At 42.0% G+C, this 72089-nt stretch overlaps 2 protein-coding genes across 4 annotated transcripts; one reads left to right on the forward strand and one right to left on the reverse strand.

The window, feature by feature from the left end:
* Positions 1–26102: 26102 nt before the first annotated feature.
* Positions 26103–30850, forward strand: LOC110767396 (uncharacterized). 3 transcript variants are annotated; one of them, XM_088247874.1, is made up of 5 exons: positions 26105–26375; positions 27212–29032; positions 29125–29420; positions 29508–30184; positions 30291–30850. In XM_088247874.1, exons 2-4 carry the CDS (start codon positions 28423–28425, stop codon positions 30177–30179), a joined length of 1578 nt encoding a protein of 525 aa, XP_088104000.1. In that variant the 5' UTR covers positions 26105–26375; positions 27212–28422; the 3' UTR covers positions 30180–30184; positions 30291–30850. The 3 variants fall into 3 exon arrangements, with proteins under 3 accessions (XP_088104002.1, XP_088104000.1, XP_088104001.1); XM_088247875.1 differs by having other exon boundaries at positions 29125–29411; XM_088247876.1 differs by lacking the exon at positions 29125–29420 and having other exon boundaries at positions 26103–26375; positions 27212–28111.
* A 4122-nt stretch (positions 30851–34972) lies between these two features.
* On the reverse strand, positions 34973–37498 carry LOC148296591 (uncharacterized). Its single transcript, XM_088248572.1, has one exon. It carries the CDS (start codon positions 37496–37498, stop codon positions 34973–34975), a length of 2526 nt encoding a protein of 841 aa, XP_088104698.1.
* Between the last annotated feature and the right edge of the window lie 34591 nt (positions 37499–72089).

The following is a 72089-nucleotide window of genomic DNA, read 5'->3' on the forward strand; positions in this document are numbered from 1 at the left end:
AGTTCAAAGGCAGTTCGTTCCTAATTGGAGTGGTTGGTGTTTTGGGTAGTTCTGGAGATCGGATTTCATTCAAACTTAACCAAATGACTCCTCCCACCATATTATGATGTTGCCCAAGTTTTGTGCTCTATACGAATTCAATAGGTGTAAGAAATTGGACAATTTATCTTCTAAGGCAGTTCGTTCCTAATCGTAGTGGTTGGTGTATTCCATAGTTCTAGAGATAGAATTTCCCTCAAAACTTAACCAAATGACTGTTCCCACCGTATTATGTTGTTGCCCAAGTTTTGGGCTCGATCCGAAATCAGTAGGTGTAAGAAATCGGACAATTCAAGTTCGCAGGCAGTTCGTTCCAAATTGGAGTGGTTGGTGTTTTGGGTAGTTCTAGAGATTGGATTTCACCCAAACTTAACCAAATGACTCCTCCCACCATATTATGATGTTGCCCAAGTTTTGGGATCGATCTGAAATCAATTCGTGTAACAAATTGGACAATTCAAGTTCAAAGGCAGTTCGTTCCTAATTGGTGTGGTTGGTGTATTGGGTAGTTCTAGAGATCGGATTTCACTCAAAATTAACCAAATGACTCCTCCCACCATATTATGTTGTTGCCCAAGTTTTGGGCTCGATCCGAAATCAATTCGTGTAAGAAATTGGACAATTCAAGTTGAAAGGCAGTTCGTTCCTAATTGGGGTGGTTGGTGTATTGGGTAGTTCTAGAGATCGAATTTCACTCAAAATTAACAAAATGACTCCTCCCACCATATTATGTTGTTGCCCAAGTTTTGGGCTCGATCCGAAATCAATAGGTGTAAGAAATTGGACAATTCAAGTTCAAAGGCAGTTCGTTCCTAATTGGAGTGGTTGGTGTTTTGGGTAGTTCTAGAGATTGGATTTCACTCAAACTTAACCAAATGACTCCTCCCACCATATTATGATGTTGCCCAGGTTTTGTGATCTATCCGACATCAATAGGTGTAAGAAATTGGACAATTCAAGTTCAAAGGCAGTTCGTTCCTAATTGGGGTGGTTGTGTATTGGGTAGTTCTAGAGATCGAATTTCACTCAAAATTAACCAAATGACTCCTCACACCATATTATGATGTTGCCCAAGTTTTGGGCCTGATCCGAAATCAATTCGTGTAAGAAATTGGACAATTCAAGTTCAAAGGCAGTTCGTTCCTAATTCGGGTGGTTGGTGTATTGGGTAGTTCTAGAGATCGGATTTCACTCAAAATTAACCAAATGACTCCTCACTCCATGTTATGTTGTTGACCAAGTTTTGGGCTCGATCCGAAATCAATAGGTGTAAGAAATTGGACAATTCAAGTTCAAAGGCAGTTCGTTCCTAATTGGAGTGGTTCGTGTTTTGGGTTGGTCTAGTGATTGGATTTCACTCGAACTTCACCAAATGACTCCTCCCAACATATTATGATGTTGCCCAAGTTTTGGGTTCGATCCGAAATCAATAGGTGTAAGAAATTGGATAATTTATGTTCAAAGGAAGTTCGTTCCTAATTGGAGTGGTTGGTGTTTTGGGTAGTTCTAGAGATCGGATTTCACTCAAACCTAACCAAATGACTCCTCCCACCATATTGTGATGTTGCGCAAGTTTTGGGCTCGATCCGAAATCAATAGGTGTAAGAAATTGGACAATTCAAGTTCAAAGGCAGTTTGTTCCTAATTGGGGTGGTTGTGTATTGGGTAGTTCTAGAGATCGGATTTCACTCAAAATTAACCAAATGATTCCTCTCACCATATTATGATGTTGCCGAAGTTTTGTGCTCGATCTGAAATCAATAGGTGTAACAAATTGGACAATTCAAGTTCAAAGGCAGTTCGTTCCTAACTGGAGTGGTTGGTGTTTTGGGTAGTTCTAGTTATTGGATTTCACTCAAAATTAACCAAATGACTCCTCCCACCATATTATGTTGTTGCCCAAGTTTTGGGCTCGATCCGAAATCAACAGGTGTAAGAAATTGGGCAATTCAAGTTCAAAGGAAGTTCGTTCCTAATTGGAGTGGTTGGTGTTTTGGCTAGTTCTAGTGATTGAATTTCACTCGAACTTCACCAAATGACTCCTCCCACCATATTATGATCTTGCCCAAGTTTTGGGCTCGATCCAAAATCAATAGGTTTAAGAAATTGGACAATTTATGTTCAAAGGCAGTTCGTTCCCAATTCAAGTGGTTGGTGTATTGGGAAGTTCTAGAGATCGGATTTCACTCAAAATTAACCAAATGACTCCTCCCACCATATTATGGTGTTGCCCAAGTTTTGGGCTCGACCCGAAATAAATAGGGGTAAGAAATTGGACAATTCAAGTTCAGAGGCAGTTCGTTTCTAATTGGAGTGGTTGGTCTTTTGGGTAGTTGTAGAGATCGGATTTCACTCAAAATTAACCAAATGACTCCTGCCACAATATTATGATGTTGCCCAAGTTTTGGGCTCGATCCGAAATCAATAGGTGTAAGAAATTGGACAATTCAAGTTCAAAGGCAGTTCGTTCCCAATTCGAGTGGTTGGTGTATTGGGAAGTTCTAGAGATCGGATTTCACTCAAAATTAACCAAATGACTCCTCTCACCATATTATGATGTTGCCCAAGTTTCGGGCTCGATCCGAAATCAATAGGTGTAAGAAATTGGACAATTCAAGTTCAAAGGCAGTTAGTAATTGGAGTGGTTGGTGGTTTGGGTAGTTCTGGAGATCGGATTTCACTAAAACTTAACCAAATGACTCCTCCCACCATAATATGATGTTGCCCAAGTTTGGGGCTCGATTCGAAATCAACAGTTGTAAGAAATTGGACAATTCAAGTTCAGAGGCAGTTCGTTCCTAATTGGAGTGGTTGGTGTTTTGGGTAGTTCTAGAGATCGGGTTTCTCTCAAACTTAACCAAATGACTCCTCCCACAATATTATGATGTTGCCCAAGTTTTGGGCTCGATCCGAAATCAATTCATGTAAGAAATTGGACAATTTATGTTCAAAGGCAGTTCGTACCTAACCGAAGTGGTTGGTGTATTCCATAGTTCTAGAGATCGGATTTCACTCAAAACTAACCAAATGACTCCTCCCACCATGTTATGATGTTGCCCAAGTTTTGTGCTCGATCCAAAATCAATAGGTGTAAGAAATTGGACAATTCAAGTTCAAAGGCAGTTCGTTCCTAATTGGAGTGGTTGGTGTTTTGGGAAGTTCTAGAGATTGGATTTCACTCAAACTTAACCAAATGACTCCTCCCACCGTATTATATTGTTGCCCATGTTTTGGGCGCGATCCGAAATCAATAGGTGTAAGAAATTATACAAATCAAGTTCGAAGGCAGTTCGTTCCTAATTGAAGTGGTTGGTGTATTCCATAGTTCTAGATATCGGATTTCACTCAAAATTAACCGAATGAATCCTCCCACCATATTATGATGTTGCCCAAGTTTTGGGGTTGATCCGAAATCAATAGGTGTAAGAAATTGGGCAATTCAAGTTCAATGGCAGTTCGTTCCTAATTGGGGTGGTTGGTGTATTCCATAGTTCTAGAGATCGGATTTCACTCAAAACCAACCAAATGACTCCTCCCACCATATTATGATGTTGCCCAAGTTTTGGGCTCGACCCGAAATAAATAGGGGTAAGAAATTGGACAATTCAAGTTCAGAGGCAGTTCGTTCCTAATTGGAGTGGTTGGTGTTTTGGGTAGTTCTAGAGATTGGATTTCACTCAAACTTAACCAAATGACTCCTCCCACCATATTATATTGTTGCCCAAGTTTTGGGCTCGATCCGAAATCAATAGGTGTAAGAAATTGAACAATTTATTTTCAAAGAAAGTTCGTTCCAAATTGGAATGGTTGGTGTATTTCATAGTTCTAGAGATCGGATTTCACTCAAACTTAACCAAATGACTCCTCCCACCATATTATATTGTTGCCCAAGTTTTGGGCTCGATCCATAATCAATAGGTGTAAGAAATTGGACAATTCAAGTTCAAAGGCAGTTCGTTCCCAATTGGAGTGGTTGGTGTTTTGGGAAGTTCTAGAGATCGGATTTCACTCAAACTTAACCAAATGACTACTCCCACCATATTATGATGTTGCCCAAGTTTTGGGCTTGATCCGAAATCAATAGGTGTCAGAAATTGGACAATTTATGTTCAAAGCCAGTTCGTTCCTAATCGGAGTGGTTGGTGTATTCCATAATTCTAGAGATCGGATTTCCCTCAAAACTAACCAAATGACTCCTCCCACCATATTATGATGTTTCTCAATTTTTGGGCTCGATCCGAAATCAATAGGTGTAAGAAACTGGACAATTCAAGTTCAAAGGCAGTTCGTTCGTAATTGGAGTGGTTGTTGTTTTGGATAGTTCTAGAGATCGGATTTCACTCAAACTTAACCAAATGACTCGTCCCACCATATTATGATGTTGCCCAAGTTTTGGGCTCAATCCGAAATCAATAGGTGTAAGAAATTGGACAATTTATGTTCAAAGCCAGTTCGTTCCTAATCGGAGTGGTTGGTATATTCCATAGTTCTAGAGATCGGATTTAAATCAAAACTAACCAAATGACTCCTCCCACCATATTATGATGTTTCTCAATTTTTGGGCTCGATCCGAAATCAATAGGTGTAAGAAATTGGACAATTCAAGTTCAAAGGCAGTTCGTTCCTAATTGGAGTGGTTGGTGTTTTGGGTAGTTCTCGAGATCGCTTTTGACTCAAACTTAACCAAATGATCCCTCCCACCATATTATGATGTTGTCCAAGTTTTGGGCTTGATCCGAAATCAAAAGGTGTAAGGAATTGGACAATTTATGTTCAAAGGCAGTTCGTTCCTAATCGGAGTGGTTGGTGTATTCCATAGTTCTAGAGATCGGATTTCCCTCAAAACTAACCAAATGACTCCTCCCACCATATTATGATGTTGCCCAAGTTTTGGGCTCGATCCGAAATCAATAGGTGTAAGAAATTGGACAATTTATGTTCAAAGGCAGTTCGTTCCTAATCGGAGTGGTTGGTATATTCCATAGTTCTAGAGATCGGATTTAAATTAAAACTAACCAAATGACTCCTCCCACCATATTATGATGTTTCTCAATTTTTGGGCTCGATCCGAAATCGATAGTTGTAAGAAATTGGACAATTCAAGTTCAAAGGCAGTTCGTTCCTAATTGGAGTGGTTGTTGTTTTGGGTAGTTCTAGGGATCGGACTTCACTCAAACTTAACCAAATGACTCCTGCCACCATATTCTGATGTTGCCCAAGTTTTGGACTCGACCCGAAATAAATAGGGGTAAGAAATTGGACATTTCATGTTCAAAGGCAGTTCGTTCCTAATTGGATTGGTTGGAGTTTTGGGTAGTTCTAGAGATCGGATTTCACTCAAACTTAACCAAATGACTACTCCCACCATACTATGATGTTGCCCAAGTTTTGGGCTCGATCCGAAATCAATAGCGGTAAGAAATTGGACAATTTATGTTCAAAGGCAGTCCGTTCCCAAACGTAATGGTTGGTATATTCCATAGTTCTAGAGTTCGGATTTAAATCAAAACTAACCAAATGACTCCTCCCCCCATATTATGATGTTGCTCAATTTTTTGGCTCGATCCGAAATCAATAGGTGTAAGAAATTGGACAATTCAAGTTCAAAGGCAGTTCGTTCCTAATTGGAGTAGTTGGTGTTTTGGCTTGTTCTAGGGATCGGATTTCACTCAAACTTAACCAAATGACTCCTTCCACCGTATCATGGTGTTGCGCAAGTTTTGGGCTCGATCCGAAATCAATAGTGTAAGAGATTGGACAATTCAAGTTCAAAGGCAGTTCGTTCCTAAATGGAGTGGTTGGTGTTTTGGGTAGTTCTAGAGATTCGATTTCACTCAAACTTAACCAAATGACTCCTCCCACCATATTATGATGTTGCCCAAGTTTTGGGCTTGATCCGAAATCAATAAATGTAAGAAATTGGACAATTCAAGTTCAAAGGCAGTTCGTTCCTAATAGGAGTGGTTGGTGTTTTGGGTAGTTCTAGAGATCGTATTGCACTCAAACTTAACCAAATGACTACTCCCACCATATTACGATGTTGCCCAAGTTTCGGGCTCGATCCGAAATCAATAGGTCTAAGAAATTAGACAATTTATGTTCAAAGGCAGTTCGTTCCTAATCGGAGTGGTTGGTATATTCCATAGTTCTAGTGATCGGATTTCACTAAAACTTAATAAAATGACTCCTCCCACCATATTATGATGTTGCCCAAGTTTTGGGCTTGATCCGAAATCAATAAATGTAAGAAATTGGACAATTCAAGTTCAAAGGCAGTTCGTTCCTAATCGGAGTGGTTGGTGTTTTGGGTAGTTCTAGAGATCGGATTTCACTCAAACTTAACCAAATGACTCCTCCCACCATATTATATTGTTGCCGAAGTTTTGGGCTCAATCCGAAATCAATAGGTGTAAGAAATTGGACAATTTATGTTGAAAGGCAGGTCGTTCCAAATCGGAGTGGTTGTTGTATTCCATAGTTCTAGAGATCAGATTTCTCTCAAAACTAACCAAATGACTCCTCCCACCATATTATGATATTGCCCAAGTTTTGGGCTCGATCCGAAATCAATAGGTTCAAGAAATTGGACAATTCAAGTTCAAAGGCAGTTCGTTCCTAATTGGAGTGGTTCGGGTTTTGGGTAGTTCTAGAGATTGGATTTCACTCATACCTAACGAAATGACTCCTCCCACCATATTATGATGTTGCCCATGTTTTGGGCTCGATCCGAAATCAATAGGTGCAAGAAAGTGGACAATTTATGTTCAAAGGCGGTTCGTTCCTAATCGGAGTGGTTGCTGTATTCCATAGTTCTAGATATCGGACTTCACTCAAAACTAACCAAATAACTCCTCCCACCATATTATGATGTTGCCCAAGTTTTGGGCTCGATCCGAAATCAGTAGGTGTAAGCAATTGGAGAATTCAAGTTCAAGGGCAGTTCGTTCCTAATTGGAGTGGTTGGTGTTTTTGGTAGTTCTAGAGATCGGATTTCACTCAAACTTAACCAAAAGACTCCTCCCACCATATTGTGATGTTGCCCAAGTTTTGGGCTCGATCCGAAATCAATAGGTGTAAGAAATTGGACAATTCAAGTTCAAAGGCAGTTCGTTCCAAATCGGAGTGGTTGGTGTTTTGGGTAGTTCTAGAGATCGGATTTCACTCAAACTTAACCAAATGACTCCTCCCACCATATTATATTGTTGCCCAAGTTTTGGGCTCAATCCGAAATCAATAGGTGTAAGAAATTGGACAATTTATGTTGAAAGGCAGGTCGTTCCTAATCGGAGTGGTTGTTGTATTCCATAGTTCTAGAGATCGGATTTCTCTCAAAACTAACCAAATGACTCCTCCCACCATATTATGATATTCCCCAAGTTTTGGGCTCGATCCGAAATCAATAGGTTCAAGAAATTGGACAATTCAAGTTCAAAGGCAGTTCGTTCCTAATTGGAGTGGTTGGGGTTTTGGGTTGTTCTAGAGATTGGATTTCACTCATAACTAACCAAATGACTCCTCCCACCATATTATGATGTTGTCCATGTTTTGGGCTCGATCCGAAATCAATAGGTGCAAGAAAGTGGACAATTTGTGTTCAAAGGCAGTTCGTTCCTAATAGGAGTGGTTGTTGTATTCCCTAGTTCTAGAGGTCGGATTTCACTCAAAAGTAACCAAATGACTCCTCGCACCATATTATGTTGTTGCCCAAGTTTTGGGCTCGATCCGAAATCAATAGGTGTAAGAAATTGGACAATTCAAGTTCAAAGGCAGTTCGTTCCTAATTGGAGTGGTTGGTGTTTTGGGTAGTTCTTGAGATTGGATTTCACTCAAACTTAACCAAATGACTCCTCCCACCATATTATGATGTTGCCCAAGTTTTGGGCTCGATCCGAAATCAATCGGTGTTAGAAATTGGACAATTCAAGTTGAAAGGCAGTTTGTTCTTAATTGGCGTGGTTGGTGTTTTGGGTAGTTCTAGAGATCGGATTTCACTCAAACTTAACCAAATGACTCCTCCCACCATATTATATTGTTGCCCAAGTTTTGGGCTCAATCCGAAATCAATAGGTGTAAGAAATTGGACAATTTATGTTGAAAGGCAGGTCGTTCCTAATCGGAGTGGTTATTGTTTTCCATAGTTCTAGAGATCGGATTTCTCTCAAAACTAACCAAATGACTCCTCCCACCATATTATGTTGTTGCCCAAGTTTTGGGCTCGATCCGAAATCAATAGGTGTAAGAAATTGGACAATTCAAGTTCAAAGGCAGTTCGTTCCTAATTGGAGTGGTTGGTGTTTTGGGTACTTCTAGAGATCGGATTTCACTCAAACTTAACCAAAAGACTCCTCCCATCATATTATGATGTTGCCCAAGTTTTGGGCTCGATCCGAAATCAATAGGTGTAAGAAATTGGACAATTCAAGTTCAAAGGCAGTTCGTTCCTAATTGGAGTGGTTGGTGTTTTGGGTAGTTGTAGAGATCGGATTTCACTCAAACTTAACCAAATGACTCCTCCCTCAATATTATGATGTTGCCCAAGTTTTGGGCTCGATCCGAAATCAATAGGTGTAAGAAATTGGAATATTTCAGTTCAAAGGCAGTTCGTTCCTAATTGGAGTGGTTGGTGTTTTGGGCAGTTCTAGAGATCGGATTTGACTCAAACTTAACGAAATGACTCCTCCCACCGTATTATATTGTTGCCCAAGTTTTGGCCTCGATCCGAAATCAATAAGTGTAAGAAATTGGACAATTTATGTTCAAAGGCAGTTCGTTCCTGATCGGAGTGGTTGGTATAGTCCATGGTTCTAGAGTTCGGATTTCAATCAAAACTAACCAAATGACTCCTCCCACCATATTATGTTGTTGCTCAATTTTTGGGCTCGATCCGAAGTCAATAGGTGTAAGAAATTGGACAATTCATGTTCAAAGGCAGTTTGTTCCTAATTGGGTGGGTTGGTGTATTGGGTAGTTCTGGAGATCGGATTTCACTAAAATTTAACCAAATGAATACTCCCACCATTTTATGATGTTGCCCAAGTTTTGGGCTCGCTCCGAAATCAATAGGTGTAAGAAATTGGACAATTCAAGTTCAAAGGCAATTCGTTCCTAATTGGAGTGGTTGGTGTTTTGGGTAGTTCTAGAGATCGGATTTTACTCAAACTTAACCAAATGACTCCTCCCACCATATTATGATGTTCCCCAAAGTTTGGGCTCGATCCGAAATCAATAGGTGTAAGAAATTGGACAATTCTAGTTCAAAGGCAATTCGTTCCTAATTGGAGTGGTTGGTGTTTTGGGTAGTTCTAGAGATCGGATTTCACTCAAACTAAACCAAATGACTCCTCCCACCATATTATGATGTTGCCCAAGTTTTGGGATCGATCCGAAATCAATAGTCGTAAGAAATTGGACAATTCAAGTTCAAAGGCAGTTCGTTCCTAATAGGAGTGGTTGGTGTTTTGGGAAGTTCTAGAGATCGGATTTCCCTCAAACTTAACCAAATGACTCCTCCCACCATATTATGATGTTGCCCCAGTTTTTGGCTCGATCCGAAATCAATAGGTGTTAGAAATTAGACAATTCATGTTCAAAGGCTGTTCGTTCCTAGTTGGAGTGGTTGGTGTTTTGGGTGGTTCTAGAGATCGGATTTCACTCAAACTTAACCAAACCACTCCTCCCACCATATTATGATGTTGCCCAAATTTTGGGCTAGATCCGAAATCAATAGGTGTAAGAAATTAGACAACTTATGTTCAAAGGCAGTTCGTTCCTAATCGGAGTGGTTGGTGTATTCCATAGTTCTAGAGATCGGATTTCACTCAAAACTAACCAAATGACTCCTCCCACCATATTACAATCTTGCCCAATTTTGGGCTCGATCCGAAATCAATAGGTGAAAGAGATTGGACAATTCAAGTTCAAAGGAAGTACGTTCCTACTTGGAGTGGTTGGTGTTTTGGGTAGTTCTAGAGATCGGATTTCACTCAAACTTAACCAAGTGACTCCTTCCACCATATTATGACGTTGACCCAGTTTTGGGCTCGATCCGAAACCAATAGGTGTAAGAAATTGGACAATTCAAGTTCAATGGCAGTTCGTTCCTAATTGGAGTGGTTGGTGTTTTGGGTAGTTCTAGAGATCGGATTTCACTCAAACTTAACCGAACGACTCCTCCCACCATATTATGATGTTGCCCAAGTTTTGGGCTCAATCCGAAATCAATAGGTGTAAGAAATTGAACAATTCAAGTTCAAAGGCAGTTCGTTCCTAATTGGAGTGGTTGGTGTTTTCGGTAGTTCTAGAGATCGGATTTCACTCAAACTTAACCAAATGACTTCTCCCACCATATTATGTTGTTGCCCAAGTTTTGGGCTCGATCTGAAATCAATAGGTGTAAGAAATTGGATAATTTATGTTCAAAGGCAGTTCGTTCCTAATTGAAGTGGTTGGTGTATTCGATAGTTCTAGAGATTGGATTTCACTCAAAACTAACCAAATGACTCCTCCCACCATATTATGATGTTGCCCCAGTTTTGGGCTCGATCCGAAATCAATAGGTGTAAGAAATTGGACAATTCAAGTTCAAAGGGAGTTCGTTCCTAATTTTAGGGGTTGGTGTTTTGGGTAGTTGTAGAGATCGGATTTCACTCAAACTTAACCAAACGACTCCTCCCACCATATGATGTTGTTCCCCAAGTTCTGGGCTCGATCCGAAGTCAACAGGTGTAAGAAATTGGACAATTTATGTTCAAAGGCAGTTCGTTCCTAATCGGAGTGGTTGGTGTATTCCATAGTTCTAGAGTTCGGCTTTCACTCAAAACAAACCAAATGACTCCTCCCACGATATTATGATGTTGCCCAGGTTTTGGGATCGATCCGAAATCAATAGGTGTGAGAAATTGGACAATTCAAGTTCAAACACAGTTCGTTCCTCATTGGAGTGGTTGGTGTTTTGGGTAGTTCTAGAGATTGGATTTCACTCAAACTTACCCAAATGACTCCTCCCACCATATTATGATGTTTCCCAAGTTTTGGGCCCGATCCGAAATCAATAGGTGTAAGAAATTGGACAACTCAAGTTCAAAGGTAGTTCGTTCCTAATTGGAGTGGTTGGTGTTTTGGTTAGTTCTAGAGATCGGATTTCACTCAAACTTAACCAAATGACTCCTCCCACTATATTATGATGTTATCCAAGTTTTGGGCTCAATCCGAAATCATTAGGTGTAAGAAATTGGACAATTCAAGTTCAAAGGCAGTTCGTTGCTAATTGGAGTGGTTGGTGTTTTGGGTAGTTCTAGAGATTGGATTTCACTCAAACTTAACCAAGTGACTCTTCCCACCATATTATGACGTTGCCCCAGTTTTGGGCTCGATCCAAAATCAATAGGTGTAAGAAATTGGATAATTTATGTTCAAAGGCAGTTCGTTCCTAATTGGAGTGGTTGGTGTATTACATAGTTCTAGAGATCGGATTTCACTCAAAACTAACCAAATGACTCCTCCCACCATATTATATTGTTGCCCAAGTTTTGGGCTCGATCCGAAATCAATAGGTGTAAGAAATTGGACAATTTCTGTTCAAAGGCAGTTCTTTCCTAATCGGAGTGGTTGGTGTATTCCACAGTTCTAGAGTTCGGATTTCACTCAAAACTAACCAAATGACTCCTCCCACGATATTATGATGTGGACCAAGTTTTGGGCTCGATCCGAAATCAATAGGTGTAAGAAGTTGGACAATTCAAGTTCAAAGGCAGTTCGTTCCTAATTGGAGTGGTTGGTGTTTTGGGTACTTCGAGAGATCGGATTTCACTCAAACTTAACCAAATGACTACTCCCACCATATTATGGTGTTGCCCAAGTTTTGGGCTCGATACGAAATCAATAGGTGTAAGAAATTGGACATTTCAAGTTCATAGGCAGTTCGTTCCTAATTGGAGTGGTTGGTGTTTTGTGCTGTTCAAGAGATCGGATTTCACCCAAACATAACCAAATGACTCCTCCCACCATATTATGATGTTGCCCAAGTTTTGGGCTCGATCCGAAATCAATAGGTGTAAGAAATTGGACAATTCAAGTTCAAAGGGAATTCGTTCCTAATTGGAGTGGTTGGTGTTTTGGGTAGTTGTAGAGATCGGATTTCACTCAAACTTAACCAAACGACTCCTCCCACCATATGATGCTGTTGCCCCAATTTTGGGCTCGATCCGAAATCAATAGGTGTAAGAAATTGGACAATTCAAGTCCAAAGGCAATTCGTTCCTAATTGGAGTGGTTTGTGTTTTGGGTAGTTCTAGAGATCGGATTTCACTCAAACCTAACCAACTGACTCCTCCCACCATTTTATGACCTTGCCCTAGTTTTGGGCCCGATCCGAAATCAATAGGTGTAAGAAATTGGACAATTGAAGTTCAAAGGCAGTTCGTTCCTAATTGGAATGGTTTGCGTTTTGGGTAGTTCTAGAGATCGAATTTCACTCAAACCTAACCAAGTGACTCCTCCCACCATATTATGACCTTGCCCAAGTTTTGGGCTCGATCCGAAATCAATAGGTGTAAGAAATTGGACAATTGAAGTTCAAAGGTAGTTCGTTCCTAATTCGAGTGGTTGGTGTTTTGGGTAGTTGTAGAGATCGGATTTCAGTCAAACATAACCAAATGACTCCTCCCACCATATGATGATGTTGCCCAAGTTTTGGGCTCGATCCCAAATCAATACGTGCAACAAATTGGACAATTCAAGTTCAAAGGCAGTTCGTTCCTAATTGGAGTGGTTGGTGTTTTGGGTAGTTCTAGAGATCGGATTTCACTCAAACCTAACCAAGTGACTCCTCCCACCATATTATGACCTTGCCCCAGTTTTGGGCCCGATCCGAAATCAATAGGTGTAAGAAATTGGACAATTCAAGTTCAAAGGAAGTTCGTTCCTAATTGGAGTGGTTGGTGTTTTAGGAAGTCAAGAGATCGGATTTCACTCAAAATCAACCAAATGACTCCTCCTACCATATTATGATGTTGCCCAAGTTTTGGGCTCGATCCAAAATCAAAAGGTGTAAGAAATTGGACATTTCAAGTTCAAAGGCAGTTCGTTCCTAATTGGATTGGTTGGTGTTTTGGGTAGTCCTAGAGATCGGATTTCACTCAAACTTAACCAAATGACTCCTCCCACCATATTATGATGTTGCCCAAGTTTTGGGCACGATCCGAAATCAATACGTGTAAGAAATCTGACAATTCCAGTTCAAAGGCAGTTCGTTCCTAATGGGAGTGGTTGGTCTTTTTGGTAGTTCTAGAGATCGAATTTCACTCAAACTTTACCAAATGACTCCTCCCACCATATTATGTTGTTGCCCAAGTTTTGGGCTCGATCCGAAATCAATAGGTGTAAGAAATTGGACAGTTTATGCTCTAAGGCAGGTCGTTCCTGATCGGAGTGGTTGGTGTATTCCATAGTTCTAGAGATCGGATTTCACTCAAAATCAACCAAATGACTCCTCCTACCATATTATGATGTTGCCCAAGTTTTGGGCTCGATCAAAAATCAAAAGGTGTAAGAAATTGGACAATTCAAGTTCAAAGGCAGTTCGTTCCTAATTGGATTGGTTAGTGTTTTGGGTAGTCCTAGAGATCGGATTTCACTCAAACTTAACCAAAAGACTCCTCCCACCATATTATGATGTTGCCCAAGTTTTGGGCTCGATCCGAAATCAATAGGTGTAAGAAATTGGACAATTCAAGTTCAATGGCAGTTCGTTCCTAATTTGAGTGGTTGGTGTTTTGGGTAGTTGCAGAGATCGGATTTCACTCAAACTTAACCAAAAGACTCCGGCCACCATATTATGATGTTGCCCAAGGTTTGCGCCCGATCCGAAATCAATAGGTGTAAGAAATTGGACAATACAAGTTCAAACGCAGTTCGATCCTAATTGGAGTGGTTGGTGTTTTGGTTAGTTCTAAAGATCGGATTTCACCCAAACTTAACCAAATGACTCCTCCCACCATATTATGATGTTGCCCAAGTTTTGGCCTCGATCCGAAATCAATAGGTGTATCAAATTGGACAATTCAAGTTCAAAGGCAGTTCGTTCCTAATTGGAGTGGTCGGTGTTTTAGGTAGTTCTAGAGATCGGATTTCACTCAAACATAACCAAATGAGTCCTCCCACCATATTATGTTGTTGCCCAAGTTTTGGGCTCAATCCGATATCAATAGGTGTAAGAAATTGGACAATTCAAGTTCAAAGGCAGTTCGTTCCTAGTTGGAGTGGTTGGAGTTTTGGGTAGTTCTAGTGATCGGATTTCACTCAAACTTAACCAAATGACTCCTCCCACCATATTATGATGTTGCCCAAGTTTTGGGCTCGATCCGAAATCAATAGGTGTATGAAATTGGACAATTCAAGTTCAAAGGCAGTTCGTGCCTAGTTGGAGTGGTTGGAGTTTTGGGTAGTTCTAGAGATCGGATTTCACTCAAACTTAACCAAATGACTCCTCCCACCATATTATGATGTTGCCCAAGTTTTGGGCTCGATCCGAAATCAATAGGTGTATCAAATTGGACAATTCAAGTTCAAAGGCAATTCTTTCCTAATTGGAGTGGTTGGTGTTTTGGGTAGTTCTAGAGATCGGATTTCACTCAAACTTAACCAAATGAGTCCTCCCACCATATTATGTTGTTGCCCAAGTTTTGGGCTCGATCCGAAATCAATAGAGAAATTGGACAATTCAAGTTCAAAGGCAGTTCGTTCCTAGTTGGAGTGGTTGGAGTTTTGGGTAGTTCTAGAGATCGGATTTCACTCAAACTTAACCAAATGACTCCTCCCACCATATTATGATGTTGCCCAAGTTTTGGGCTCGATCCGAAATCAATAGGTGTATCAAATTGGACAATTCAAGTTCAAAGGCAGTTCGTTCCTAATTGGAGTGGTCGGTGTTTTGGGTAGTTCTAGAGATCGGATTTCACTCAAACGTAACCAAATGAGTCCTCCCACCATATTATGTTGTTGCCCAAGTTTTGGGCTCGATCCGAAATCAATAGGTGTAAGAAATTGGACAATTCAAGTTCAAAGGTAGTTCGATCCTAATTGGAGTGGTTGGAGTTTTGGTTGGTTCTAGAGATCGGATTTCACTCAAACTTAACCAAATGACTCCTCCCACCATATTATGATGTTGCCCAAGTTTTGGGCTCGATCCGAAATCAATAGGTGTATGAAATTGGACAATTCAAGTTCAAAGGCAGTTTGTTCCTAATTGGAGTGGTTGGTGTTTTGGTTAGTTCTAGAGATCGGATTTCACCCAAACTTAACCAAATGACTGCTCCCACCATATTAAGGTGTTGCCCAAGTTTTGGGCTCGATCCGAAATCAATAGGTGTAAGAAATTGGACAATTGAAGTTCAAAGGTAGTTCGATCCTAATTGGAGTGGTTGGAGTTTTGGGTGGTTCTAGAGATCAGATTTCACTCAAACGTAACCAAATGACTCCTCCCACCATATGATGATGTTGCCAAAGTTTTGGGCTCGATCCGAAATCAATAGGTGTATGAAATTGGACAATTCATGTTCAAAGGTAGTTCATTCCTAATTGGAGTGGTTGGTGTTTTGGTTAGTTCTAAAGATCGGATTTCACCCAAACTTAACCAAATGACTCCTCCCACCATATTAAGGTGTTGCCCAAGTTTTGGGCTTGATCCGAAATCGATAGGTGTAAGAAATTGGACAATTCAAGTTCATAGACAGTTCGTTCCTGATTGGAGTGGTTGTTGTTTAGCGTAGTTCTAGAGATCGGATTTCACTCAAACTTAACCAAATGACTCCTGCCACCATATTATGACGTTGCCCCAGTTTTGGGCTCGATCCAAAATCAATAGGTGTAAGAAATTGGACAATTCAAGTTCGAAGGCAGTTCGTTCCTAATTGGAGTGGTTTTAGTTTTCGGTAGTTCTAGAGATCGGATTTCACTCAAACTTAACCAAATGACTCCTCCCACAATATTATGTTGTTGCCCAAGTTTTGGGCTCGATCCGAAATCAATAGGTGTAAGAAATTGGACTATTCAAGTTCAAAGGCAATTCGTTCCTGATTGGTGTTGTTGGTGTTTTGGGTAGTTCTAGAGATCAGATTTCACTCAAACTTAACCAAATGACACCTCCCAGCATATTATGACGTTGCCCCAGTTTTGGGCTCGATACGAAATCAATAGGTGTAAGAAATTGGACAATTCAAGTTGAAAGGCAGTTCGTTCCTAATTGGAGTGGTTGTTGTTTTGGGTAGTTCAGGAGATCGGATTTCACTCAAACTTGACGAAATGACTCCTCCCACCATATTATAATGTTGCCCTGGTTTTGGGCTCGATCCGAAATCAATAGGTGTAAGAAATTGGACAATTCAAGTTCAAAGGCAGTTCGTTCCTAATTGGAGTGGTTGGAGTTTTGGGTAGTTCTAGAGATCAGATTTCACTCAAACTTAACCAAATGACTCATCCCACTATATAATGATGTTGCCCATGTTTTGGGCTCGATCCGAAATCAATAGGTGTATGAAATTAGACAATTCAAGTTCAAAGGCAGTTCATAACTAATTGGAGTGGTTGGTGTTTTGGGTAGTTCTAAAGATCGGATTTCCCTCAAACTTAACCAAATGACTCCGCCCACCATATTAAGATGTTGCCCAAGTTTTGGGCTCGATCCGAAATCGATAGGTGTAAAAAATTGGACAATTCAAGTTCAAAGGCAGTTTGTTCCTAATTGGAGTGGTTGGAGTTTTGGGTAGTTCTAGAGATCGGATTTCACTCAAACATAACCAAATGACTCCTCCCACCATATTATGACGTTGCCCCAGTTTTGGTCTCGATCCGAAATCAATAGGTGTAAGAAATTGGACAATTCAAGTTCAAAGGCAGTTCGTTCCTAATTGGAGTGGTTGGAGTTTTGGGTAGTTCTAGAGATCGGATTTCACTCAAACATAACCAAATGACTCCTCCCACCATATTATGACGTTGCCCCAGTTTTGGTCTCGATCCGAAATCAATTGGTGTAAGAAATTGGACAATTCAAGTTCAAAGGCAGTTCGATCCTAATTGGAGTGGTTGGAGTTTTGGGTAGTTCTAGAGATCATATTTCACTCAAACTTAACCAAATGACTCCTTCCAGCATATTATGATGTTGCCCAAGTTTTGGGCTCGATCCGAAATCAATAGGTGTATGTAATTGGACAATTCAAGTTCAAAGGCAGTTCCTTCCTAATTGGAGTGGTTGGTGTTTTGGTTAGTTCTAAAGATTGGATTTCTCTCAAACTTAACCAAATGACTCCGCCCACCATATTAAGATGTTGCCCAAGTTTTGGGCTCGATCCGAAATCGATAGGTGTAAGAAATTGGACAACTGAAGTTCAAATGCAGTTCGTTCCTGATTGGAGTGGTTGGTGTTTTGGGTTGTTCTAGAGGTCGAATTTCACTCAAACTGAACCAAATGAGTCCTCCCACCATATTAAGATGTTGCCCAAGTTTTGGCCTCGATCCGAAATCGATAGGTGTAGGAAATTGGACAATTCAAGTTCGAAGGCAGTTCGTTCCTAATTGGAGTGGTTGGTGTTTTGGGTAGTTCTAGAGATCGGATTTCAGTCAAACTTAACCAAACGACTCCTCCCACCATATTATGATGTTGCCCAAGTTTTGGGCTCGATCCGAAGTGAATAGGTGTAAGAAATTGGACAATTTATGTTCAAAGGCAGTGCGTTCCCAATCAGAATGGTTGGTTTATTCCATAGTTCAGTGGATCGGATTTCACTCAAAACAAACCAAATGACTCCTCCCACCATATTATGATGTTGCCCAAGTTTTGGGCTCGATCCGAAATCAATAGGTGTATCAAATTGGACAATTCAAGTTCAAAGGCAGTTCGTTCCTAATTGGAGTGGTCGGCGTTTTGGGTAGTTCTAGAGATTGGATTTCACTCAAACGTAATCAAATGAGTCCTCCCACCATATTATGTTGTTGCCCAAGTTTTGGGCTCTATCCGAAATCAATAGGTGTAAGAAATTGGACAATTCAAATTCAAAGGCAGTTCGTTCCTAGTTGGAGTGGTTGGAGTTTTGGGTAGTTCTAGTGATCGGATTTCACTCAAACTTAACCAAATGACTCCTCCCTCCATATTATGATGTTGCCCAAGTTTTGGGCTCGATATGAAATCAATAGGTGTATCAAATTGGACAATTCAAGTTCAAAGGCATTTCGTTCCTAATTGGAGTGGTTGGTGCCTTGTCTACTACAGAGGCGGAGTATATGGCGCTCACGGAAGCTTCGAAGGAAGCAGTATGGCTGAAAAGATTGGCTAAGGAATTCGGGATAGCCCAAGACTTGGTGGTGATACAAAGTGATAGTCAAAGTGCAATCTACCTAGTGAAGAATCAAGTATTTCATGGAAGATCTAAGCACATTGATGTTCGATACCACCGGATAAGGGATTGGGTGAAAGATGGAGACGTCATGATAGAGAAGGTTCATACAACGGAGAACGCTTCAGATTGTGTAACAAAGCCAGTCACAGCAGCAAAGTTCAAGCATTGTTTGGACTTGCTCAATCTTGTTCCATGCTAAAGATTGAGGTGGAGTTCTTGAGAGTTATCCGGACGATTCTCAAGAAATTAAAGATGTCCTGGAAAAGCAATGATGTCCACAAGGAGTTTTTTAAGCTCGCCATGGTGGAGATTGTTGAGAAAAAATGGCTCAATTAAAAAGATACAAAAATAAAGACTAGCGACCGGTCGCAGGTTATGAGCGACCGGTCGGTTTCCGGCAGATTGCAAAGTTTGACTCTGTGCCAAAGCGACCGGTCGCATGTTATAAGCGACCGGTCGGTTCAGAGAAGAAAATCAAAGTCTGGAGACTCTGAGGTAAAGCGACCGGTCGCATATTCCTGGCGACCGGTCGCCCCGACTTTGCTGTTTCAGTTTCTACGCGTTTTCAAGTCTTCCTTTGTGTGCTATCACTTTCTATCGACTTGCAAGGATATTTCTGATCAATTCTGAGATATTAGAAGGTGGCAAGCAGCTGGAAAGATGGGGAGAACACTTTGGCAAATTGATGACTTGCTTCAATGAGTGAATACTCTCTTGGTTCAAGAGATATATGGCAGCTATCATCCATTGTTCCCTTGCTTTGTGAGCTGCCAAGAACAGGTGTCTAAAGTTGTATAACTAAAGCAAGAACGTGCAGAACTTAATGATACCTTATCTTGGAGTCCAAAGGCCTATATAAGAGGGAAGAGGAAGCAAGAGAACATTAAGTTGTTAAGTGCATAAGTCTGTGCAAACTATAGAGAGTTGTATAGAAGCTGGAAACTTGTAAGTTCAGAAAATACCAAGGGGAGAGCAAGAGAGTTCTCTAAGTGTATCAAGTTGTTGAGCAAGGGTGAGAGAGAAACAGATTGTGAGGGTAGAGTTCTAAGGGGGTTTCCTTCTTTGTAAACCAAAGTTGTAACCTATCTTCATTAGTGAAAGTTCTCAAGGAGATCACCAAAGAGGAAGTAGGCACTTTGCTGAACCTCTATAAACACTTGTGTCATTTCTATTTGGTTAAATTTCTGTGTGTGTGTGTAAGACTCATCCATCATTGAGTTTGTCACAAAGTTCATCAACAACAAGGTCCTAAAGGAAAGTGAGTTAGTATTAATTCACAACAAGTGGTATCAGAGCTGTGTTTTGGCAGCTGGGCTAGTTCTTCTTTTGGAGTGCTAGTGTGTTGAAGATGACAAGTGAACAAGAAGCTGAGAGTGGTAGTAGTTCACAGCATGTGAAGCAACCACAGGCAGCAAGCATGAAGGTGGAGCTAAAGCCTTTCACAGGCAAGGAGAACTTCACTCTTTGGCAACGAAGGATGAGGTCAGCTCTTACACAACTACATCTCCATGTTGTGTTAGTTGGCAAGGAAAAGAAGCCAGCAGACAATTCAAGTTCAAAGTTCAAAGGCAGTTCATAACTAATTGGAGTGGTTGGTGTTTTGGGTAGTTCTAAACATCGGATTTCCCTCAAACTTAACCAAATGACTCCTCACACCATATTAAGATGCTGCCCAAGTTTTGGGCTCGATCCGAAATCGATAGGTGTAAGAAATTGGACAATTCAAGTTCCTAGGCAGTTCGTTCCTGACTGGAGTGGTTGGTGTTTTGGGTAGTTCTGGAGATCGGATTTCGCTCGAACTTAACCAAATGACTCCTCCCCCCATTTTATGACGTTGCCCCAGTTTTGGTCTCGATCCGAAATCAATAGGTGTAAGAAATTGGAGAATTCAAGTTCAAAGATAGTTCGATCCTAATTAGAGTGGTTGGAGTTTTGGGTGGTTCTAGAGATCAGATTTCACTCAAACGTAACAAAACGACTCCTCCCACCATATGATGGTGTTTTCAAAGTTTTGGGATCGATCCGAAATCAATAGGTGTATGAAATTGGACAATTCATGTTCAAAGGTAGTTCATTCCTAATTGGAGTGGTTGGTGTTTTCGTTAGTTCTAAAGATCGGATTTCACCCAAACTTAACCAAATGACTCCTCCCACCATATTAAGGTGTTGCCCCAGTTTTGGGCTCGATCCGAAATCAATAGGTGTAAGAAATTGGACAATTCAAGTTCGAAGGCAGTTCGTTCCTAATTGGAGTGGTTGGAGTTTTCGGTAGTTCTAGAGATCGGATTTCACTTAAACTTAACCAAATGACTCCTCCCACAATATTATGTTGTTGCCCAAGTTTTGGGCTCGATCCGAAATCAATAGGTGTAAGAAATTGGACTATTCAAGTTCAAAGGCAATTCGTTCCTGATTGGAGTTGTTGGTGTTTTGGGTAGTTCTAGAGATCAGATTTCACTCAAACTTAACCAAATGACACCTCCCAGCATATTATGACGTTGCCCCAGTTTTGGGTTCGATCCGAAATCATTAGGTGTAAGAAATTGGACAATTCAAGTTGAAAGGCAGTTCGTTCCTAATTGGAGTGGTTGTTGTTTTGGGTAGTTCAGGATATCGGATTTCACTCAAACTTGACCAAATGACTCCTCCCACCATATTATAACGTTGGCCTGGTTTTGGGCTTGATCCGAAATCAATAGGTGTAACAAATTGGACAATTCAAATTCAAAGGCAGTTCGTTCCTAATTGGAGTGGTTGGAGTTTTGGGTAGTTCTAGAGATCAGATTTCACTCAAACTTAAACAAATGACTCCTCCCACTATATTATGATGTTGCCCAAGTTTTGGGCTCGATCCGAAATCAATAGGTGTATGAAATTGGACAATTCAAGTTCAAAGGCAGTTCATAACTAATTGGAGTGGTTGGTGTTTTGGGTAGTTCTGAAGATCGGATTTCCCTCAAACTTAACCAAATGACTCCTCCCACCATATTAAGATGTTGCCCAAGTTTTGGGCTCGATCCGAAATCGATAGGTGTAAGAAATTGGACAATTCAAGTTCAAAGGCAGTTCGATCCAAATTGGAGTGGTTGGAGTTTTTGGTAGTTCTAGAGATCAGATTTCACTAAAAGTTAACCAAATGACTCCTTCCACCATATTATGATGTTGCCCAAGTTTTGGGCTCGATCCGAAATCAATAGGTGTATGTAATTGGACAATTCATGTTCAAAGGCAGTTCGTTCCTAATTGGAGTGGTTGGTGTTTTGGGTAGTTCTACAGATCGGATTTCACTCAAACTTAACCAACTGACGACTCCCACCGTATTATGATGTTGCCCAAGTTTTGGGCTCGATCCGAAATCAATAGGTGTATGAAATTGGACAATTCAAGTTCAAAGGCATTTCGTTCCTAATTGGAGTGGTTGGTGTTTTGGGTAGTTCTAGGGATAGGATTTCACTCAAACTTAACCAAATGACTCCTCCCACCATATTATGATGTTGCCCAAGTTTTGGGCTCTATACGAAATCAATAGGTGTAAGAAATTGGACAATTTATTTTCTAAGCCAGTTCGTTCCTAATCGTAGTTGTTGGTATATTCTATAGTTCTAGAGATTGGATTTCATTCAAAACTAACCAAATGACTCCTCCCACCATATTATGATGTTGCCCAAGTTTTGGGCTCGATCCGAAATCAATAGGTGTATGTAATTGGACAATTCATGTTCAAAGGCAGTTCGTTCCTAATTGGAGTGGTTGGTGTTTTGGGTAGTTCTAGAGATCGGAATTCACTCAAACTTAACCAAATGACTCCTCCCACCATATTATGATGTTGCCCAAGTTTTGGGCTCGATCCCAAATCAATAGGTGTAAGAAATTGGACAATTCAAGTTCAAAGGCAATTCGTTCCTAATTGGAGTGGTTGGTGTTTTGGGTAGTTCTAGAGATCGGATTTCACTCAAACTTAACCAAATGACTCCTCCCACCATATTATGATGTTGCCCAAGTTTTGGGCTCGATCCCAAATCAATAGGTGTAAGAAATTGGACAATTCAAGTTCAAAGGCAATTCGTTCCTAATTGGAGTGGTTGGTGTTTTGGGTAGTTCTAGAGATTGTATTTTGCTCAAACTTAACCAAATGACTCCTCCCACCATATTATGATATTGCCCAAGTTTTGGGCTCTATCCAAGATCAATAGGATTAAGAAATTGGACAATTTATGTTCGAAGGAAGTTCGTTCCTAATCGGAGTGGTTGGTGTACTCCATAGTTCTAGAGATCGGATTTCACTCAAAACTAACCAAATGACTCCTCCCACCATATTATGGTGTTGCCCAAGCTTTGGGCTTGATCCGAAATCAATATGTGTAAGAAATTGGACAATTCATGTTCAAAGGCAGTTTGTTCTTAATTGGAGTGGTTGGTGTTTTGGGTAGTTCTAGTGACTGGATTTCACTTAAACTTAACCAAATGACTCCCCCCCACCATATTTTGATGTTGCCCAAGTGTTGAGCTCGATCCGAAATCAATTGGTGTAAGAAATTGGACAATTTATATTCTAAGGCAGTTCGTTCCTAATTGGAGTGGTTGGTGTTTTGGGTAGTTATAGAGATCGGATTTCAGTCAAACTTAACCAAATGACTCCTCCCACCATATTATGATGTTGCCCAAGTTTTGGGCTCGATCCGAAATCAATAGGTGTAAGAAATTGGACAATTCAAGTTCAAAGGCAGTTCGTTCCTAATTGGGGTGGTTGGTGTATTGGGTAGTTCTAGAGATCGGATTTCACTCAAAATTAACCAAACGACTCCTCCCACCACATTATGTTGGTGCCCAAGTTTTGGGCTCAATCCGAAATCAATAGGAATAAGAAATTGGACAATTCAAGATCGAAGGCAGTTCGTTCCTAATTGGAGTGGTTGGTGTTTTGGGTAGTTATAGAGATTGGATTTCAGTCAAACTTAACCAAATGACTCCTCCCACCATATTATGAGGTTGCCCAAGTTTTGGGCTCGATCCGAAATCAATGGGTGTAAGAAATTGGACAATTCAAGTTCAAAGGCAGTTCGTTCCTAATTGGGGTGGTTGGTGTATTGGGTAGTTCTAGAGATCGGATTTCACTCAAAATTAACCAAACAACTCCTCCCACCATATTATGTTGTTGCCCAAGTTTTGGGCTCGATCCGAAATCAATAGGAGTAAGACATTGAATAATTGAAGTTCAAAGGCTGTTCGTTCCTAATTGGAGTGGTTGGTGTTTTGGGTAGTTCTAGAGATCGGATTTCACTCATACTTAACCAAATGACTCCTCCCACCATATTATGATGTTGCCCAAGTTTTGGGATCGATCCGAAATCAATAGGTGTAAGAAATTGGACAATTTATGTTCAAAGGCAGTTCGTTCCAAATCGGAGTGGTTTATGTATTCCATAGTCCTAGAGATCGGATTTCACTAAAAACTAACCAAATGACTCCTCCCACCATATTATGATGTTGCTCAAGTTTTGGGCTCGATCCGAAATCAATAGGTGTAAGTGTAGGGGTCTTTTTTGGTCACGACAACTGAAGGCGGGCTTGGGCCGTCGTAAAGAGCTAATTGTGATGCCCCTTTGCCTGAGTTCAGAACCAGGCCCAAAACACTCCGAGAAAATGTAAATTTCCAGGGAATGCTCTGTTTCTTCCCACCAAGAGAGTGATGACTGTGATAAAAGAATTAGAAAGTTATGCTTGGCTTGAAAGGCTTGTGATGCGAGAGCTAAGTTTCCACAAGTTTAGCAGAGAGAGAGAGATTGACAGATTGCTGCTTGGGTTGGTATCAAAGATCTTGCTGGAGAAAATGGGTGATCGGGTCATATCTGAGGCTTTCCAAGGATATGATCACAGGAGGAGGTTAAGTTTGGTATAGATTTCTGGGTTTCTGGGTGTTCTTTTCGTCGTGTTCGGGTTGTGTTTTCCTTTGCTTCCTTGCCATTTTATACACCTTGCGAGTTTGCTTCCCCACACGCATGCACTCCGGTATCAAGGTGGTCCGGCTTGCTCTCCGGCTTCGAGGTGGTCCGGCTTGCTCTCCGGCTTCGAGGTGGTCCGACCTGCTCTCCGGCTTCGAGGTGGTCGTTTCCTTTTGGTCGTTTTGCCTCCCAGCTGAGATGACATGACCTCTTCATTCTATGTAGGTGCCAATGAGTTATTCTAGGTGCCGGGTAGTTGGTTTTGCTGCCGTATGTTTGTTTTGCTGCTGGACCTCTATTTTGCTGCTGGGTCTTTGCTTTGCCGCTGGGCCTTTGTTTTGCTGCTGGGTCCGCTGGACCTCTGTTTTGCTGTTGGATCTCTGTTTTGCTGCTGGGTCTTTGTTTTGCTGCTGGGTCTTTGTTTTGCCGCAGGAAAGCGACCGGCGACCGGTCGCCAGGTGCAAGCGACCGGTCGCTCTAGTGCTGTTTTGGAATTTCGATTCTGCGCAAAAGCGACCGGTCGCCATTACTGGAGACCGGTCGCCCAGAACGTGATGGTGTTGGGCTTTTTCTCTCTCTCTGCTTACCTATTTAATGACTCAAGAAAATGGGCTTGGCTTTGGTGCCCAGCCCAAAGCCTCCATTTTTGAGCCATCAATGGCCTTGTGTAACTTGTAACCATCCACACCACAAACCAATCAGCAAGCCCCATGCGTATAATTAAGTGGCTTGGGCCCACTTAGGCTTGTTGCGAGATTTGACACAATAGGGAGTTGCTTGGCACTGCACGTTATCGTGTGCTTGTGCTTGGGCTATGTCGTATTGCAGTGGCTCAGGCTTTGCGTTAGATAATGCTTTGCAGTGGGCTAAGTGGGCTTGGGCCTATGAAATCTTGTAATTCTTACAAGTTTGCATGTGAAAGTGGTAAACTCACACCACTGCCTCCCCACGTGCCAAATTGTAGCCTTGCTTGGCATGGCATGTGTGCATCAGCTAGGCCATTTTTTTATAGCATGATAGCGATTGGGCTTTAAAATATGCATGGGCCTGTCCTATGATTTTTTGGGCCTCAACATTAGCCCCCTTGATTATTGGGGCCATGAAATACCGGCGAGATGGGCCAAATAATCAATTCCAGCCCCAAAAATAAAAGCCTTTAAGACTGAGGATGGTTCAGATAACCCAAGTGTCTTATCTTTTGATGGTATGCATGAGACAGTAATGCACGTCGAGTAGCGATACAAAATTTGAAGTGTTTGTTGTGGAAATTGGCTAACCCAAGAGATAAAGGAAAGATTTCATTTGGTAAACAGATAGTTGGGATTTGCATAATCGAATGCAATTGGCAGACAGAAATTTGGAAATTGCAAAACGAAATGCAATTGACAAGTAGATAGTGATAAATTGCAAAACCGAATGCAATTGATGAGCAGAAAGTGGGAAATTGCAAAATGGAGTGCATTTGACAAACAGACTTGGAAATTGGCAAGGTGTGAAGACAAGTATAATCAGAGTAGTGCAAAAATGATTATAATAATAATATAACCATATAATTGTAGTGTGGAAACGGTTTGTAAGGAAATCAAAACTCAATGGTTCTGAAAGGAAGTGTTGAGGAAAAGCCACACTTAACTTCTCATAAGTGGAGTGCCTTTTATTTGTTTACTTAACAGTTAATAAGTCTTTCTATAGAAAACTTATAATATTAAAAGGTTGGGTCAGGGGCTTACTCCTTTCAGCGAATTTTGAGAGCTTTTACTTGCTTTTCATTATTTCAGCATGTGCTGCCGTGCTTCTTCAGCTCTCTCTTCTCTCCTTCAAGACCCAAACCCGTGGCTACTGTTCACCAAAACAGAAGTCACGTTTTCGTTGCTCAGATCGAAAAACTTCCTTGATGAAAGTTGTTCATCTGCTCGACTACTATAGCCTGTAAAAATTTGGGAATTTTCGGAATTTTTCTGATGCCACAAAGTTGGTCTGCAATCTCTGTGTCTATTTATTGCTGGTGAGTGCTTGCAGATTCTATTTCTTCACTCGTTTTTAATATCTGCCGCTCTGATGATTATGCTTGCTTCATGAAATTCTCTTCAAATTGTGCTGTTTACAATATATCCAAAATTGGGGATCATCCAACCGTTGTAGTGTTCCCTGCCCTTATTTTTCTGAAGTGTGTTCATAGATTGATGTTGGTGCCATTGCTGCATGCTTGTTTTCTTGAAGCTTGAGTTCCTTTGTATTTCTCAAAACTTTGTGAATTAGGCACTGAATTCTGAGGTTGAGCTTGTGATTTAGGGTTTTAGCTTGGTGATGAACAAAACCTACACAAGCTTTCCTAATTAATGCATGCTAAGTGTTTGTGAAAAAGTCCCAAAGTACCCTGTGGATGTTCTCTGGCCTTTCGAAACTTTGTCACTTGAATATGATCTGGAGATTTTGACACATGAAAGTGGGCTTCTCAATGGTTGTGTTGGGATTGGTTTCGTGGCTTTTGAAGCAAAAATGAATTTGTGGTGCAATTTCAAAGTAAGGGCTAAAGCTGCTGGAATTGTGCAGTTTCTGCTGCATGACCTGTTTTAGAATTTTGTTTGGCCTGCTTCCCTAACTCGGATTTCAACGAAATTTTGGGAAAATGAGGTTTGACATGTCTAGTTCTAATCTGGAAGGTTTGGGATTTGTTGGTTGTAAACTTAATTTCTAGTGATTTTCTGAATGTGGGATGTTCTAGCTGGAGCAGTTGGAAAGCTTGTGCATAAGTTTTGCTTGGCATGTTGATTTTGTTTGAGAATTCAGCATGCCCTTCCTCTCGATGAATCTTACCATTATTCCTTGTCTTGCTTGTAGGAATTCACAAGGTGCATTTTAATGGGTTCCCGCGTTTCACCTAGGTTACCACCAGTGATGAAGGATAACTTGTTTTCTCTGGCTGATGGCTTAAGGAGGGGACGGCCCCCTCCGTCGTCCAAGAATCTTTGCGAAGGTCCACTTATAGATGAAGAGCCAGCGGCAGAGGCAGCTCCTATTATAGATCCCACATCCATCTCCAGATGTTGCATAGAAGGAGGCTTATTTCCGGCGGTCCCTGTATTCTTTCAATATCCATGTGGCATTACTGGGGGTTGGTCAGAATGGGTTGAGCATGAGTTAGAGGATCCGATTAACAGAGATACCTTGCGGAAAGCTGCGGTGTTAGATGCCATTTTTGTATCCGAACGATGTGAGATTCACTTGGAAGTGCAGCTACTTCGCCATGTAATCAGGAGATGGAGCTCGGAAACACATACTTTCATATGTTCGTGGGGGGAATTCACTCCTACACTTGAAGATGTGGTAAATATTCTTCATCTTCCCATTGTGGGTAATCAAGACCCTTTCAACATTATACTGGATGCCAAGGACAAAGAAAGGCTTGAGATTCTTAAAAAGGGTGCCATGAGTAGGCAATCTCTTCGATTCAGTAGCTGGGTGAAACATTTTGGTGATAAAGACGGAGGGCATTCGTGTAGTCTTCATGCACTTGTATCCTTATGGCTTGGAAAGTTTGTGTTTTGTGATTTCTCTTCGGATTATATGCACGAGAGAGTGTTTCCTTTAGCACTGGCAATCGGACGAGGTGATGTGATTCCGTTAGCCCCCATGTTCTTGGGGTACTTGTATCGCTTGCTAGATCAGGTACATCTTCTTGAGAAAGGTGCGGCCGGAACAATGGCAGTGGAGAGTTTCCTGAATTCAAGCTTTTTGCAGGTGTTTCTATGGGAGCACATTAATGGTTTGGATGTGTGCCCACTGCCCTGCTCACAAGCTGGACTGCTTGTTCGTGCTAGTGATGTTTCATACACGCCAAATATGCCTCCTTTGATTTCTCGGTGGTTCAGATGAAAGCAAAGGAAAGGCCAAAACTTCCTTGAGCTATTGGATGATATTCAACATTTTGTGTTTCGCCCTTATACGAAGGTACCCAGAGGGTTTGGACAGGTGTCATTTATGCGGAAGTAGGAGGAACTTCCATTATAATACCAAGGGGTGAGCAATCAAGAAAAGATGCATATCTGAATATGGCAGGCCTCCCACTGTTTACGTTTGGTGATGATCATTCTGAGACATCCATTCATTACTCGACTCATCGGGTTAGACGACAATTTGGGCTTGATCAAGGTGTCCCAGTAAGACCCGACTTTTGCCATCCACTTGAAATGCACAAGGTATTTTGGAGTAGAGTGAGGGTACCAGATGATGGTAGACAATTTGCCCTTGCTCTGACTAGCAGGGAAAGGGTTGGTGGCTGTTCAAAAGGTCACCGTGTTTATTGGAATCGTTGCTTTGCTTATTTTACTCGGTTTCATGCAAGTTCTCCGCGAAGACTGCTCCCTTCCATTGATCATCACCGAAGACTGATATCGGAAAAGAAAGCTATTGCGCTCAGTGAGAAGCGAAACTTGGCCTTTACTTCCAAGGATGGCAAAATAGTTGGAAGATTCCTGGAGTCTGTAAAAAGAAGTACTGTGCTACAAAAATCAATAGCCAAGCAAGGCGTAAGCGAAAAACGTTCCTCTCAGAGAAAAAAGAAATTCAAACCCAAAGTGGCAGTGATTGGTCCTCCCATGAAGAAACTTTCTCCTTCCATCGGCCCTAAGCAGGCTATGGCGCCAACCGCTTCAGTTCCAAGTTAGCGCCGGAAACCTCCAGCACCTACAACTTGCTTACAGTAGTACAAATTCATATATATGTATATACTTAATTCGTTTGTTACCATGTAGGCGTTTCTTTGAGGAAGAGGAAACGTCGGGGTTCCCACCTGGGAGATATAAGTACTTCAAGTACTTCCGAGCTCGATGGTGAAGATGATGAGGCTGATTTTGCATATATGGAAAGGAGTGGGGAATCCATCAGCGACATACCGGCTGATCATGCATGCGATCGAGGTGATGAGGGTGAAGTTGGTGATGGCGGTTTAGCTGACTTAGATCATCCTTTGGAGGAACCGCTCTGCTTAGACGCCCCCCTTGAATTCGTCCATGACGCCACAACCTCCACGCCACATAATGTTGATTTGGTATACTTTATTTGTTGTATTTGTCTTGATCCTGTGCATGCTATACTTTTTCCCGATTGATCCATATTTTTCTTTTTTATCTTGCAGGTGGACAATTTGATAGACATGTCGGGGTATGACCCTTCTTGTTATGAGTTGGAAGATGCATTTAGTGCCTTTATGGTTTTCTTCGACAGTGACACAAGAATACTTAGATCCTCCGACGAGCTTCTTCCACTGTGCTACGAATTCCAGGGTTATGAGACATTCCGAGGAGCGCAAGTATTCCCGGAGACAGTGAAATCTTTAAGTAAGTTCTTTGATAGCTATGAGGCTCGTATCGAGAGTGCTCGCAATCTATCCTTTTCTTCGAAGAATCTGGCCTTTCGTGGTCTTGGTCTGTCTTTATACGGCATGGATGTCACGTCATATTCGGAGATCTCTGACCATAAACTTCTTTGTTGGAGAGATACAATCCGTGACGCTATCTCATATGGGCTTCAAGTAGGTTTCCTGCTTGACATATTGAAGATGAGGCTAGCTCGTGCTGTTTTCGAGACACGGGCTGCTTGCGGTGCAGCGATATCTACTCAATTCCTCAAAGTAGGGGCAACAACTCAAGCTTTGAAACTCAAACATCAGGAATTGGACAGTGAATGTCACAAGTTGCGTGAGCTCTTACTTGAAAAGGGGATTTCTTCCAATAATGCTGGCTACGTATTGGAGGCTGCGAAAGGGTCACCTTGCAATGCCTCATCCATATTGTATGATACACACTAGTTGAGGTTTGCATTTTGCTTCATTTTCTATATACATTTTTCTTTTTTTTGAAGTGCAGGGGCTTTATTCCCCTTCCTTTCCTTTTGGTAACACTTGATCATACTTTTGCAGGCTTGTTATAGCTTGATATACTGAAGTGTATATGTCGAGACGCATTCAGGTGCTGAGGTGCTGCATATGGCACCAAGAAGCGATTTAGGCGATTTGTACTAGCCTGCAGCTGTTTGGGAGGTTTGCACTGGCCCGGCAGCTATTTTGGTGATTTGTACTGCCCGGCAGCTATTTCGGTGATTTGCACTGGCCCGGCAGCTATTTCGGTGATTTGCACTGGCCCTGCAGTGATTTTGGTGATTTGTACTGGCCCGGCAGCTATTTTGGTGATTTGCACTGGCCCTGCAGTGATTTTGGTGATTTGTACTGGCCCGGCAGCTATCTTGGTGATTTGCACTGGCCCGGCAGTGATTTAGATGTCCAGCATGTGCACCCGGCGGTGGATGTGCACCCGGCGGTGAATGTGCACCCGGCATCAATTTAGCAAATACAAACAGTCATTTGTATCACCCTTCTGTCACCTTTTTATCACCTTAGCAGCCATTTCTATCACCTTCTATCACCTATGTATCACTTATTTATCACCGATAAATAGAACGCAGTAACAACCGGTTTTTTTTTTTTTTTTTTTTTTTTTCTTTATAAAGCAGATTGTATAGTACTACTTGTGCATGATGCTTAGTAATAGCTTGGGATCCCATCAAAGCGACTCTGCTTGATACTTACTGCTAATTCATCTTGCTTGTTTGTTGTGACAAAAGTTTGCTAAATGGCAAGAAAAACCCCCTTTTCCGAAAAACATTCCTTCATTTTTCATTAAAAGAGTAGTTTTCACCTTCAAACGCTACCATGATGGAGCATTTCACAAAATTTTCTGGAAATCGGTGAGAGTTTACAGAAGGAACTCCTTGACTAAAAGAGGAAATGAAACCAGGACTAAAGATAAATGCATAAATGACTTAACAGTAGTATGGCTTGAGCCACTTTCCGTTGATGGGATCCGTTAATGTGCCTTCCTTGACTGAGGTGAGGCAATAATAGCCACTACTATAAGCCTCCTTGACTGTGAATGGACCTTCCCACGATGGTGCAAACTTGGAGGGTCCCGATACTTGCCTCCTTACATGATCAGCAACTCGAAGCACTAAATCGCCATGTTTGAAGCTCCGTGGCTTGACTGTTCTGTTGTAAGCTTGGGCAACTGTCTTGTGGTACAGCATCATTTTCTTCTCAGCTTCTGCTCTTTTTTCTTCCAAAGATTCCAAGTCTATCCAGCGCCAGTTTGAGCATGACTTTGCATCCCATTCAATGTCGTTGACAGACAGAACCCTAGCTGTGGGGACAGTGATCTCAACCGGGGAGATCGCATCGGATCCATATACAAGTGAAAAAGGGGAGAAGCCTGTGGCGCTTCTTGGAGAGGTACGGTAAGCCCACAGAGCATCTGGCAGGTGAACGCTCCACCCGCCTTCGTATTCATATACCATTTTGCTCAGAATTCTCAAGAGAGTTTTGTTGGTAGCCTCAGCTTGACCATTTCCTTGTGGGTAATATGGTGTGGAACGGCGGTGCTTGATGCCGTATCCGTTGAGTGTTGACGTTACTTGCTTGTTGACAAAAGGTGTGCCGTTGTCGGTGACGATCTTGTACGGAATTCCAAACCTGCATACAATGTGTTCTCTTATGAAGTTTGATACTGCAGCTCCAGTGGCTTTTCGAAGGGGAACTGCCTCCACCCATTTTGTGAAATATTCAGTGGCAGTGAGGATCCATATGTAACCATCTGAAGGCGGGTGAATAGTTCCAATCAAATCAAGCCCCCAGGTGTGGAAGGGCCAGGGAGTGCGCATGTCTTGTAACAATGTTGGGGGCTTGTGACTCAGGTTCCCATGAACTTGGCATGCATGGCATTTTTTGACGAAGGCATGTGCGTCGTTCTTCATTGTGGGCCAGTAGTAACCCAAGCTCAGCAGCTGCTGGTGAAGCCTCTTTCTTCCCTGGTGTTCCCCACATTCTCCGGCATGTATTTCCTTCAAAACTTGCTCTGCCTCGGACTCCCCTAAGCACTTCAGTGGCTCCCCGTTGAACCCTTTGCGATATAGAGACATTCCATCCATGAAGTACCTTTTAGCAGTGTTTTTCAGCTTGTTTGCATCCCTGGGATTAGTTGGCAGTGATCCCTCAACGAAAAATGCTATGTACGGAGCCCTCCAATCTTCTGTGAACGAGGTTGTAAGCGTTTTCTCCACCGGGGTCATTGTGGAACATTTGGGACAGTTGGCCTGAGTTTCGGTAGCGTGCTTCTTCATATCTGGCCAGTAGTAGCCTTTGCGCTGTAGGCGCCGGTACAAGCTAACCACTTGATCCAATCCGCAAGAAGCATCATGTACCTCCTGGAGTCTTCCTCGTGCCTCTTCTTCCCCTATGCAACGTGCCAAGACACCGCCAGGGAGGCGCTTGTACAGTGCTCTAAAGATAACCGTGTACTCCTTCAAGCTCTTAATGTTGCTTTCGTCTCTTAGCAGGGCAAGTTCATTTTGAATGGGGATTCTCCAATCATCCTTTTCCAGCGGCTCATTTGTAGAGATGGCTTCGATTATGGGCATGTCCCTCCTTATTACCGAAATGTTGGGCTGTTCTTTAATGAATGAGAGTCTTGATCCCAAAGTAGCAAGAGCATCAGCATACCTGTTAGTATTTCCGGGGATGTGTTCCATCACGACCTGCTCAAAAGTACTGATAAGTTTTTCAGCGGCTGTGCGATACGGTGCCAGAACAGGTTCCTTTACTGCAAAACTGCCCTGTAGCTGACTTAGTACCAAGTTTGAATCTCCGATGACTTTGACTTTCTTTATGCCCATCTCTTTTGCTGTGGACAGACCCATAAGAAAAGCTTCGTATTCAGCTACATTATTTGTGCAGGGAAAATTGAGTTTGAATGAGAGAGCCGTGGCCTGTCCTTCAGGGTTAATGAGCACCACTCCTGCTCCTCCTCCGTTAGCAGTAGAAGAGCCATCAAAATACAGGGTCCAAGGTTCCTCCCCTGCGGCTACTGCTACTACTTCCGGCAGCTCTCCTGGAATATTCTCAATAAGAGTAGATTCTTCAACCTCAGGAAACAAGGCTAGCATGTCAATCACAGCCTGCCCCTTGATTGCCTTGGGGGTTATGCATGTGATGTCAAACTCAGATAATTGTAAGAGCCAGCGCGCTAGTCGTCCAGACAATACAGGTCTTGTGAGTAAGTATCTTACTGGATCACATTTCACCATGAGTTGCAACTTGTGAGCGAGGAAGTAGTGACGTAGACGCTGTGAAGCATAAACAAGAGCGAGACATAGGCACTCAGTCTTTGGATAGCGCATCTCAGCCCCCCTTAATTGCCTGCTAACATAATAAATCGGGTTCTCGTTGCCATCACTGTTATCTTGAGCAAGCAGAGCACCTACGGCAGTACTTGTTGAGGCCAAATAGAGCTTGAGCGGGACCCCTGGGGTAGGTGCTGTCATAGTAGGCAGCCTTGTGATCAATTGCTGCACATGCTGATACGCTTCCTCACATTCTTTGCTCCACACAAATTTCTTTCCCTTCTTGAGCAGGGGAGTGAAAGCACCTGTTACAGCTGCTAGACCAGGAATGAAGCGCCGTATGTATGATAACCTTCCCATGAAGCTTTTTAGTTCTTTTGGGTTGGCCGGCGGCATGAGAGAACTTATGGCCTTAGTCTTGTCAGGATCAACATCGATGCCCCGTTGGTGTACTAAGAAACCCAAAAATTTGCCCGCTGAAACACCGAATGCACATTTCTTGGGATTCATCTTTAAGCCATATAATCGACATCTTTCCAGTACCTTTCTTAAAACTTCCCAGTGGCCCTCTCTTGTTTTGGACTTTACAACCAAGTCATCCACGTAATCTTCCACTTCTCTTCCCATCATATCATGGAACACCGCCGTCATGGCCCGTTGATAAGTAGCTCCAGCATTTTTGAGACCAAACGGCATAACCGTATAGTAGAAATTCCCATACGGTGTCCGAAAAGCTGTTTTCTCTGCATCTCGCGCTGACATTTTTATCTGGTTATACCCACTGAAACCATCCATGAAAGATAACAGACCCTGCCCAGAAGTTGAGTCAATCAAAATGTCCATGTTGGGGAGTGGAAACTCATCTTTAGGGCATGCCTTGTTGAGATCCCTGAAATCAACGCATATCCTTATCAGACCATTTTTCTTCTTTACAGGGACTATGTTTGCCAGCCAAGTTGGATGCTTGATAGGTTTGATGAACCCAGCTGCTATGAGTTTTTCTATTTCCGCCTTAATTTGCACTTCTACATCAGGGTGGAAATTTCTCCTTGGTTGCACCACTGGTTTCATGCCTGCATCAACGTTTAAAGTGTGGCATACCAGGCTGGGATCCAGGCCCGGCATCTCTTCATAACTCCAAGCAAAAACATCATTGAATTCTTTCAACAAGCTTACAAGTTTTTCTTTTTCTTTGGCTGTCAAATGAATGCTGATGGAAATGGGCTTCTGGATGAAGGGATCTTCACTTAAGTTGATTATCTCTAGTTGCTCTGCCACGGCTGTAGAGCCATCTTGCATACATTTAGGTGCCGGCATGGGTTCTTGAAAGGTAGAAGGGGCAGGCATCTCCTTGATTCGTTCATTGCGCATTTGCTTTGGGACTCCTCCGGACTCGAGGCCCTCCCACGAGACGTGGTCTGGCCTCCAAACCCGTCATAAACGGTAAACGATGCGCCCGTCTGGTAATGTAACTTTTGAGCATTGCGGCGGGGTATAGGTATGATGATTGACTTCAGGGTGCTTTGCCCTTTCTCGATCCACAATGATCATAAGCTCTGAGTCACCAAGATCACGGATTTCAGCCCACCCAGGTAAGTGTGTCCCGAAAGCTTTGGATGGATTGCCTCCGGCGCCTGTGCATTCATTGTAGAATTCTGCTTCGGAGTAATGGGCCTCATTTTGACTGAAAGGTGACTGATTTCCTGGTATGCGGATTGGTCTTAAACCAACTCTTCCTTTCACACACTGGTGATATGTGGAGGGCACAAGCTTATGCTTGTTAATCCAGGGTCTTCCGAGCAAAGCATGATATGCTACCTCTATATCCAGTACATGAAACTTAGTCAAGGATCGGATAGGCCCCACTTTTAGGTCTACCTGTATATATCCAAGTGACACTTCACTTTTGTTTCCGAAGCCGCAAATGTTTATCTGGTTCTTGACTATCCTTGACAGAGGAATGTCAGCTGCCGTGAGCACGGATAGAGGCATGATATTGATGGAAGAACCAGTGTCCACCAAGGCTCTCCTAATGAACACATTATTGATTTGCCCTTCAAGATAAAGCGGCCTCCTATGGTCGGGATACGGAACCTCCATATCTTCATCAGTGAAGATAATAGCATTGTCATTCTCCAAGAATGCTCTCTGTGGTTGAGTGGTAAGGCAATGAGATCCATATTCTTCAGAGACACGCATCAGAGCCTCAGCAGCTGCTTCCCTAGCCTGCGGCCCGTAACCGAGCTGATCAAAGAGCGACTTGAACTTTGGGTTCCGTTGAAGGGCTTGTGCTGCCGTTGGCCCCTGCTTTAGACTTTGGTAGCGTTCCATTACTGTTGTCTCAGCCTCCGTAAGGTTATGAAGTGTTACGGCAGTGGTTTCTTGATTTGTTTGTTGGCCAAACAAAGTTCGGTGGTGTTTTTCCAGCATGTCTAGCGTGAGTTCCTCATTACTAGGCCCGGCTTCCCATCCGTCAGAGAATGGCCATGGAGCATCATAACTTGAGGGCTTTGAGTACTTGCACCAATAGGCTTCCTCCATGCTCCTATGTGATTCCCAGATTGCGTCCGGCGGCTTAGGATCATTGCTCCATATTCCATCATCACTCATCGAATCGTCAGAACACATGATTACAGCGGCTATCTCCTTTCCTCTTCGTTTGGGTAAGGGATCATCATCAATGGCTTGCTTCTTGGAAGGTAACTCAAGAGTTCCATCATGTACTTTGGCATGCAAGATCTTACGCAGAGTCTGACAGGCAGTGGTTGGGTGTCCCACATATTGATGGTAGCGGCAATATCGCGGATCGTTCTTTTCTTCTCTGGTAGGGACCTTTTGTGGTCTTGGTGGCTTGATGACTCCCTCTGCAAACATTGTATCCAAGATAGCATGGAGTTCCTCATCTCTGCACGGCAGCGGCGGGTACGTCTCCCTTTCTCTTCGTTTGCGTGGGTTGAAATCGCTTGAGGATTTTTCATCTACAAACAAAGTTTGTTGGGGTTCCTTCCTTTCATTCCTCCATGTTCTTTGCCCGGCGGCCGGTCTGACAGACATGCTTGTTTTCCTCACTGCTTCCAGAAGTCTAGAGAACTGGTTGATTCCGATGTTCTCAAGATATACCCTGTATTCTGGTACAATGTTACTTATGCAAATCTCGACAAGTGCCTCTTCATCTTTTTCATCATAACAATCAAGAGCTAAGTCACGAAACCGACGGACAAAGTCCACAGGGTTTTCTCCAGGCTTCTGGCGGGTGTTATTGAGTTGAGTCGTAGTTACTCGTTCCTCGTGCTGGAAATATTTTCTACAGAACCTGCTTGCCAAGTCTTCCCAGGAGCGGATAGAGCCCGGTGCCAAAGTAGTATACCAAGTGTAGGCGCGGTCTGTGAGACTCTTCGAAAATTCTCGAACACGTAAGTTATAATCGCCAGCATGGGGTCCCAAAGCATCAACGAAGCGACTGATGTGCTCTTTTGGACTTCCTTTCCTCCCATCAAAGAGGATAAAGCTTGGAGTTTCATAGCCCTTAGGATAGGGCTGCTCGAGTAGGCTGGCCGGATATGGCGGCTGAGGGACGTATTTCCAATCTTCATGGCTTCGATTTAACTCTTTTTCCAGCATGGCAATCACATCTTCATGGGTGACAAAAGATGCTTCCTTCTGCTCAGATCCCCTTCTAGCAGGAGCTGAATCTCCCAATGGCGTCTTTTCGCGTTGCTCTTCATTTTTGTCATTCTGATTGGAAACAGAGTTCTTCAACTCTTTGATTGTTTCAATCATTTCTCTCTGGGATTTACCCATAGCATGGATGGCTGCGATGAGCTCTGGGAGTGTATAGTCATCTCCATTTGTTTGTCTCTCCTCTTCACGGGAGCTGTTCCCTCTTGACGTCGAGTCACCGTGGTTTAACTCCTCTTGGGAGGCCACAGTGTTGCTTCTGACATTCCTTTTTGGAGGCATTGGTGAGAATGGCAGCCTGAGTCCCCAGCAGAGTCGCCAACTTATGTAGGGGTCTTTTTTGGTCACGACAACTGAAGGCGGGCTTGGGCCGTCGTAAAGAGCTAATTGTGATGCCCCTTTGCCTGAGTTCAGAACCAGGCCCAAAACACTCCGAGAAAATGTAAATTTCCAGGGAATGCTCTGTTTCTTCCCACCAAGAGAGTGATGACTGTGATAAAAGAATTAGAAAGTTATGCTTGGCTTGAAAGGCTTGTGATGCGAGAGCTAAGTTTCCACAAGTTTAGCAGAGAGAGAGAGATTGACAGATTGCTGCTTGGGTTGGTATCAAAGATCTTGCTGGAGAAAATGGGTGATCGGGTCATATCTGAGGCTTTCCAAGGATATGATCACAGGAGGAGGTTAAGTTTGGTATAGATTTCTGGGTTTCTGGGTGTTCTTTTCGTCGTGTTCGGGTTGTGTTTTCCTTTGCTTCCTTGCCATTTTATACACCTTGCGAGTTTGCTTCCCCACACGCATGCACTCCGGTATCAAGGTGGTCCGGCTTGCTCTCCGGCTTCGAGGTGGTCCGGCTTGCTCTCCGGCTTCGAGGTGGTCCGACCTGCTCTCCGGCTTCGAGGTGGTCGTTTCCTTTTGGTCGTTTTGCCTCCCAGCTGAGATGACATGACCTCTTCATTCTATGTAGGTGCCAATGAGTTATTCTAGGTGCCGGGTAGTTGGTTTTGCTGCCGTATGTTTGTTTTGCTGCTGGACCTCTATTTTGCTGCTGGGTCTTTGCTTTGCCGCTGGGCCTTTGTTTTGCTGCTGGGTCCGCTGGACCTCTGTTTTGCTGTTGGATCTCTGTTTTGCTGCTGGGTCTTTGTTTTGCTGCTGGGTCTTTGTTTTGCCGCAGGAAAGCGACCGGCGACCGGTCGCCAGGTGCAAGCGACCGGTCGCTCTAGTGCTGTTTTGGAATTTCGATTCTGCGCAAAAGCGACCGGTCGCCATTACTGGAGACCGGTCGCCCAGAACGTGATGGTGTTGGGCTTTTTCTCTCTCTCTGCTTACCTATTTAATGACTCAAGAAAATGGGCTTGGCTTTGGTGCCCAGCCCAAAGCCTCCATTTTTGAGCCATCAATGGCCTTGTGTAACTTGTAACCATCCACACCACAAACCAATCAGCAAGCCCCATGCGTATAATTAAGTGGCTTGGGCCCACTTAGGCTTGTTGCGAGATTTGACACAATAGGGAGTTGCTTGGCACTGCACGTTATCGTGTGCTTGTGCTTGGGCTATGTCGTATTGCAGTGGCTCAGGCTTTGCGTTAGATAATGCTTTGCAGTGGGCTAAGTGGGCTTGGGCCTATGAAATCTTGTAATTCTTACAAGTTTGCATGTGAAAGTGGTAAACTCACACCACTGCCTCCCCACGTGCCAAATTGTAGCCTTGCTTGGCATGGCATGTGTGCATCAGCTAGCCATTTTTTTATAGCATGATAGCGATTGGGCTTTAAAATATGCATGGGCCGGTCCAATGATTTTTTGGGCCTCAACAGTAAGAAATTGGACAAATCAATTTTAAAGGCAGTTCGTTCCTAATTGGAGTGGTTGGTGTTTTGGGTAGTTCTAGAGATCGGATTTCACTCAAACATAACCAAATGACTCCTCCCACCATATTATGATGTTGCCCAAGTTTTGGGCTCCATCTGAGATCAATCGGTGTAAGACATTGGACAATTCAAGTTCAAAGGCAGTTCGTTCCTAATTGGAGTGGTTTGTGTTATGGGTAGTTCTAGAGATCGGATTTCACTCAAACTTAACCAAATGACTCCTCCCACCATATTATGATGTTGCCCAAGTTTTAGGCTCGATCCGAAATCAGTAGGTGTAAGAAATGGGACAATTTATGTTCAAAGGCGGTTCATTCCTAGTCGGAGTGGTTGGTGTATTCCATAGTTCTAGAGATCGGATTTCACTAAAAACTATCCAAATGACTCCTCCCACCATATTATGATGTTACCCAAGTTTTGGGCTCGATCCGAAATCAGTAGGTGTATGAAATTGGACAATTCCAGTTCAAAGGCAATTCGTTCCTAATTGGAGTGGTTGGTGTTTTGGGTAGTTCTAGAGATCGGATTTCACTCAAACTTAACCAAATGACTCCTCCCACCATATTATGATGTTGCTCAAGTTTTGGGCTCGATTCGAAATGAATAGGTGTAAGACATTAGACAATTCAAGTTCAAAGGCAGTTCGTTCCTAATTGGAGTGGTTGTTGTTTTGGGTAGTTCTGGAGATCGGATTTCACTCCTACTTAACCAAATGACTCCTCCCACCATATTATGATGTTGCCCAAGTTTTGGGATCGATCCGAAATCAATAGGTGTAAGAAATTAGACAATTTATGTTCAAAGGCAGTTCGTTCCGAATCGGAGTGGTTGGTGTATTCCAGAGTTCTAGAGATCGGATTTCACTCAAAACTAACCAAATGACTCCTCCCACCATATTATGATGTTGCCCAAGTTTTGGGCTCGATCCGAAATCAATAGGTGTAAGAAATTGGACATTTCATGATCAAAGGCAGTTCGTTCCTAATTGGAGTGGTTGGTGTATTGGGTAGTTCTAGAGATCGGATTTCACTCAAAATTAACCAAATGACTCCTCCCACCATATTATGATGTTGCCCAAGTTTTGGGCTCGATCTGAAATCAATAGGTGTAAGAAATTGGACAATTTATGTTCAAAGGCACTTCGTTCCTAATCGGAGTGGTTGGTGTATTCCATAGTTCTAGAGATCGGATTTCATTCAAAACTAACCAAATGACAACTCCCACCATATTATGATGTTGACCAAGTTTTGGGCTCGATCCGAAATCAGTAGGTGTAAGAAATTCGACAATTCAAGTTCAAAGGCAGTTCGTTCCTAACTGGAGTGGTTGGTGTTTTGGGTTGTTCTAGAGATCGGATTTCACTCAAACTTAACCAAATGACTCCTCCCACCATATTATGATATTGCCCAAGTTTTGGGCTCTATCCGAATTTGGTAGGTGTAAGAAATTGGACAATTCAAGTTCAAAGACAGTTCGTTCCTGATTGGAGTGGTTGGTGTTTTGGGTAGTTCTAGAGATCGGATTTCACTCAAACTTAACCAAATGACTCCTCCCACGTTATTATGTTGTTGCCCAAGTTTTGGGCTCTATCCGAAATCAATAGGTGTAAGAAATTGGACAATTCAAGTTTAAAGGAAGTTCGTTCCTAATTGGTGTGGTTGGTGTTTTGGGAAGTTCTAGAGATCGGATTTCACTCAAACTTAACCAAATGACTCCTCCCACCATATTATGATGTTGCCCAAGTTTTGGGCTCTATCCGAAATCAATAGGTGTAAGAAATTGGACAATTCAAGTTTAAAGGCAGTTCGTTCCTAATTGGAGTGGTTGGTGTATTGGGTAGTTCTAGAGATCTGATTTCACTCAAACTGAACGAAATGGCTCCTCCCACCGTATTATGTTGTTGCCCAAGTTTTGGGCTCGATCCGAAATCAATAGGTGTAAGAAATTAGACAATTTATGTTCAAAGGCACTTCCTTCCTAATCAGAGTGGTTGGTGTATTACATAGTTCTAGAGATCGGATTTCACTCAAAACTAACCAAATGACTCCTCTCACCATATTATGATGTTGCCCAAGTTTTAGGCTCGATCCGAAATCATTAGGTTTTAGAAATTGGACAATTCAAGTTCAAAGGCAGTTCATTCCTAATTGGAGTGGTTGGTGTTTTGGGTAGTTCTGGAGATCGAATTTCAAACAAAACTAACCAAATGACTCCTGTCACCATATTATGATGTTGCCCAAGTTTTGGGCTCGATCTGAAATCAATAAGTGTAAGAAATTGGACAATTCAAGTTCAAAGGTAGTTCATTTCTAATTGGAGTGGTTGGTGTTTTGGGTAGTTCTAGAGATCTGATTTCACTTAAACTGAACGAAATGACTCCTCCCACCTTATTTTGTTGTTGTAAAAGTTTTGGGCTCGATCTAAAATCAATAGGTGTAAGAAATTGGACAATTCAAGTTCAAAGGCAGTTCGTTCCAAATTGGAGTGGTTGGTGTTTTGGGTAGTTCTAGAGATCGGATTTCACTCAAACTTAACCAAATGACTCCTCCCACAATATTATGTTGTTGCCCAAGATTTGGGACCAATCGGATATCAGTAGGTGTAAGTAATTGGACAACTCAAGTTCAAAGGATGTTCGTTCCTAATTGGAGTGGTTGGTGTTTTGGGTAGTTCTAGAGATCGGATTTCACTCAAACTTAACGAAATGACTCCTCCCACCAGTTGCCCATGTTTTCGGCTCGATCCGAAATCAATTGGTGTAAGAAATTGGACAATTCAAGTTCGAAGGCAGTTCGTTCCTAATTGGAGTGGTTGGTGTATTGGGTAGTTCTAGAGATCGGATTTCACTCAAAATTAACCAAATGAGTCCTCCCACCATATTATGATGTTACCCAAGTTTTGGGCTCGATCCGAAATCAATAGGTGTAAGAAATTGGACAATTCAAGTTCAAAGGCAGTTCGTTCCAAATTGGAGTGGTTGGTGTTTTGGGTAGTTCTAGAGATCGGATTTCACTCAAACTTAACCAAATGACTCCTCCCACAATATTATGTTGTTGCCCAAGTTTTGGGACCAATCGGATATCAGTAGGTGTAAGTAATTGGACAACTCAAGTTCAAAGGATGTTCGTTCCTAATTGGAGTGGTTGGTGTTTTGGGTAGTTCTAGAGATCGGATTTCACTCAAACTTAACGAAATGACTCCTCCCACCAGTTGCCCATGTTTTCGGCTCGATCCGAAATCAATTGGGGTAAGAAATTGGACAATTCAAGTTCGAAGGCAGTTCGTTCCTAATTGGAGTGGTTGGTGTATTGGGTAGTTCTAGAGATCGGATTTCACTCAAAATTAACCAAATGAGTCCTCCCACCATATTATGATGTTACCCAAGTTTTGGGCTCGATCCGAAATCAATAGGTGTAAGAAATTGAAAAATTCAAGTTCAAAGGCAGTTCGTTCCTAATTGGAGTGGTTGGTGTTTTGGGCAGTTCTAGAGATCGGATTTCACTCAAACTTAACCAAATGACTCCTCCCACCATATTACGATGTTGCCCAAGTTTTGGGCTCGATCCGAAATCAATAGGTGTAAGAAATTGGACAATTCAAGTTCAAAGGCAGTTCGTTCCTAATTGGTGTGGTTGGTGTTTTTGGGCAGTTCTAGAGATCGGATTTCACTCAAACTTAACCAAATGATTCCTCCCACCATATTATAATGTTGCCCAAGTTTTGGGCTCAATCTGAAATCGATTGGGGTAAGAAATTGGACAATTCAAGTTCAAAGGCAGTTCGTTCCTAATTGGAGTGGTTGGTGTTTTGGGTAGTTCTAGAGATCGGATTTCACTCAAACTTAACCAAATGACTCCTCCCACCAGTTGCCCATGTTTTCGGCTCGATCCGAAATCAATTGGTGTAAGAAATTGGACAATTCAAGTTCGAAGGCAGTTCGTTCCTAATTGGAGTGGTTGGTGTATTGGGTAGTTCTAGAGATCGGATTTCACTCAAAATTAACCAAATGAGTCCTCCCACCATATTATGATGTTACCCAAGTTTTGGGCTCGATCCGAAATCAATAGGTGTAAGAAATTGGACAATTCAAGTTCAAAGGCAGTTCGTTCCTAATTGGAGTGGTTGGTGTTTTGGGTAGTTCTCGAGATTGGATTTCACTCAAACTTAACCAAATGACTCCTCCCACCATATTATGCTGTTGAACAAGTTTTGGGCTCGATCCGAAATCGATGGATGTAAGAAATTGGACAATTCGAGTTCAATGGCAGTTCGTTCCTAATTTGGGTGGTTGGTGTTTTGGGTAGTTCTAGAGATCGGATTTCACTCAAACTCAACCAAATGACTCCTCCCACCATATTTTGCTGTTTCCCAAGTTTTGGGCTCGATCCGAAATCAATAGGTGTAAGAAATTGGACAATTCAAGTTCAAAGGCAGTTCGTTCCTAATTGGAGTGGTTGGTGTTTTGGGTAGTTCTAGAGATCGGATTTTACTCAAACTTAACCAACCGACTCCTCCCACCATATTATGATGTTGCCCAAGTTTTGGGCTCGATCCGAAATCGATTGGTGTTAGAAATTGGACAATTCAAGTTCAAAGGCAGTTCGTTCCTAATTGGAGTGGTTGGTGTTTTCGGTAAGTTCTAGAGATCGGATATCACTCAAACTCAACAAAATGACTCCTCCCACCATATTATGCTGTTTCCCAAGTTTTGGGCTCGATTCGAAATCAATAGGTGTAAGAAATTGGACAATTCAAGTTCAAAGGCAGTTCGTTCCAAATTGGAGTGGTTGGTGTTTTGGGTAGTTCTAGAGATCGGATTTCACTCAAACTTATCCAAATGACTCCTCCCACCATATGATGATGTTGCCCAAGTTTTGGGCTCGATCCGAAATCCGTAGATGTAAGAAATTGGACAATTCAAGTTCAAAGGCAGTTCGTTCCTAATCTGAGTGATTGGTGTATTCCATAGTTCTAGAGATCGGATTTCACTCAAAACCAACCAAATGACTCCTTCCACCATATTATGATGTTGCCCAAGTTTTGGGCTCGATCCGAAATCAATAGGTGTAAGAAATTGGACAATTTATGTTCAAAGGCAGTTGTTTCCCAATCGGAGTGGTTGATGTATTCCACATTTCTAGAGATCGGATTTCACTCAAAACTAACCAAATGACTCCTCCCACCATATTATGATGCTGCCCAAGTTTTGGGCTCGATCCGAAATCAATAGGTGTAAGAAATTGGACAATTCAAGTTCATTGGCAGTTCATTCCTAATTGGAGTGGTTGGAGTTTTGGGTAGTTCTAGAGATCGGATTTCACTCAAAATTAACCAAATGACTCTTCCCACCATATTATGATGTTGCCGATGTTTTGGGCTCGATCCGAAGTCAATAGGTGTAAGAAATTGGACAATTCAAGTTCAAAGGTAGTTCGTTCCTCATTGGCGTGGTTGGTGTATTGGGTAGTTCTAGAGATCGGATTTCACTCAAAATTAATCAAATGACACCTCCCACCGTATTATGATGCTGCCCAAGTTTTGGGCTCGATCCGAAATCAATAGGTGTAAGAAATTGGACAATTTATGTTCAAAGGCAGTTGTTTCCCAATCGGAGTGGTTGATGTATTCCATATTTCTAGAGATCGGATTTCACTCAAAACTAACCAAATGACTCCTCCCCCCATATTATGATGCTGCCCAAGTTTTGGGCTCGATCCGAAATCAATGGATGTAAGAAATTGGACAATTCGAGTTCAATGGCAGTTCGTTCCTAATTTGGGTGGTTGGTGTTTTGGGTAGTTCTAGAGATCGGATTTCACTCAAACTTAATCAAATGACACCTCCCACCGTATTATGATGTTCCCCAAGTTTTGGGCTCGATCCGTAATCAATAGTTGTAAGAAATTGGACAATTTATGTTCCGTGGCAGTTCGTTCCTAATCGGAGTTGTTCGTGTATTCCATAATTCTGGAGATCGGATTTCACTCAAAACTAACCAAATGACTCCTCCCACCATATTATGATGTTGCCCAAGTTTTGGGCTCGATCCGAAATCAATAGGTGTAAGAAAATGGACAATTCAAGTTCAAAGGCAGTTCGTTCCTAATTGGAGTGGGTGGTGTTTTGGGTAGTTCTAGGGATCGGATTTCACTCAAACATAACCAAATGACTCCACCCACCACGTTATGATGTTGCCCACGTTTTCGGCCCGATCCGAAATCAATAGGTGTAAGAAATTGGACAATTTATCTTCTAAGGCAGTTCGTTCCTAATCGGAGTGGTTGGTGTATTCCACAGTTCTAGAGATCGGATTTCCCTCAAAACTAACCAAATGACTCCTCCCACCATATTATGCTGTTGGCCTCGATCTAAAATCAATAGGTGTAAGAAATTGGACAATTTATGTTCATTGGCAGTTCGTTCCCAATCGGAGTGGTTGTTGTATTCCATAGTTCTAGAGATCGAATTTCACTCAAAACTAACCAAATGATTCCTCCCACCATATTATTATGTTGCCCAAGTTTTGGGCTCGATCTGAAATCAATAGGTGTAAGAAATTGGACAATTCAAGTTCAACGGCAGTTCGTTCCTAATTGGAGTGGTTGGTGTTTTGGGTAGTTCTAGAGATCGGATTTCACTCAAACTTAACCAAATGACTCCGCCCACCATATTATGATGTTGCCCAATTTTTGGGCTCAATCCGAAATCAATAGGTGTAAGAAATTGGACAATTCAAGTTCAAAGGAAGTTCATTCCTAATTGGAGTGGTTGGTGTTTTGGGAAGTTCTAGAGATCGCATTTCACTCAAACTTAACCAAATGACTCCTCCCACCCCATTATGATGTTGCCCACGTTTTTGGCTCGATCCGAAATCAATAGGTGTAAGAAATTCGACAATTCAAGTTCAATGGCAGTTCGTTCTTAATTGGGGTGGTTGGTGTATTGGGTAGTTCTAGAGATCCGATTGCACTCAAAATTAACCAAATGACTTCTCCCACCATATTATGATGTTGCCCAAGTTTTGGGCTCTATTCGAAATCAGTAGGTGTAAGAAATTGGACAATTCAAGTTCAAAGGAAGTTCATTCCTAATTGGAGTGTTTGGTGTTTTGGGAAGTTCTAGAGATCGCATTTCACTCAAACTTAACCAAATGACTCCTCCCACCCCATTATGATGTTGCCCACGTTTTTGGCTCGATCCGAAATCAATAGGTGTAAGAAATTCGACAATTCAAGTTCAATGGCAGTTCGTTCGTAATTGGGGTGGTTGGTGTATGGGGTAGTTCTAGAGATCGGATTTCACTAAAAAATAACCAAATGACTCCTCCCACCATATTATGATGTTGCCCAAGTTTTTGGCTCTATCGAAAATCAATAGGTGCAAGAAATTGGATTATTCAAGTTCGAAGGCAATTCGTTCCTAATCGGAGTGGTTGGTGTATTCCATAGTTCTAGAGATCGGATTTCACTCAAAACTAACCAAATGACTCCTCCCACCATTTTATGATGTTGCCCAAGTTTTGGGCTTCATTCGAAATCAATAGGTGTAAGAAATTGGACAATTTATATTCAAAGGCAGTTCGTTCCCAATCGGAGTGGTTGGTGTATTCCATAGTTCTAGAGATTGGATTTCACTCAAAACTAACCAAATGACTCGTCCCACCACATTATGATGTTGCCCATGTGTTGGGCTCGATTCGAAATCAATAGGTGTAAGAAATTGGACAATTCAAGTTCAAAGGTAGTTTGTTCCTCATTGGCGTGGTTGGTGTATTGGGTAGTTCTAGAGATCGGATTTCACTCAAAATTAATCAAATGACACCTCCCACCGTATTATGATGCTGCCCAAGTTTTGGGCTCGATCCGAAATCAATAGGTGTAAGAAATTGGACAATTTATGTTCAAAGGCAGTTGTTTCCCAATCGGAGTGGTTGATGTATTCCATATTTCTAGAGATCGGATTTCACTCAAAACTAACCAAATGACTCCTCCCACCATATTATGATGCTGCCCAAGTTTTGGGCTCGATCCGAAATCAATGGATGTAAGAAATTGGACAATTCGAGTTCAATGGCAGTTCGTTCCTAATTTGGGTGGTTGGTGTTTTGGGTAGTTCTAGAGATCGGATTTCACTCAAACTTAATCAAATGATACCTCCCACCGTATTATGATGTTCCCCAAGTTTTGGGCTCGATCCGTAATCAATAGTTGTAAGAAATTGGACAATTTATGTTCCGTGGCAGTTCGTTACTAATCGGAGTTGTTCGTGTATTCAATAATTCTGGAGATCGGATTTCACTCAAAACTAACCAAATGACTCCTCCCACCATATTATGATGTTGCCCAAGTTTTGGGCTCGATCCGAAATCAATAGGTGTAAGAAAATGGACAATTCAAGTTCAAAGGCAGTTCGTTCCTAATTGGAGTGGGTGGTGTTTTGGGTAGTTCTAGGGATCGGATTTCACTCAAACATAACCAAATGACTCCACCCACCACGTTATGATGTTGCCCACGTTTTCGGCTCGATCCGAAATCAATAGGTGTAAGAAATTGGACAATTTATCTTCTAAGGCAGTTCGTTCCTAATCAGAGTGGTTGGTGTATTCCACAATTCTAGAGATCGGATTTCCCTCAAAACTAACCAAATGACTCCTCCCACCATATTATGCTGTTGGCTTCGATCTAAAATCAATAGGTGTAAGAAATTGGACAATTTATGTTCATTGGCAGTTCGTTCCCAATCGGAGTGGTTGTTGTATTCCATAGTTCTAGAGATCGAATTTCACTCAAAACTAACCAAATGATTCCTCCCACCATATTATTATGTTGCCCAAGTTTTGGGCTCGATCTGAAATCAATAGGTGTAAGAAATTGGACAATTCAAGTTCAACGGCAGTTCGTTCCTAATTGGAGTGGTTGGTGTTTTGGGTAGTTCTAGAGATCGGATTTCACTCAAACTTAACCAAATGACTCCGCCCACCATATTATGATGTTGCCCAATTTTTGGGCTCAATCCGAAATCAATAGGTGTAAGAAATTGGACAATTCAAGTTCAAAGGAAGTTCATTCCTAATTGGAGTGGTTGGAGTTTTGGGTAGTTCTAGAGATCGGATTTCACTCAAAATTAACCAAATGACTCTTCCCACCATATTATGATGTTGCCGATGTTTTGGGCTCGATCCGAAGTCAATAGGTGTAAGAAATTGGACAATTCAAGTTCAAAGGTAGTTCGTTCCTCATTGGCGTGGTTGGTGTATTGGGTAGTTCTAGAGATCGGATTTCACTCAAAATTAATCAAATGACACCTCCCACCGTATTATGATGCTGCCCAAGTTTTGGGCTCGATCCAAAATCAATAGGTGTAAGAAATTGGACAATTTATGTTCAAAGGCAGTTGTTTCCCAATCGGAGTGGTTGATGTATTCCATATTTCTAGAGATCGGATTTCACTCAAAACTAACCAAATGACTCCTCCCACCATATTATGATGCTGCCCAAGTTTTGGGCTCGATCCGAAATCAATGGATGTAAGAAATTGGACAATTCGAGTTCAATGGCAGTTCGTTCCTAATTTGGGTGGTTGGTGTTTTGGGTAGTTCTAGAGATCGGATTTCACTCAAACTTAATCAAATAATACCTCCCACCGTATTATGATGTTCCCCAAGTTTTGGGCTCGATCCATAATCAATAGTTGTAAGAAATTGGACAATTTATGTTCCGTGGCAGTTCGTTACTAATCGGAGTTGTTCGTGTATTCAATAATTCTGGAGATCGGATTTCACTCAAAACTAACCAAATGACTCCTCCCACCATATTATGATGTTGCCCAAGTTTTGGGCTCGATCCGAAATCAATAGGTGTAAGAAAATGGACAATTCAAGTTCAAAGGCAGTTCGTTCCTAATTGGAGTGGGTGGTGTTTTGGGTAGTTCTAGGGATCGGATTTCACTCAAACATAACCAAATGACTCCACCCACCACGTTATGATGTTGCCCACGTTTTCGGCTCGATCCGAAATCAATAGGTGTAAGAAATTGGACAATTTATCTTCTAAGGCAGTTCGTTCCTAATCAGAGTGGTTGGTGTATTCCACAATTCTAGAGATCGGATTTCCCTCAAAACTAACCAAATGACTCCTCCCACCATATTATGCTGTTGGCTTCGATCTAAAATCAATAGGTGTAAGAAATTGGACAATTTATGTTCATTGGCAGTTCGTTCCCAATCGGAGTGGTTGTTGTATTCCATAGTTCTAGAGATCGAATTTCACTCAAAACTAACCAAATGATTCCTCCCACCATATTATTATGTTGCCCAAGTTTTGGGCTCGATCTGAAATCAATAGGTGTAAGAAATTGGACAATTCAAGTTCAACGGCAGTTCGTTCCTAATTGGAGTGGTTGGTGTTTTGGGTAGTTCTAGAGATCGGATTTCACTCAAACTTAACCAAATGACTCCGCCCACCATATTATGATGTTGCCCAATTTTTGGGCTCAATCCGAAATCAATAGGTGTAAGAAATTGGACAATTCAAGTTCAAAGGAAGTTCATTCCTAATTGGAGTGGTTGGAGTTTTGGGTAGTTCTAGAGATCGGATTTCACTCAAAATTAACCAAATGACTCTTCCCACCATATTATGATGTTGCCGATGTTTTGGGCTCGATCCGAAGTCAATAGGTGTAAGAAATTGGACAATTCAAGTTCAAAGGTAGTTCGTTCCTCATTGGCGTGGTTGGTGTATTGGGTAGTTCTAGAGATCGGATTGCACTCAAAATTAATCAAATGACACCTCCCACCGTATTATGATGCTGCCCAAGTTTTGGGCTCGATCCGAAATCAATAGGTGTAAGAAATTGGACAATTTATGTTCAAAGGCAGTTGTTTCCCAATCGGAGTGGTTGATGTATTCCATATTTCTAGAGATCGGATTTCACTCAAAACTAACCAAATGACTCCTCCCACCATATTATGATGCTGCCCAAGTTTTGGGCTCGATCCGAAATCAATGGATGTAAGAAATTGGACAATTCGAGTTCAATGGCAGTTCGTTCCTAATTTGGGTGGTTGGTGTTTTGGGTAGTTCTAGAGATCGGATTTCACTCAAACTTAATCAAATGATACCTCCCACCGTATTATGATGTTCCCCAAGTTTTGGGCTCGATCCATAATCAATAGTTGTAAGAAATTGGACAATTTATGTTCCGTGGCAGTTCGTTACTAATCGGAGTTGTTCGTGTATTCAATAATTCTGGAGATCGGATTTCACTCAAAACTAACCAAATGACTCCTCCCACCATATTATGATGTTGCCCAAGTTTTGGGCTCGATCCGAAATCAATAGGTGTAAGAAAATGGACAATTCAAGTTCAAAGGCAGTTCGTTCCTAATTGGAGTGGGTGGTGTTTTGGGTAGTTCTAGGGATCGGATTTCACTCAAACATAACCAAATGACTCCACCCACCACGTTATGATGTTGCCCACGTTTTCGGCTCGATCCGAAATCAATAGGTGTAAGAAATTGGACAATTTATCTTCTAAGGCAGTTCGTTCCTAATCAGAGTGGTTGGTGTATTCCACAATTCTAGAGATCGGATTTCCCTCAAAACTAACCAAATGACTCCTCCCACCATATTATGCTGTTGGCTTCGATCTAAAATCAATAGGTGTAAGAAATTGGACAATTTATGTTCATTGGCAGTTCGTTCCCAATCGGAGTGGTTGTTGTATTCCATAGTTCTAGAGATCGAATTTCACTCAAAACTAACCAAATGATTCCTCCCACCATATTATTATGTTGCCCAAGTTTTGGGCTCGATCTGAAATCAATAGGTGTAAGAAATTGGACAATTCAAGTTCAACGGCAGTTCGTTCCTAATTGGAGTGGTTGGTGTTTTGGGTAGTTCTAGAGATCGGATTTCACTCAAACTTAACCAAATGACTCCGCCCACCATATTATGATGTTGCCCAATTTTTGGGCTCAATCCGAAATCAATAGGTGTAAGAAATTGGACAATTCAAGTTCAAAGGAAGTTCATTCCTAATTGGAGTGGTTGGAGTTTTGGGTAGTTCTAGAGATCGGATTTCACTCAAAATTAACCAAATGACTCTTCCCACCATATTATGATGTTGCCGATGTTTTGGGCTCGATCCGAAGTCAATAGGTGTAAGAAATTGGACAATTCAAGTTCAAAGGTAGTTCGTTCCTCATTGGCGTGGTTGGTGTATTGGGTAGTTCTAGAGATCGGATTGCACTCAAAATTAATCAAATGACACCTCCCACCGTATTATGATGCTGCCCAAGTTTTGGGCTCGATCCGAAATCAATAGGTGTAAGAAATTGGACAATTTATGTTCAATGGCAGTTGTTTCCCAATCGGAGTGGTTGATGTATTCCATATTTCTAGAGATCGGATTTCACTCAAAACTAACCAAATGACTCCTCCCACCATATTATGATGCTGCCCAAGTTTTGGGCTCGATCCGAAATCAATGGATGTAAGAAATTGGACAATTCGAGTTCAATGGCAGTTCGTTCCTAATTTGGGTGGTTGGTGTTTTGGGTAGTTCTAGAGATCGGATTTCACTCAAACTTAATCAAATGATACCTCCCACCGTATTATGATGTTCCCCAAGTTTTGGGCTCGATCCATAATCAATAGTTGTAAGAAATTGGACAATTTATGTTCCGTGGCAGTTCGTTACTAATCGGAGTTGTTCGTGTATTCAATAATTCTGGAGATCGGATTTCACTCAAAACTAACCAAATGACTCCTCCCACCATATTATGATGTTGCCCAAGTTTTGGGCTCGATCCGAAATCAATAGGTGTAAGAAAATGGACAATTCAAGTTCAAAGGCAGTTCGTTCCTAATTGGAGTGGGTGGTGTTTTGGGTAGTTCTAGGGATCGGATTTCACTCAAACATAACCAAATGACTCCACCCACCACGTTATGATGTTGCCCACGTTTTCGGCTCGATCCGAAATCAATAGGTGTAAGAAATTGGACAATTTATCTTCTAAGGCAGTTCGTTCCTAATCAGAGTGGTTGGTGTATTCCACAATTCTAGAGATCGGATTTCCCTCAAAACTAACCAAATGACTCCTCCCACCATATTATGCTGTTGGCTTCGATCTAAAATCAATAGGTGTAAGAAATTGGACAATTTATGTTCATTGGCAGTTCGTTCCCAATCGGAGTGGTTGTTGTATTCCATAGTTCTAGAGATCGAATTTCACTCAAAACTAACCAAATGATTCCTCCCACCATATTATTATGTTGCCCAAGTTTTGGGCTCGATCTGAAATCAATAGGTGTAAGAAATTGGACAATTCAAGTTCAACGGCAGTTCGTTCCTAATTGGAGTGGTTGGTGTTTTGGGTAGTTCTAGAGATCGGATTTCACTCAAACTTAACCAAATGACTCCGCCCACCATATTATGATGTTGCCCAATTTTTGGGCTCAATCCGAAATCAATAGGTGTAAGAAATTGGACAATTCAAGTTCAAAGGAAGTTCATTCCTAATTGGAGTGGTTGGTGTTTTGGGAAGTTCTAGAGATCGCATTTCACTCAAACTTAACCAAATGACTCCTCCCACCCCATTATGATGTTGCCCACGTTTTTGGCTCGATCCGAAATCAATAGGTGTAAGAAATTCGACAATTCAAGTTCAATGGCAGTTCGTTCTTAATTGGGGTGGTTGGTGTATTGGGTAGTTCTAGAGATCCGATTGCACTCAAAATTAACCAAATGACTCCTCCCACCATATTATGATGTTGCCCAAGTTTTGGGCTCTATTCGAAATCAGTAGGTGTAAGAAATTGGACAATTCAAGTTCAAAGGCAGTTCGTTCCTAATTGGGGTGGTTGGTGTATGGGGTAGTTCTAGAGATCGGATTTCACTAAAAAATAACCAAATGACTCCTCCCACCATATTATGATGTTGCCCAAGTTTTTGGCTCTATCGAAAATCAATAGGTGCAAGAAATTGGATTATTCAAGTTCGAAGGCAATTCGTTCCTAATCGGAGTGGTTGGTGTATTCCATAGTTCTAGAGATCGGATTTCACTCAAAACTAACCAAATGACTCCTCCCACCATTTTATGATGTTGCCCAAGTTTTGGGCTCGATTCGAAATCAATAGGTGTAAGAAATTGGACAATTTATATTCAAAGGCAGTTCGTTCCCAATCGGAGTGGTTGGTGTATTCCATAGTTCTAGAGATTGGATTTCACTCAAAACTAACCAAATGACTCGTCCCACCACATTATGATGTTGCCCAAGTGTTGGGCTCGATCCGAAATCAATAGGTGTAAGAAATTGGACAATTCAAGTTCAAAGGCAATTTGTTCCAAATCGAAGTGGTTGGTGTATTCCATAGTTCTAGAGATCGGATTTCAATCAAAACTAACCAAATGACTCCTCCCACCAGATTATGATGTTGCCCAAGTTTTGGGCTCGAGCTGAAATCAATAGCTGTAAGAAATTGGACAATTCAAGTTCAAAGGCAGTTCTTTCCTAATTGGAGTGGTTGGTGTTTTGGGTAGTTCTAGAGATCGGATTTCACTCAAACTTAAGCAAATGACTCCGCCCACCATATTATGTTGTTGCCCAAGTTTTGGGTTCGATCCGAAATCAATAGGTGTAAGAAATTGGACAATTCAAGTTCAAAGACAGTTCGTCCCTAATTGGAGTGGTTCGTGTATTGGGTAGTTCTAGAGATCGGATTTCACTCAAACTTAACCAAATGACTCCTCCCACCATATTACGATGTTGCCTAAGTTTTGGACCCGATCCGAAATCAATAGGTGTAAGAAATTGGAGAATTCAAGTTGAAAGGAAGTTCGTTCCTAATTGGAGTGGTTGGTGTTTTGGGTAGTTCTAGAGATCGCATTTCACTCAAACTTAACCAAATGACTCCTCCCACCCCATTATGATGTTGCCCACGTTTTTGGCTCGATCCGAAATCAATAGGTGTAAGAAATTCGACAATTCAAGTTCAATGGCAATTCGTTCCTAATTGGGGTGGTTGGTGTATTGGGTAGTTCTAGAGATCCGATTGCTCTCAAAATTAACCAAATGACTCCTCCCACCATATTATGATGTTGCCCAAGTTTTGGGCTCGATCCGAAATCAATAGGTCTAAGAAATTGGACAATTCAAGTTCAAAGACAGTTCGTTCCTAACTGGAGTGGTTGGTGTATTGGGTAGTTCTAGAGATCGGATTTCCCTCAAACTTAACCAAATGACTCCTCCCACCATATTATGATGTTGCCCAAGTTTTGGGCTCGATCCGAAATCAATAGGTGTAAGAAATTGGACAATTCAAGTTCAAAGGAAGTTCGTTCCTAATTGGAGTGGTTGGTGTTTTGGGTAGTTCTAGAGATCGGATTTCACTCAAACTAAACCAAATGACTCCGCCCACCATATTATGATGTTGCCCAAGTTTTGGGTTCGATCCGAAATCAATAGGTGTAAGAAATTGGACAATTCAAGTTCAAAGACAGTTCGTCCCTAATTGGAGTGGTTCGTGTATTGGGTAGTTCTAGAGATCGGATTTCACTCAAACTTAACCAAATGACTCCTCCCACCATATTACGATGTTGCCTAAGTTTTGGACCCGATCCGAAATCAATAGGTGTAAGAAATTGGATAATTCAAGTTGAAAGGAAGTTCGTTCCTAATTGGAGTGGTTGGTGTTTTGGGTAGTTCTAGAGATCGGATTTCACTCAAAATTAACCAAATGACTCTTCCCACCGTATTATGATGTTTCCCAAGTTTTGGGCTCGATCCGAAATCAATAGGTGTAAGAAATTGGACAATTCAAGCTCAAAGGCAGTTCGTTCCTAATTGGAGTGGTTGTTGTATTTGGTAGTTCAAAAGATCGGATTTCACTCAAAATTAACCAAACGACTCCTCCCACGATATTATGATGTTGCCCAAGTTTTGGGCTGAATCCGAAATCAATAGGTGTAAGAAATTGGACAATTCAAGTTCAAAGGAAGTTCATTCCTAATTGGAGTGGTTGGTGTTTTGGGAAGTTCTAGAGATCGGATTTCACTCAAACTAAACCAAATGACTCCTCCCACCACATTATGCTGTTGCCCAAGTTTTGGGCTCGATCCGAAACCAATAGGTGTAAGAAATTGGATAATTCAAGTTCAATGGCAGTTCGTTCCTAATTGGAGTGGTTGGTGTTTTAAGTAGTTCTAGAGATCGGATTTCACTCAAACTTAACCAAATGACTCGTCCCACCACATTATGATGTTGCCCAAGTTTTGGCTCAATCTGAAATTAATAGGTGTAAGAAATTGAACAATTCAAGTTCAAAGGCATTTCGTTCCTAATTGGAGTGGTTGATGTTCTGGGTACTTCTAGAGATCGGATTTCACTCAAACTTAACCAAATGACTCCTCCCACCATATTATGATGTTGCCCAAGTTTTGGGCCCCATCTAAAATCAATAGGTGTGAGAAATTGGATAATTCAAGTTCAAAGGCAGTTCCTTCCTGATTGGGGTGGTTGGTGTACTGGGTAGTTCTAAAGATCGGATTTCACTCAAAACTAACCAAATGACTCCTCCCACCATATTATGATGTTGCCCAAGTTTTGGGCCAGAGCCGAAATCTATAGGTGTAAGAAATTTGACAATTCAAGTTCAAAGGCAGTTCGTTCCTAATTGTTGAGGTTGGTGTTTGGGGTTGTTCTTGAGATTGGATTTCACTCAAACTTAGCCAAATGACTCCTCCCACCATATTATGATGTTGCCCAAGTTTTGGGCTCGATCCGAAATCAATAGGTGTAAGAAATTGGGCAATTCAAGTTCAAAGGAAGTTCGTTCCTAATTGGAGTGGTTGGTGTTTTGGGTAGTTCTAGAGATCGGATTTCACTCAAACTTAACCAAATCATTCCTCCCACCATATTATGATCTTGCCCAAGTTTTGGGCTTGATCAGAAATCAATAGGTGTAAGAAATTGGACAATTCAAGTTCAAAGGCAGTTCTTTCCTAATTGGATTGGTTGGTGTTTTGGGTAGTTCTTGTTTGTGCCTGATAAATCTCGGCCATGAGCTGGCCGAAGGAGCCCCTTCTCTCGGCCCTGGCACTTGTTTGCAGAAGCTGAAAAGCAGCGTTTCGCCAGGGTATTTCGCTTTCCTAAAAATAAAAGAAGGAAATGCTAAGGCATGATCATCACGCGAACAAATTTGCGGCCAAGGCTTTAAAGGCAAATCATCACGTGACAGCAGGGTCCCAGGCTTCATTTAATGAAGTAGTTCCTGTTTAATGCAGCAAAACCCATTGGCCACAAAGTAGCATTTAATGCATGAGGAAAGGTGGGAAGTGACTGAAGTCAGGATTTGGTGACGAAGATCAGAGTGATTAGACGTGGACATTCTCACAAGAATTCTGATTCAGAACCCAGGCCATAAATGCGTCTCCACGGCCAGAGATTCAGAACCCACGATCGAGAGCGGCGGCCGAGATTCACCGGGATTTCTGGAGTCTCACCACCATACTTCACGATCCCAAATGTCGATTGGACTGCCCACTTGCGCTAATCAGACTCCACTATGCGTAAATTCAGCCTCGATTACTCATCCAGGGACTCTTCCTATAAATACAAGACTCGAGCTACATTCAAAGGGTTCAACACCAAAACAAGCCTCCCACGGAGCAACTTATTTTTTCCTGTAATGCACTTTCAATACCTATACTTGCTTTCCTAGGAGTAGTGTTAGATTGTAAGCAGAATCCATTCATCAATATATCATACGACCCTTGATTTTCAAGGCGCCGGAGCACCATCCTTGTTGTTCCTTCACTCACCCCATATATCATACGACCGTCGCTCCCTGAGCAGCGCGCCGGAGCACCGCCCAAAATCCACCACCAACACCATCACTCGACGGCCTTGTAGTTCAGGCCGTGAACCTAACAGCCGAGACCAGTTCCTCTCTCGGCTACAATCGTTTGACTAGGAAGACAGATCAAACAGGCGCACCATCCATCCATCCAAAACTCATCGAAATATCAAACGCACGGCAAACCATGCTGGCACACCCGCGCACAACCGCACCGTACCCAAAAGCAGGAAACCCCGTGTTAACGCACATCCCCTCGGCCCGGAACTCCAGGCCGTGAGATTTGCGCCGCAGACAGTTCTGGAGATCGGATTTCACTCAAACTTAACCAAATGACTCCTCCCACCATATTATGATGTTGCCCAAGTTTTGGGCTCGATCTGAAATCAATAGGTGTAAGAAATTGGACAATTCAAGTTTAAAGGAAGTTCGTTCCTAATTGGAGTGGTTGGTGTTTTGGGTAGTTCTAGAGATCGGATTTCACTCAAACTTAACCAAATGACTCCTCCCACCATATTATAATGTTGACCAAGTTTTGGGCTCGATTCGAAATCAATAGGTGTAAGAACTTGGACAATTCAAGTTCAAAGGCAGTTCGTTCCTATTTGGAGTGGTTGGTGTTTTGGGTAGTTCTGGAGATCTGATTTCACTTAAACTTAACCAAATGACTCCTCCCACCATAGAATGATGTTGCCCAAGTTTTGGGCTCGATCCGAAATCAATAGTTGTAAGAAATTGGACAATTCAAGTTCAAAGGCAGTTCGTTCCTAATTGGAGTGGTTGGTGTTTTGGGTAGTTCTAGAGATTGGATTTCACTCAAACTTAACCAAATGACTCCTCCCACCGTATTATGATGTTGCCCAAGTTTTGGGCTCGATCCGAAATCATCAAGTGTAAGAAATTGGACAATTTATGTTCAAAGGCAGTTCGTTCCTAATCGGAGTGGTTGGTCTATTCCATAGTTCTAGAGATCGGATTTCACTCAAAACTAACCAAATGACTCCTCCCACCATATTATGCTGTTGCCCAAGTTTTGGGCTCGATCCGAAATCAATAGGTGTAAGAAATTGGACAATTCAAGTTCAAAGGCAGTTCATTCCTAATTGGAGTGGTTGTTGTTTTGGGTAGTTCTAGAGATCGGATTTCACTCAAACTTAACCAAATGACTCCTCCCACCATATTAAGATGTTACCCACCGTCCGCCTGCCATATCGTTCAAATCAGCTTCCGCTCGGCCAGGGCCTTCTTCGTTTCAGTCGCTGCTTTGAGGATTCGCTTGGGCGAGGATTTCAGCTCGCTCCCGGCTGCGACCGCGTCATCCCGGCGTTGGAGGATGAGATCTCGGCGAGCCTGGAGCTCGGTAATCTGGGCCTCAACCTGCGCGAGCTCTTCATTCTCTCGTTGGACGACGAGGTCATTTTCTTTCAAACGAGCCATTGCTGGATGAACTTGTTCTTTAATCACCTCCAGATCTTGCTCGAGCGAGCTCCCCTCGGCCATCCGCGTGACGGCTTCAGCATACCGGCCGATCATCTCCTCACCTTCAGCCAGGCGGGCTTGCAGTTCATCCAGTTGAGCCGAGTCGAGCAGACCGAGCGCCATGGCCGTATCCAAGCAGGACCTGAACTCCGAAATCGCCCCAGCAGCGGTCATCTGCCGAACATCAAGGAGAAGGAACTCCCGGAGCCGTTCAATGACGGTCTTGGAATCCTCGTCCAAAGGAGACGAGACCGAGCTTCCCCCTTCCTCATGGAGGCTGGCGTATAACTCATCAAGATCGTCGGAGGAGGTGGCTTCCTGAACATAAGAGGGAGTAAGGGTAAGAGATAATTAACTAGGACATAAAGGGATAAACAAAAGGGGGGAGGTCGAATACTCACGGTGAGCGAAAGGTCGGTCATAACCGCCGAAGTAGTCCGCAATAGACTCGGTACACTCATGACCGTGGCTCTAGTCATCACCGGCTCGGCCACGACCGTTGAGTTTTGGCACGACGGCATAGGAGGCATGGTCGGGGCAACCATGGTCAGCGGCGGCGACGATTGGGGAGGCTAGAGACAAACAATTTGGTCAGAAATGTAGAACAGATCAAGAGAGAACGACAAAGCCAAGTACATTGACGGCGGATTCTTACCGAGCGAGAGGAGATGCCGCTTGGGCGACGAGGGGTGGATGTTAAAGGCCCACTTGGCATGTCCACAGTAGGTTCTTCGGCGGCCTCGTCGGTTACTTCCTCAGCGGCCTCTTCATTGGCCTCCTCGCCGCCCTCGTCGGCGGCTTCTTCGGCAGCTTCCTCAGCGGCCGCTTCGGCTTCTTCGGCACCCCATATATCATACGACCATCGCTCCCTGAGCGACGCGCCGGAGCACCACCCTAAACCCACCACCAACCCCATCATTCAACGGCCATGTAGTTCAAGCCGTGAACCTAACAGCCGAGACCAGTTCCTCTCTCGGCTACAATCGTTTGATTAGAAGACGAGTTCAAACAAGCGCATCACTTATCCATCCAACAATCATCAACCAACATGACGCACGGTAGACCGTGCTGGCACGCCCGCGCACAACCGCACCGCACCCAAAAGCAGGAAACCGCGTGTCAACGCACATCCCCTCGGCCCGAAACCCCAGGCCGTGAGATTTGCGCGGCAGACACTTTTGGCACGCCCAGTGGGACTCTTGTCAAAAACTTATGGGGGAAACCAGGGCTTGCAGGATGGAAACGTCCTTCATGGCCACGATGGACAGATTCTCTTCAGAGCTGAGAACGCTTTTCCAGGAGAGAATGCCGGCAACTTCGCCCGCGACACTTCCTAGAGCCGGACCGAGGAGCCAAAAGCGCGAGAGAATCGAGCCTTACGGCAAAAGCATAACCAAATGACAATTCGAAGGCAGTTCGTTCCTATTTGGAATGGTTGGGGTTTTGGGTAGTTCTGGAGATCTAATTTCACTCAAACGTAACCAAATGACTCCTCCCACCATATTATGATGTTGCCCAAGTTTTGGGCTCGATCCGAAATCAATAGGTGTAAGAACTTGGATAATTCAAGTTCAAAGGCAGTTCGTTCCTATTTGGAGTGGTTGGTGTTTTGGGTAGTTCTGGAGATCTAATTTCACTCAAACATAATCAAATGACTCCTCCCACCATATTATGATGTTGCCCAAGTTTTGGGATCGATCCGAAATCAATAGGTGTAAGAAATTGGACAATTCAAGTTCAAAGGCAGTTCGTTCCTAATTGAAGTGGTTGTAGTGTTCCATCGTTCTAGAGATCGGATTTCACTCAAAATTAACCAAATGACTCCTCCCACCATATTATGTTGTTTCCCAAGTTTTGGGCTCTATCCGAAATGAATGGGTGTAAGAAATTGGACAATTCAAGTTCAAAGGCAGTTCGTTCCTAATTGGAGTGGTTGGTGTTTTGGGTAGTTCTAGAGATCGGATTTCACTCAAACTTAACCAAATGACTCCTCCCACCATACTATTATGTTCCCCATGTTTTCGGCTCGATCCGAAATCAATAGGTGTAAGAAATTGGACAATTCAAGTTCAAAGGGAGTTCGTTCCTAATTGGAGTGGTTGGTGTTTGGGGTAGTTGTAGAGATCGGATTTCACTCAAACTTAACCAAACGACTCCTCCCACCATATGATGTTGTTCCCCAAGTTCTGGGCTCGATCCAAAGTCAATAGGTGTAAGAAATTGGACAATTTATGTTCAAAGGCAGTTCGTTCCTAATCGGAGTGGTTGGTGTATTCCATAGTTCTAGAGTTCGGCTTTCACTCAAAACAAACCGAATGACTACTCCCATGATATTATGATGTTGCCCAAGTTTTGGGATCAATCCGAAATCAATAGGTGTAAGAAATTGGACAATTCAAGTTCAAACGCAGTTCGTTGCTAATTGGAGTGGTTGGTGTTTTGGGTAGTTCTAGAGATCGGATTTCACTCAAACTTAACCAAGTGACTCTTCCCACCATATTATGACATTGCCCCAGTTTTGGGCTCGATCCGAAGTCAATAGGTGTAAGAAATTAGACAATTCAAGTTCAAAGGCAGTTCGTTCCTAATTGGAGTGGTTGGTGTTTTGGGTAGTTCTAGAGATCGGATTTCACTCAAACTTAACCAAATGACTCCTCCCACCATACTATTATGTTGCCCATGTTTTGGGCTCGATCCGAAATCAATAGGTGTAAGAAATTGGACAATTCAAGTTCAAAGGGAGTTCGTTCCTAATTGGAGTGGTTGGTGTTTTGGGTAGTTGTAGAGATCGGATTTCACTCAAACTTAACCAAATGACTCTTCCCACCATATTATGACGTTGCCCCAATTTTGGGCTCGATTCGAAATCAATAGGTGTAAGAAATTGGACAATTCAAGTTCAAAGGCAGTTCGTTCCTAATTGGAGTGGTTGGTGTTTTTGGTAGTTCTATAGATCAGATTTCAGTCACACTTAACCAAATGACTCCTCCCACCATATTATGATGTTGCCCAAGTTTTGGGCTCAATCCGAAATCAATAGGTGTAAGAAATTGAACAATTCGAGTTCATAGGCAGTTCGTTCCTAATTGGAGTGGTTGGTGTTTTGGGTAGTTCTAGAGAACGGATTTCCCTCAAACTTAACCAAATGACTCCTCAAACCATACTATGTTGTTGCCCAAGTTTTGGGCTCGATCCGAAATCAATAGGTGTAAGAAATTGGATAATTTATGTTCAAAGGCAGTTCTTTCCTAATTGGAGTGGTTGGTGCATTCCATAGTTCTAGAGATCGGATTTCACTCAAAACTAACCAAATGACTCCTCCCACCATATTATACTGTTGCCCAAGTTTTGGGCTCGATCCGAAGTCAATAGGTGTAAGAAATTGGACAATTTATGTTCAAAGGCAGTTCGTTCCTAACCGGAGTGGTTGGTGTATTCCATAGTTCTAGAGATCGAATTTCACTCAAAACTAACCAAATGACTCCTCCCACCATATTATGATGTTGCCCCAGTTTTGGGCTCGATCTGAAATCAATCGGTGTAAGATATTGGACAATTCAAGTTCAAAGGCAGTTCGTTCCTGATTGGAGTGGTTGGTGTTTTGGGTAGTTCTAGAGGCCGGATTGCACTCAAAATCAACCAAATGACTCCTCCTACCATATTTTGTTGTTGCCCAAGTTTTGGGCTCGATCCGAAATCAAAAGGTGTAAGAAATTGGACAATTCAAGTTCAAAGGCAGTTCGTTCCTAATTGGAGTGGTTGGTGTTTTGGTTAGTTCTAGAGATCGGATTTCAGTCAAACTTAACCAAATGACTCCTCCCACCGTATTATGAGGTTGCCCATGTTTTGGGCTTGATGAGCACATAAAATATCACATTTATTATTCCTAAATATATTTGTTAGTAATTGATTTTCTTACAATTTTAGTTAATTAGGTTTGTTTTTCACTTTTTCACTTGCTTACATACCCATTACATAATTGATGATGATTTCATCTTAAGGTTGAAGAAGATCATTGGATGCTAGTAGGCAAATGGATGCAACAACCAATGAAACAAAAAGATGAAGAACTTGGAGAATGGAGTCATCAACACTATGAAATAAATAAAGGAAGCAAATTGGCAATTGGTTTGATGGCAAGTGGAAGACGTATTCAATTCATGCATGGAGTGGATGAAGCAACAAACAAGATGGTGGCTTGAAGATGTGGAATCATGAACTATTAAAATTGTGAGTTAAGCAAATGAAATGAAGGATGATGATAAGAGGTTCAACACTTAACCAAAAAAAAGGATTGAATAACAAAAGCAAGTAGAAGTGGAGCAACAATTGAAGAAAAGAAGAAATATTAAGATGAGGGTTACGGTTGTGCATTGAATGAGATGAGAATTTTAGATTTTAATATTTCCCTAGTTGTTGAGATTTAAGGCTATAAATAGGAAGCTCTATAAGCCTTCAAACCACACCAAGCTCACAATCTTCTCTTGAGCTCTCTCTCCTTCCTCCAATTCTTCTAGTTCTAAATTTCTGTTTTAGTTTTAATATGAGTGTGTAATTGTTATTAGTTCGATCTAAACTTAAGCTTTAATGTGAATTTGTAGTTTTTGTTCAAATGGAATTTGCAGTTTTCTTTTTAATTAATTGATGAATGTTTGATAATCTATTTCATGGGTTCAATCATGTTTTTCCCATTGTGTAGTAAAAACTTTCATGCATTTAAAAGAGAAGAGAATTACTAAAGATTAATAGAATTTCGATGAAGTTTATTTTTTGATAGTTTGTTGCCAATGGTACAAGTTATGCTTAGAATACTTCTAAAGGAAATTAAAAAGAGCTTTAATTATTTTGAACAACTACAATGGAAAATATTTTGTGGATCAAATTATTAAGAGTTGCATGCTTATGTTAAAAGTGGAACCCCAATGCCTTAGTGTTTTAATCAATTAAATTTTCTCTAAATCAAATCTTGCATAAATCTACCTCTCAATCATAATTGTTCTTTTTCATCTCTGTTATTTTCTTTACACTGCTCTCTGTGGATACGACACTCGGACTTCCGAGCTACACTGTTATACGACATCTCCCTTGGGTTTTGCAAAGTGGTGCGAACAGGGCTCAATCCGAAATCAATAGGAGTATGAAATTGGACAATTCAAGTTCAAAGGCAGTTCGTTCCTAATTGGAGTGGTTGGTGTTTTCGGTAGTTCTAGAGATCGGATTTCACTCAAACTTAACCAAACGACTCCTCCCCCCATATTATGATGTTGCCCTAGTTTTGGGCTCGATCCGAAATCAATAGGTGTAAGAAATTGCACAATTTCTGTTCAAAGGCAGTTCTTTCCTAATCGGAGTGGTTGGTGTATTCCACAGTTCTAGAGATCGAATTTCACTCAAAACAAACCAAATGACTCCTCCCACCATATTATGATGTTGCCCAAGTTTTGGTATCAATCCGAAATCAATAGGTGTAACAAATTGGACAATTCAAGTTGAAAGGCAGTTCGTTCCTAATTAGAGTGGTTGGTGTTTTCGGTTGTTCTAGAGATCAGATTTCACTCAAACTTAACCAAACGACTCCTCCCACCATATTATGATGTTGCCCAAGTTTTGGGCCCGATCCGAAATCAATAGGTGTAAGAAATTGGACAATTTCTGTTCAACGACAGTTCTTTCCTAATCGGAGTGGTTGGTGTATTCCACAGTTCTAGAGTTCGGATTTCACTCAAAACTAACCAAATGACTACTCCCACGATATTATGATGTTGCCCAAGTTTTGGGCTCGATCCGAAATCAATAGGTGTAAGAAATTGGACAATTCAAGTTCAAAGGCAGTTCGTTCCTAGTTGGAATGGTTGGTGTTTTGGGTACTTCGAGAGATCGGATTTCACTCAAACTTAACCAAATGACTACTCCCACCATTTTATGATGTTGCCCAAGTTTTGGGCTCGATACGAAATCAATAGGTGTAAGAAATTGGACAATTCAAGTTCAAAGGGAGTTCGTTCCTAATAGGAGTGGTTGGTGTTTTGGGTAGTTGTAGAGATCGGATTTCACTCAAACTTAACTAAACGACTCCTCCCACCATATGATGATGTTGCCCAAGTTTTGGGCTCGATCCGAAATCAAAAGGTGTAAGAAATTGGACAATTCAAGTTCAAAGGCAGTTCATTCCTAGTTGGAGTGGTTGGAGTTTTGGGTAGTTCTAGAGATCGGATTTCACTCAAACTTAACCAAATGACTACTCCCACCATTTTATGATGTTGCCCAAGTTTTGGGCTCGATACGAAATCAATAGGTGTAAGAAATTGGACAATTCAAGTTCAAAGGGAGTTCGTTCCTAATTGGAGTGGTTGGTGTTTTGGGTAGTTGTAGAGATTGGATTTCACTCAAACTTAACCAAACGACTCCTCCCACCATATGATGATGTTGCCCAAGTTTTGGGCTCGATCCGAAATCAATAGCTGTAAGAAATTGGACAATTCAAGTTCAAAGGCAGTTCGTTCCTAATTGGAGTGGTTGGTGTTTTGGGTAGTTCTAGAGATCGGATTTCACTCAAACTTAACCAAATGACTCCTCCCACCATATTATGATGTTGCCCAAGTTTTGGGCTCGATCCGAAATCAATAGGTGTAAGAAATTGAACAATTCAAGTTCAAAGGCAGTTCGTTCCTAATTGGAGTGGTTGGTGTTTCGGGTAGTTCTAGAGATCAGATTTCACTCAAACTTTCCCAAATGACTACTCCCACTATATTATGATGTTGCCCAAGTTTTGGGCTCAATCCGAAATCAATAGGTGTAAGAAATTGGACAATTCAAGTTCAAAGGCAGTTCGTTTCTAATTGGAGTGGTTGGTGTTTTGGGTTGTTCTAGAGATCGGATTTCACTCAAACTTAACCAAATGACTCCTCCCACCATATTATGATGTTGCCCAAGTTTTGGGGTCCATCCGAAATCAATAGGTGTAAGAAATTGAACAATTCAAGTTCAAAGGCAGTTCCTTTCTAATTGGAGTGGTTGGTGTTTTGGGTAGTTCTAGAGATCGGATTTCACTCAAACTTAACCAAATGACTCCTCCCACCATATTATGTTGTTGCCCAAGTTTTGGGCTCGATCCGAAATCAATAGGTGTATGAAATTGGATAATTTATGTTCAAAGGCAGTTCGTTCCTAACCGGAGTGGTTGGTGTATTCCATAGTTCTAGAGATCGGATTTCACTCAAAACTAACCAAATGACTCCTCCCACCATATTATGATGTTGCCCCGGTTTTGGGCTCGATCCGAAATCAATCGGTGTAAGATATTGGACAATTCAAGTTCAAAGGCAGTTCGTTCCTGATTGGAGTGTTTGGTGTTCTGGGTAGTTCTATAGGTCGGATTTCACTCAAAATCAACCAAATGACTCCTCCTACCATATTTTGTTGTTGCCCAAGTTTTGGGCTCGATCCGAAATCAAAAGGTTTAAGAAATTGGACAATTCAACTTCAAAGGCAGTTCGTTCCTAATTGGAGTGGTTGGTGTTTTGGTTAGTTCTAGAGATCGGATTTCAGTAAAACTTAACCAAACGACTCCTCCCACCATATTATGAGGTTGCAAAAGTTTTGGGCTCAATCCGAAATCAATAGGTGTATGAAATTGGACAATTCAAGTTCAAAGGCAATTCGTTCCTAATTGGAGTGGTTGGTGTTTTCGGTAGTTCTAGAGATCGGATTTCACTCAAACTTAACCAAACGACTCCTCCCCCCATATTATGATGTTGCCCAAGTTTTGGGCTCGATCCCAAATCAATAGGTGTAAGAAATTGGACAATTTCTGTTCAAAGGCAGTTCTTTCCTAATCGGAGGGGTTGGTGTATTCCACAGTTCTAGAGATCGAATTTCACTCAAAAGTAACCAAATGACTCCTCCCACCATATTATTTTGTTGCCCAAGTTTTGGTATCGATCCGAAATCAATAGGTGTAAGAAATTGGACAATTCAAGTTGAAAGGCAGTTCGTTCCTAATTAGAGTGGTTGGTGTTTTCGGTTGTTCTAGAGATCAGATTTCGCTCAAACTTAACCAAACGACTCCTCCCACCATATTATGATGTTGCCCAAGTTTTGGGCCCGATCCGAAATCAATAGGTGTAAGAAATTGGAAAATTTCTGTTCAAAGGCAGTTCTTTCCTAATCGGAGTGGTTGGTGTATTCCATAGTTCTAGAGTTCGGATTTCACTCAAAACTAACCAAATGACTCCTCCCAAGATATTATGATGTTGCCCAAGTTTTGGGCTCGATCCGAAATCAATAGGTGTAAGAAATTGGACAATTCAAGTTCAAAGGCAGTTCGTTCCTAATTGGAGTGGTTGGTGTTTTGGGCAGTTCAAGAGATCGGATTTCACTCAAACATAACCAAATGACTCCTCCCACCATATTATGATGTTGCACAAGTTTTGGGCTCGATCCGAAATCAATAGGTGTAAGAAATTGGACAATTCAAGTTCAAAGGGAATTCGTTCCTAATTGGAGTGGTTGGTGTTTTGGGTAGTTGTAGAGATCGGATTTCACTCAAACTTAACCAAACGACTCCTCCCACCATATGATGTTGTTGCCCCAGTTTTGGGCTCGATCCAAAATCAATAGGTGTAAGAAATTGGACAATTCAAGTTCGAAGGCAGTTCGTTCCTAATTGGAGTGGTTTGTGTTTTGGGTAGTTCTAGAGATCGGATTTCACTCAAACCTAACCATGTGACTCCTCCCACCAGTTTATGTCCTTGCCCTAGTTTTGGGCCCGATCCGAAATCAATAGGTGTAAGAAATTGGACAATTGAAGTTCAAAGGCAGTTCGTTCCTAATTGGAGTGGTTTGTGTTTTGGGTAGTTCTAGAGATCGAATTTCACTCAAACCTAACCATGTGACTCCTCCCACCATAATATGACCTTGCCCCAGGTTTGGGCTCGATCCGAAATCAATAGGTGTAAGAAATTGGACAATTGAAGTTCAAAGGTAGTTCGTTCCTAATTCGAGTGGTTGGTGTTTTCGGTAGTTCTAGAGATCGGATTTCAGTCAAACTTAACCAAATGACTCCTCCCACCATATGACGATGTTGCCCAAGTTTTGGGCTCGATCCGAAATCAATAGGTGTAAGAAATTGGACAATTCAAGTTCATAGGCAGTTCATTCCTAATTGGATTGGTTAGTGTTTTGGGTAGTACTAGAGATCGGATTTCACTCAAACTTAACCAAATGACTCCTCCCACCATATTATGATGTTTCCCAAGTTTTGGGCTCAATCCGAAATCAATAGGTGTAAGAAATTGGACAATTCAAGTTCGAAGGCAGTTCGTTCCTAATTTGAGTGGTTGGTGTTTTGGGTAGTTGCAGAGATCGGATTTCACTCAAACTTAACCAAACGACTCCTTCCACCATATTATGATGTTGCCCAAGTTTTGGGCTCGATCCGAAATCAATAGGTGTAAGAAATTGGAAAATTTCTGTTCAAAGGCAGTTCTTTCCTAATCGGAGTGGTTGGTGTATTCCATAGTTCTAGAGTTCGGATTTCACTCAAAACTAACCAAATGACTCCTCCCAAGATATTATGATGTTGCCCAAGTTTTGGGCTCGATCCGAAATCAATAGGTGTAAGAAATTGGACAATTCAAGTTCAAAGGCAGTTCGTTCCTAATTGGAGTGGTTGGTGTTTTGGGCAGTTCAAGAGATCGGATTTCACTCAAACATAACCAAATGACTCCTCCCACCATATTATGATGTTGCACAAGTTTTGGGCTCGATCCGAAATCAATAGGTGTAAGAAATTGGACAATTCAAGTTCAAAGGGAATTCGTTCCTAATTGGAGTGGTTGGTGTTTTGGGTAGTTGTAGAGATCGGATTTCACTCAAACTTAACCAAACGACTCCTCCCACCATATGATGTTGTTGCCCCAGTTTTGGGCTCGATCCAAAATCAATAGGTGTAAGAAATTGGACAATTCAAGTTCGAAGGCAGTTCGTTCCTAATTGGAGTGGTTTGTGTTTTGGGTAGTTCTAGAGATCGGATTTCACTCAAACCTAACCATGTGACTCCTCCCACCAGTTTATGTCCTTGCCCTAGTTTTGGGCCCGATCCGAAATCAATAGGTGTAAGAAATTGGACAATTGAAGTTCAAAGGCAGTTCATTCCTAATTGGAGTGGTTTGTGTTTTGGGTAGTTCTAGAGATCGAATTTCACTCAAACCTAACCATGTGACTCCTCCCACCATAATATGACCTTGCCCCAGTTTTGGGCTCGATCCGAAATCAATAGGTGTAAGAAATTGGACAATTGAAGTTCAAAGGTAGTTCGTTCCTAATTCGAGTGGTTGGTGTTTTCGGTAGTTCTAGAGATCGGATTTCAGTCAAACTTAACCAAATGACTCCTCCCACCATATGACGATGTTGCCCAAGTTTTGGGCTCGATCCGAAATCAATAGGTGTAAGAAATTGGACAATTCAAGTTCATAGGCAGTTCATTCCTAATTGGATTGGTTAGTGTTTTGGGTAGTACTAGAGATCGGATTTCACTCAAACTTAACCAAATGACTCCTCCCACCATATTATGATGTTTCCCAAGTTTTGGGCTCAATCCGAAATCAATAGGTGTAAGAAATTGGACAATTCAAGTTCGAAGGCAGTTCGTTCCTAATTTGAGTGGTTGGTGTTTTGGGTAGTTGCAGAGATCGGATTTCACTCAAACTTAACCAAACGACTCCTTCCACCATATTATGATGTTTCCCAAGTTTTGGGCTCGATCCGAAATCAATAGGTGTAAGAAATTGGACAATTCAAGTTCAAAGGCAGTTCGTTCCTAATTGGAGTGGTTGGTGCTTTGGGTAGTTGTAGAGATCGGATTTCACTCAAACTTAACCAAAAGACTCCGGCCACGATATTAGGATGGTGCCCAAGTTTTGCGATGGATCCGAAATCAATAGGTGTAAGAAATTGGACAATTCAAGTTCAAACGCAGTTCGATCCTAATTGGAGTGGTTGGAGTTTTCGTTAGTTCTAAAGATCGGATTTCACTCAAACTTAACCAAAGGACTCCTCCCACCATATTATGATGTTGCCCAAGTTTTGGGCTCAATCCGAAATCAATAGGTGTAAGAAATTGGACAATTCAAGTTCAAAGGCAGTTCGTTTCTAATTGGAGTGGTTGGTGTTTTGGGTAGTTCTAGGGATCGGATTTCAGTCAAACTTAACCAAATGACTCCTCCCACCATATTATGAGGTTGCCCAAGTTTTGGGCTCAATCCGAAATCAATAGGTGTAAGAAATTGGACAATTCAAGTTGAAAGGCAGTTCGTTCCTAATTAGAGTGGTTGGTGTTTTCGGTTGTTCTAGAGATCGGATTTCACTCAAACTTAACCAAACGACTCCTCCCACCGTATTATGATGTTGCCCAAGTTTTGGGCCGAATCCGAAATCAATAGGTGTAAGAAATTGGACAATTTCTGTTCAAAGGCAGTTCTTTCCTAATCGGAGTGGTTGGTGTATTCCACAGTTCTAGAGTTCGGATTTCACTCAAAACTAACCAAATGACTCCTCCCACGATATTATGATGTTGCCCAAGTTTTGGGCTCGATCCGAAATCAATAGGTGTAAGAAATTGGACAATTCAAGTTCAAAGGGAATTCGTTCCTAATTGGAGTGGTTGGTGTTTTGGGTAGTTGTAGAGATCGGATTTCACTCAAACTTAACCAAATAACTACTCCCACCATATGATGATGTTGCCCCGGTTTTGGGCTCGATCCGAAATCAATAGGTGTAAGAAATTGGACAATTCAAGTTCAAAGGCAGTTCGTTCCTAATTGGAGTGGTTTGTGTTTTGGGTAGTTCTAGAGATCGGATTTCACTCAAACCTAACCAAGTGACTCCTCCCACCATTTTATGACCTTGCCCCAGTTTTGGGCCCGATCCGAAATCAATAGGTGTAAGAAATTGGACAATTGAAGTTCAAAGGCAGTTCGTTCCTAATTGGAGTGGTTTGTGTTTTGGGTAGTTCTAGAGATCGAATTTCACTCAAACCTAACCAAGTGACTCCTCCCACCATATTATGGCCTTGCCCTAGTTTTGGGCTCGATCCGAAATCAGTAGGTGTAAGAAATTGGACAATTGAAGTTCAAAGGTAGTTCGTTCCTAATTCGAGTGGTTGGTGTTTTGGGTAGTTCTAGAGATCGGATTTCAGTCAAACTTAACCAAATGACTCCTCCCACCATATGATGTTGTTGCCCAAGTTTTGGGCTCGATCCGAAATCAATAGGTGTAAGAAATTGGACAATTCAAGTTCAAAGGCAGTTCGTTCCTAATTGGTGTGGTTGGTGTTTTGGGTAGTTCTAGAGATCGGATTTCACTCAAACTTAACCAAGTGACTCCTCCCACCATATTACGTTATTGCCACAGTTTTGGGCTCGATCCGAAATCAATAGGTGTAAGAAATTTGACAATTCAAGTTCAAAGGCAGTTCGTTCCTAATTGGAGTGGTTGGTGCTTTGGGTAGTTGTAGGGATCGGATTTCACTCAAACTTAACCAAAAGACTCCGGCCACCATATTTTGATGTTGCCCAAGTTTTGCGCTCGATCCGAAATCAATAGGTGTAAGAAATTGGACAATTCAAGTTCAAACGCAGTTCGATCCTAATTGGAGTGGTTGGTGTTTTGGTTAGTTCTAAAGATCGGATTTCACCCAAACTTAACCAAATGACTCCTCCCACCATATTAAGGTGTTACCCAAGTTTTGGGCTCGATCCGAAATCGATTGGTGTAAGAAATTGGAGAATTCATGTTCAAAGGTAGTTCATTCCTAATTGGAGTGGTCGGAGTTTTGGGTAGTTCTAGAGATCGGATTTCACTCAAACTTAACCAAATGACTCCTCCCACCATATTAAGGTGTTGCCCAAGTTTTGGGCTCGATCCGAAATCGACAGGTGTAAGAAATTGGACAATTCAAGTTCAAAGGTAGTTCGATCCTAATTGGAGTGGTTGGAGTTTTGGGCAGTTCTAGAGATCAGATTTCACTCAAACTTAACCAAATGACTCCTGCCACCATATTACGACGTTGCCCCAGTTTTGGGCTCGATCCGAAATCAATAGGTGTAAGAAATTGGACAATTCAAGTTCAAAGGCAGTTCGTTCCTAATTGGAGTGGTTGGAGTTTTGGGTAGTTCTAGAGATCAGATTTCACTCAAACTTAACCAAATGACTCCTCCCACTATATTATGATGTTGCCCAAGTTTTGGGCTCGATCCGAAATCAATAGGTGTATGAAATTGGACAATTCAAGTTCAAAGGCAGTTCATAACGAATTGGAATGGTTGGTGTTTTGGGTAGTTCTAAAGATCGGATTTCCCTCAAACTTAACCAAATGACTCCTCCCACCATATTAAGATGTTGCCCAAGTTTTGGGCTCGATCCGAAATCGATAGGTGTAAGAAATTGGACAATTCAAGTTCCAGGGCAGTTTTTTCCTGACTGGAGTGGTTGGTGTTTTGGGTAGTTCTGGTGATCGGATTTCACTCAAACTTAACCAAAAGACTCCTCCCACCATATTATGACGTTGCCCCAGTTTTGGTCTCGATCCGAAATCAATAGGTGTAAGAAATTGGACAATTCAAGTTCAAAGGCAGTTCGTTCCTAATTGGAGTGGTTGGAGTTTTGGGTAG

This window comes from Prunus avium, chromosome 2 (genome assembly GCF_965620075.1).
Source record: "Prunus avium chromosome 2, drPruAviu1.hap1.1, whole genome shotgun sequence".
NCBI classification, from domain to species: domain Eukaryota; kingdom Viridiplantae; phylum Streptophyta; class Magnoliopsida; order Rosales; family Rosaceae; genus Prunus; species Prunus avium.

Coding starts and splice junctions, on each gene's coding strand:
- LOC110767396 (XM_088247874.1), top strand. CDS start 28,423: ATGGCAGGCCTCCCACTGTTTACGTTTGGTGATGATCATTCTGAGACA. Junction 29,033..29,124: donor GCCAACCGCTTCAGTTCCAA/GTTAGCGCCGGA, acceptor GTTACCATGTAG/GCGTTTCTTTGAGGAAGAGG. Junction 29,421..29,507: donor CGCCACATAATGTTGATTTG/GTATACTTTATT, acceptor TTTATCTTGCAG/GTGGACAATTTGATAGACAT.
- LOC148296591 (XM_088248572.1), bottom strand. CDS start 37,498: ATGCCTCCAAAAAGGAATGTCAGAAGCAACACTGTGGCCTCCCAAGAG.